We start from the raw sequence: 63,445 nt of genomic DNA, 5'->3' as shown, positions 1-63,445 counted from the left end.
GGTCCTTGAGCCACCCTTGTGCCTCATGCAGGGTGAATGTCATCTCTGGCCTGGGTTCTCCGCACATGAAGGCGGTCACGGTTTACTGAGAAAATGCCTTGCCCATTAAAATACCCGGTTTACACGTGCTGTGTCTTTTTTCCAGTGTCGGTACCTAGGCCAGCCTGCAGCATCAGGGACTACCGCCTCGGGCCTGGGAGCCTTGCTGTGGCTCATGTGTGCCACCCCCTCTGTGATAGCCTGAAACATGCCAAAATACCCTACCAGTTATTTGCCCAGAGGCCAGCCCACCTGCCGGATGGCTCCTGCAGCATCCTGTGTGGTGGCAGCATCCCCAGTGCCCCTGTTTCAGGGAGGGAATCCTCTCCTTAGGTTTCTCTGAGTCCTTAGACTTTTTTTTCCCATTTAAAAATAGCAGTGTGGGTTTATCTGGTGGTAGTAGGAGTCCAGCCTGTAAAATCCCAACACTTGTTACTGTTGACTTCACTATCATGGATGGGCACAGAGCTATTCTGCTGGGCTCTGCCTCGTGTCAGGTCACCGTGTTGTGCTGATGATGGTGGTTTAGGACCCAGACTCAGACCTGGGTGGCTGGGTGTCACTTAAAGCAAGGAAGAAGGAAAAAAATCTAGGTGGTGGTGGGGTTTTTTCTTTATCCTGTACCTAGAGAGAGGCTATTAAGTGCTACTAACCCTGTCACCTTACCCATGTAGCTGTGCCCTGTGACAATGTGAAATCTCGTGTGTGACACGACCAAATCTGCAGGTTGGAAATGCTGAAGTACCCTGGTGGACTGCCATCTGTGGGGTCGTCCCCAGGCTTTTCAAGGAGTTGACTAGATCCCTGCTTTTAGGGTGTTTCTTCTGCCCTTCATAACTACTGGGCTGCACCAGAGGAGGTTGTTCTTCATCAGCTGGAGGGGCTCGGGGCTGGGTGACCCACTGGTAGGGCAGCTGTACCAAGAAGGTTTGAAAAGGGCAAAACTTTCCTGTTGGTTGACTACTTCTAAACTCCAAATGGAAATCTTTTTTGAAGTAAAGCTCTGTATATAGAGAGAAGCTGATAGGCACAAAGCAACTGCCGACACTCTATGTGAACTGCCTTTATTTTGCAGCTCTAGAGTTTTGCTGTGCTGGTGCCTTGAGTCCTGCATGCAGCTCTGGACTTCATGTCTCCAGAAGGACATAGTGGAGTTAGAAAAGGGCTCTAATGATAAATGGGATGGAGCAGCAGCTTGCCAGGTGAGACAGCCAAGGCTTGGAGGCCTCAGTTTGGAGAGGGAAAGGCTGAGATGAGAGCAAGATCAGCCCCGCTGTGAGCTGGAGGTTGCAGCAGATGTCCTCTAGAGGTCCCTTACAGCCTAAATTCTGTGCTAAAGTCTGCTAAGCAGTGATGGCGGTGGAAGCTGTCCTGCTGATTATCTAATAGGCACGACTAGAACCAGAGGGGTGGTCAGCTAGAAGGAAGTCAGCTCAAAACATGAAGGAACTTTCTTAAAGAGCAGGTCGTAAATTTCTGGAATTTGTTGCCCCAGGTTGTTGAGGCAGATGGTATCAGCAGAAGGGTGTGTGGTTTGGGGGGGGAGGTGTTTTTTAAAGGTAAATTCATGGAGAGCAGTGCGATGAGGAATTTCAGGGGGTGGAAATGCGAAATGAAACATCTGACGCTGTTAATTTGGTGGCGGTGGATACTGGGGCACAGGGAGGGGGTCAGAGCAGAAAGCACGTCCAGGCACTGTAAGTAGTGTTTGTAGTAAGACGTGCGCGTCGGACAAGGGGACGACGGGAACTGAGCTGAGGGAGTGCTGCTGAGGCTTTCCCACACCTCGGTGCTGGGGGGAAGGGATGGTGATGTGCCCTTTGGCTCGCTTCCTCCTTTGTGCAGCTGTTAGTGGAAGAGGTGTCAGCACGGGGAGGGGACAGCAGTGTTTGGACAGCTCAGAGGTTATTTGTCATGTGGTGTCTCCAAATGTCCCCAGCAGAGCTGGGAAAGTTGCTTCATCCATAAGAGTGAGCAGGTGCCCAAGCTGAAAATGATCCTTGTGGGCTTAACACTCCTGTCTCTTCTGGAGAGTAAAAATTAAGTTTAAGAAACCCCCAAAACCTAGAGTTAAGAACAGCTTCCAGGTTAGACATGCCTCATGGCACAAGCATGCTGGCCAGAGCAGAGCAAGGTGTTGACCTACTGTCTGCCCGAGGAATGAGCATCTCCTCCCCCATGTTAGTACCTGCAGGTCTCGGGTAAGAGAGAAATACTTCATGAGTGGTCCCCTATTTACCTACGTAGGGTGAAGGAGGTGTATCGGTATCTCTCTGAGGCCGTGTTGTGGAGAAGATGGCAGACTGCTATAATGTCTTCAAATCAAGCCATTCTCGGGCATGGAGGGAAGTTGGGCTGTTGCAGAGAGTAACGGCTGTGCAGTGTGTAAAGGTGAGCTGGGATTATTGCTAGAAAGCAATTGAAACAAGTAGCAGTGCTCTCGTAACACACGGCTACTGCACACTCAGGTGCTCCCTGGGTTTTGGGGGACTGAAGTGAGTTGTATCATGCACGGTTTTATGAATGCAATGGTTTTATCCCAGTACTTGTGAGGGAGATGAGGCTGCAGGGAACTGAGCCTGCAATTTGAAACTGGTTTCCCTTCCATCCAGCCATTCATCTCACTCCTGTACTCCACTGAACTCTTGCCTTCACTGCTGTGGGCCCCCCTGGAGTGGGCAGACGCAGTGCTCAGCATCTCTGGCAGGTCGGGGCCATGAAGCGCTGGGGTGCTTTGAAGCTTGTGGGAAGGTCATGTGAATATGAGGAATCACGGGCATTGGGGGATGCTCTCCTGTGGGTAACAGGGAGCCCTGGCAGGGCTCTGAGGCAGTCCTGTGTTCTGTCAGCAGGAACAGCATACAAGTCAGCCCGCTGCCATAGCAGCAAGGCAACAGTATGGGCAGGGGCCACATCTGGACTGCGTCATTGCCTGGGGTTTTTTTGTGGGCAGGAAACGTGGGAAGTGGTTTTTCTCTCTGGCAATGCAGGTTATTTCCAAATCAGCTGGACTTTGCTATGTGGGGGAGCTGATTTTGTTGGCATGTGCCTTGTTTTCAAAGGCAAGCCTGTGTTTCAAACATCACCTTTTTAGCCTCAAAACACTGGAAACCTGTATGCCAGTGCAGCAAGCAATGCAGACCTGTGTTCCTTCAGCTCCTTACCAGCCCCAGCTGGTCTGGGACACAGGTGGCCGCAGCACCAGCAGCAGGAGGAGAGCTGCAAAGCTGAAGACCCCACGACGTTGCTGCTGTCCCCTGTGGAGGCCTGTATGCCAGCCCTGGCCTCCGAGACCCGGGCTGGCCAGTCCCCAGCGCACAACTCTCCCATGGGCAAGTCAACACCATGGCAGGAGGGGTAAGCTGGTGCACTGGGTCTGGTTACATTGCCCACGGCTCACAGCAGAGCTGGGCAACCACACTTTGGGTGCAGGTGGTTTGGGAAGTTAGTCCCCTATCCTGCTGCATCCGTACACCACCGTGGTGCAGCCAGGTGCTTGGGTGTATCATGGTACCACAGGCACAACTGCGCATTCCTTAAGTGGTGGTGGGTTGAAAGGGTGTATCGAGAACTAGTGTGCTCACAGCAGAGATAGAGAGGAAGAGGCAAGTTCAAGAGGTGCATTTCCAGTTGCAGAGACTGGGTTTTCCCTTTTGGATCCAGAAGAGCAAAAGGCAAGAGGATGCTGCTGGGCAACGTAAGTCCTAGGGCCTACACGAGGACAGCCAGGCAGCAGCCTGACAGCAGCACCTGGCAGAGGTACGTCTACCAAATGGGGGCCAGGTTTTGTCTGTCTGAACCTTGTATTTGTGGGTGGGGTTGCTGGTGTCCAGGCAGAAGATAATCGGTGTGGATTTGCGCATAGTGCGACCAAAATAAAAAGGCAATCTGCTCAAACTGGGGCTGGGGGAGTGCCTGGCCGTTTGGGACTCGGTAGTGTGAAAGCAACCTTGGCAGCCAGGGAGGTTCTGAGTCCTGCCTCTTCGGGTATTTGTCTCGCAGGTGGATCCTCAGTTGGAGCTGTGGCTTGAGAGCCAGAAATAACACTGTTTATTGAACACGGTTCTGAAGGCAGTTGATGATACTGTAAAATTAACTTTGTGACTCTCACAAGCTGCTTCTCCCCAGAGCTACCCCGCCACCCCTTTGCTGCAAAGAGCAAAGTTGCTGTTCTTCTCCAAAGCAATAGGAAGAGGTTCCTCTCCTCTGGTGCGCCCGGGGCTGAGACAAGCTGAGCAGGTAGCTCAGTCACTGCACAGCTCTTCTGGCAGGGCTGGCGACACGCCTGGTGCGGGGGCAGCGCAGGACCTGCTCTCGTCCTATTGCTTTTGGGGTGGAGAAATGGTGAGAAGAAAAGCTCTTACCTTCTCAGAGGGACTTGCAGCCATGGCTGTAGCATGTCTGTTAAAGAAATGCTCCAGCAGCACCTAGATCTCTCTTTGGGCCCAGATCCCCTCCCTTCTGTTCCCACCAGGCCCCTGCCAGCTGGCACAAGTGAATGCCTTCCTCTTCCCAGCCCTGTGCCAGCCCCTCTCCTTGTGCCCACCTGCAAATGGGTTGGGGCTGTGCTCCTCCCTGGTGCCTGTGTGCGGATGCTGCTGAGTGGGGTGAGGGGAGATGCATCCTTGAAATGGGGAGGGAGGGAGTATGTTGAGGGGAAGCCAATGGGAGGTGAAGCTCAGATTTATTGTCGTGGGATAATGCCATGGTGCTTTGGTCTCCATCTTCCCTTCTCCCCCCTGCAATGTTGTCTCATACCATTAGAAACTAACTAAAACAAGCTCTAGTCCCACAAAACTCGACGGTTTTGTACTATGTAGGCCAATATCATTCAAAGAGTTACGAGAGCCCTGGCTCACCCCTCTCTGACTGCATACGCGGTTGGAGCTCTTAGCAGCAAGCACCAGCGAGCACCAAAGCTCCCTTCTGTGCAGAGACCATGGGTGCCTGGCTTGGCTGCCAGGGGTGGGAAAATTACCTGGCTTTAATCTTCCCCGTGCTAATGCTGTTATATCTAGTGTTGGAAATCAGGGTGGTTATTTTCACATAGAGCTGTTAAGCTGCGTAATTCAGCTGAGGAAGAAGCGTGCCTTGAAGTGGGTTTGAAGTAGTGAGCACCAGTATGATGGAAATCCTGCAGCGATGGGGCCTTTTGCTAGGGGAGCGCTAGGCAAAGCCCTGGGACCGCGCAGCAGCCTGGCCGGAGGAAACAGTGCGGCGGGAAGAGAGAAAAGGTCAGAGCCTGGTTATATCCTAAGGATGACGGGAAGGGCTGGAAGGGAAGGAAGGCGCACACCCCTTGGAGAAGTGCAGCCTCAGGAGGTGGTTTCCAGGCCACGGGCAGGAAGAAGGCTGAAACCCAGGCGAAGTTTGTCCCAGTGGACTGTGCGCAGGAAAGGATGGCACCTCAGAGGGCACGAGAGGCTGGCTCCTCCTCAAGGCATGAGATCAAAGCCAGCCGGGAAGGTGGTGAGAGTACGGAACAGAATCTGTTCTGTATCTGTGAGCTTACAGGGAAGAGCAGAAGTGAAGTCTGTACTAACCTTTTCATTAGCCAAAGCCATGTTCAGTGGAAGGGAGGTCAGGCCAGTGGGAATCGACAACCAGCCTGGATTTGGGAAACTTGACTCTTCAGTGGGGCGTTCAGAATGTGACAGAGGCGGTGGTTACGGGACAGGTGGGAGGAAGCGGCACCCCAGCCATGCACAGAGTGCCCCGCACTCAGCCTGGAAGGGGAACAGCCTGGTGACGGAGGAGGGGGTGAGGAGCGCCAGGGCTGGGGCAAAAGCTGGAGCCGCTGTCGGGGCAGTGAGTTTACATTGTGTAACTCAAGCCCCTTTCTCGCAGGCCCGGCGTGGAGCAGCTCCCTTGCAGCTGCCGGGTGAAACCGATCCTGGACTCAGGCACAAAGCACAAAACAAGGCTCAGAATCCAGGACAACTTTCTTTATTGCTACCAGAAGGCTTTCATCAGTACAATGGCTCCAAATACGATACCTTCCTCAGGGCTGTGGAGAGAGCTTACAATTGGGACAGGTCATTCTGAGAAACAGAGGTGTAACATTTAAGAGATGAGTTTTTAAAGGTTTTACTCTTGGTTAGAAGTTACATGAAGACAGAACTTTAGGGTTTAGGGTCTTTTGGTTTTGTGGCTGGTAATTACACACCTTTTCAAACCTCAGGCATACGTAGCTGCCCCAGCACCACCTGGGGCAGTGCTGTCGCACGCTAAGCTTATAAACACAGGGGAGAAGTACAGGAATTTAAGGTTTACACTTGACACAGGGCGTCAAGTGTTGGTGAAAATCCACACAGTGCAACATCTCTTGGTGCAAAGGAGAAAAAATACCGTTTTTGTTCAAGTGATACAAAATCTATTAACTGCTTTCTGTGTTTGAAAACACAAACTGTTTTTAACTTGGAGAAGTCTCCATGTAAGGTACAGAGCACGGTGGCCGCTGCCCTAGTGTTGCTCTAGAGCACCTTCACACTCCTGTGGATATTACTGAAGTGTGGAGCAGCTTCTGAGTGTTGGTTTGGGTTTTTTTCCTGACTCACCTTTTATTTAAATCCAGTTTTTAAATATTATCACATTTAAACACCAAAGTGCTAACAAAACAAAAAGGTCTTTTTCTTTAGAAAGGAAAAAGAAAGGTGTCGTGAAGGTCAGGTCGTACAGGACATCATGCACAAGACATGCTGAGAACTAAAGGAGGAGCAAGCAGAAAGAGGGGAGCAGATGGAGATGGGATCAGAGAGGTGGTAGTCGGCTGGGAAACCTGGAACAACTCTGCACGACTGGTGTGAGCTTTGGGGCATGGAGAATGGGTTACAATACACAGGAGCAGAAAAACAGTGGAACTGTCAACACTAGAAAGAAACAAATTTTTGCTACTTTTTTTGTTTGGTTTTTGGGTCTTTTTTTAGATTTTTATACTTTTTTGTGTTTTTAAGTGCTTAAATAGTGGAACTATAATTAGCCGCACAAGAAAAAAATTCAAAAAAGGGTTGGGATATTTTTTTTCTGGTTTTTTTGGCTCCCTTCAGTTCAGCCTGACAAGGTATGGCCCCTTCTCCCCCCCACTGAGAATGCAGGATGCCAGGTCCTGCCTGGTTTCTGGAGCAGCTGTGGTGCAGCGGGTGGTACGTGCTCACAGCTACATAACAGACACTGGCTGCAGAGGCGGACAAGGGGAAACGCTGCCCTCCTGCCTCGAGACATCAGCGCCGCACACAGAGCCCATGTTTTCAAGAGCCACTACCTCTGGAGCAATGTCTTCATTGTAGAGACGCTTGATGCCATCGTAGAAGTCGTCCACTTCCATCTCTTCCACTTTACGCTTGGCAGAGGCTTGCTTGCAACCGCTGGGAGCTGGCAGACGCTGGTAGAGCGCGGCTGTACCTGTGACTGGCACTTCTGGCCTGCCGTTGTCCTTGGAGAAACCCGGCCCTGGGACAGAGGAGGGCTGGCATTTGAACGCTCCTCTGTTACAGGTCACCAGGGTATGCTGGAGGGGACTGTAGACATATACAGAATTGGGCAGCAGAGAAGACTGCAGGGTGGAAAGGTGATGTGCCACGAGCTCCCGGCAGTGGATCAGCTGCGAGCTATCCATCTGGAGTGGGAAGACAAGCAAAGGCACTGGCATTGCGGGATTACTGCCATGGAGGAGAGGCTGTCAGCCAGGGCAGGGCTAGGGCTCTGAGCCCACTGACCACCTGTGTGCCAGTGATATGCTGGATGCAGGAGAAAGTAAGGGATAAACGGACCAAAAATACCACTGATGTGACAAGATATGGACCCCTGCTCCTTCTTACTCCTCATGGGATGGGGGGCAGAGAAACTTGTCACATATTAGAAGTCTCCCTGCCTGTTTTTAGCAGCCTGAGTGTTTGTCTTTCTGGGACTTGTCAGACCACCCCCTATGCTTAGAATGAACAGCTGAGAGGCTCACAAACCTTCCTCCCCAGAGGGTTATTTCCTCCCTGGTGCAGAGAGCGCCCATACGCGTCCGGGCGCGCAGCCCTTCCGGGTCACCTGCTGGATGCGGTCAAGATAAAGCCCTTGCAGAGCTGTCCCACCCGTCCCTTCAGGCTGAAGCACAACCATCCTTGCAAAAGCGTCACTGCAGGCAGAGATCAGCAGCTATGGATCTGAAGGCCCCGGTTGGCTTGGATCAGTGGAGTACCGAGCAAGACGCAGCCTTCTGCGGCCCCCACACCCTCCCCGCTGCAATGTGTGGTGCCAGCACCTCCTCACCTGTGCCTTCTGGAGCAGCTCGATGATGAGAGCCAGCCAGTCGGGGAGCAGCTTCTCCAGCTCCAGGCTGACGATGGCCAGCGCCAGCATGGAGCCCTTGAACTGCAGCAGCTGGTAACAGGCCATGCAGTGCAGCAGCTGCTTGGTGAGCGCCGCCACGTGCTGAGAGGGACTCAGCTTGGGCAGGATGGTCAGTAGCTGAGGCCTGTTGGATACTGCAACTGCGTGGAACTGGGGGGGGAAACAAGCACATGAGGCAGCTGGTGTCACCCACAGGCAACCCCACAAGCAAAGCCAGGTCAGACTTCCATGAACCGCATGCAATGTGTTTTTGGCTCACAAGGATCCTCCAGCTTAAGGCAATTGACACACTATGGAAAAAAAACCCATGCATTGAACCCACCAACAGCTTGGTGCAGCTTTTCTGGTGGGGCCTGCTGTCATATCTGTCACCTGCCTGGGGACCAGGCTTCTCAAGGCTCTGCAGAAGGCTGTCCCCTTCCACCCTTTGCTCTCAACGACACGGGTTTGGCAGTTCAGGTGGCCTAGACAAAAACTGCTCCTTCTCAAGCAAGCAGAGAGGATGAAATTAAGTGGAGGACCTCAGGTCATTTTCTTCACCTTTGTTTTATCTTATATATGAATCTGGTTCTCTGGCCGTGCCTTTCTGTAGCGAGCACGCCCATTGCCCAGCATCAGTGCTTTCTCCATGGCTGTGCTTTGTTTTTGTGCTGCCTGGCATTGGGCTTTGAGCAAACCCCCCAGCAATTAAGACTTAGAGGCAGCGTTTCAGGAGCTGTGAGTCTTAGTGTGTGGTTTAACATGCCTCAACATAGGTCCGATGGCAGGCCCGTGTTTTGGAAATTGCGCCCAAAGTGTCACAAGTCCCCTCGGAAATGCTCTGGCAACGCTTTTTCTTACAGAAACCACTTGTACGGAGGAATTACAAACACATCCTGAGGCCTTCGCGCCCCTGCAAGCAGAGTTTTTGTCTAGGTACCTTAATTACCCTGACAGACACCAGAAAGAATGCAAATAGCCCCTTGCTTACAATATGAAGGAAATCCAGTGGCGTTGCCATGTGAAGATCCCAGTTCAGTTTATCCAGGATAATCTTCTCCATTCTGCGAATTTCAGCTGGAGAACAACCACAAAAGCTATCCCGAGCCAACACCTTCAGTACTGGAATCCTCTGCAAAAGCCAGCGCAAAACAGAAAAGAGAAACCCAATCATTATAGAAATCACATAGAACACTTTGTTCCTGTCCTGGCAAGCGTCAGCCACCATATGCAAGCAAAGGCAGGACTGGAAAAGTATATATTCAGACAATGCTAAGAACAGAAAAAGAATTACCTCATCTTCCTCAATGGTCTTTGCAGCAAGGAAGAAGCAGCTGATTGCAATACAGTTCAGGTACTTCGGACGGGCCTGTGGTACAGAGCAGAGAAGTCTCTGTGTGAACATCATACAGAAATGATGCATAATCCTTTCTGGTTGGGCATCCTGAGCCCCAGGGTCTCGGCTGTCCCTGTGACGCGTTCTGGATCAGCAGGCTGACCTCCGGCTACGCCACGGCGGTGGCAAGCCATGCCAAGCCAAAATCCATAGTCCATGACGTAAGGCAGAACAGCAATCTGCCAGCCCCGTGATCGTAACTGGCACCTGCTGATGTGCAGTGCTGGAGTGGAAAGAGCTCGTTTTTAGGCAGTGCAGTAGAAACAGGAAGGAGAAAATGAGAAGGGTCAGACTGTCACCTGTGAAAAAGCCATGGTCGCTCCACCTGCTGCAGCAGAGCTCTGCTGCTAGTGCTGCTGGGGGTCAGACACGGCATAGGGAGGGAAAGAAGAGAATTTGAAAACTCTGTCCTTGCTTAGGGAAGTAAAAAACACCCATCCAAGTCATCGCTCCTGCAATTTCACACACTAGTTCACAAAACTGGCCCAGGGATTATCGAGGGAGAGCTGGTCTCTCTTACAGCAAGGAGTTGTTACAGGCACGGTAAGTAAAATTTGGAGGGGAAAGGGGTGATTTTTTTTCATGCGCATCAAAAACTCCTCTTCTGTGCCCTGGCTGTGGGCGCGAGGGGGGAAGCTGGATGCTTGGGCTGTAAGCGTGCAGATAGTCCCCATGGTGGACCAAACTAAGCACACACTGAATACAGCTCATCAGCTGGACTTCTTGCTTAGTCTTTGTCAGTTTGACTGTCTGACAAAGGACTTCGCTTCCAACATCAGCGTAAAAACCCCAGGATGTGGCCACCTGCTCCTTAGTCTACTGGCGACTGGTCCTCTTCTGTCCACCTCAGGAGACGCTGAAAGCAAAGGTAAGGGAAAATCCTGCACCGAATGGGAATATCTACTTACAGCCTCAACTGCTGCCACGGTTTAGTCTAACTAGGTTAATTTTAGCAGATGTAACAGAGCTATGGGCTGGCTGAAGGGCGAGATGCTGCATGTTATGCTTGGGCGATGGGCTGTCAAGAAATCCAGAGAGCTGTATCCAGAAAGCAACAAGCAAAGACCCCAGGATTGTGTCCAAATTCAAGATCTTTACCTACATTCAGTCTCAGTTAGTTAGGAAGGACCATGCTACGCCTAGAGTTTTGGCTTTCTAGTGCCAAACTTAAATACACGTAGAGAATCTACACTAGGGGGTTGGGGTGTGTGCACACATGTCTGCTCAGGTGTTGCTGAAAGCAAAGAGAAGAACTTCCCCTAGGGCAAGAGTGGAATGTGTTCTTGACCACACCGGCAGGTTCAAAGAAAATTGTCAAGTTAGCACTGAATAACGTACAGCCAAGAGGGACGTCTTGTGTGTCGTGTTCGGGGGAAAGCAGGTGCCTACACCAGGTTCCTACCATCCGGGAAGCTCATTCTCCCCTTTATTTTTAACAACAATTTTGTCTCCTTTTTTTCCCCTCAAGTGCATTCCCTTTAGAGACTAACCTGGAAGGAACAACAGTGTGTTTTGCCAGCGCGTTAAAACCCAGTCACCCATTGTGGGCTCCTGCAGGAGCGTTCACCTCCCTTGCTGGTTCCTCATGTGTGGGCAAGCGCTGCTGAGATTGGCTGTAAACCCGGCTCTGGTGAGGGTTAACGAGGGGTGTTCAGCGAGCTCGGCCAAGCGCTGCTGGCTGGGCCCCCACAGCACGCCTGGGAAGCAGCCTTAGGGGCAGCCAGTCCCAGCAATTTCTAAGTGTGTTCACGGCAAAGGCAAGGGACTAGTCGTCTTCGTAATAAAATCCCACACGGGAGCGCCTGGTAAAAAGCCAGGAGCAGAGCTGCATCAGAGGAATGACGGCTTGATGGGAGAGGAAAACTGGGTGAGGGAGCACAAAGCCCTGAGCTGTTTGGACAATGCTCACCCAGACAAAACACTTTTCCGTGTTCCCGCTCGCTGCCTCAAGCCCTCAGCGGACTCCTTACTCATGTTCTCATACTTTCTTTGCAGACTCCCTGGCTGCTGCAAATTACTGAAAGAAACACTGTACTTGAGGGCACAAGCTGTTGAGGGATTTCAATCTCTTTCCCATCTCAGTATTTCACTCAGTCAGCTACTGTAAGATCTTAAAAATCAAAACTTGCATGGCTTGTAATTAAAACATCATCAATATTTATTAATATTGGAAGGGTATGTGGATGGGTGATGTCACTTGCAGCCTACCACACTAAGTCGCGTTGAAATGTAAGCGCACAGGCTGAGAGTGCATTCTTCTGTTAGGTCTCCTAAGCTGTATCGCTTACCAAGCAGTGTTGGTGATGAGATTAGACACGCATGTGGATGAGGCTGCAGATTAGCTGAGCACGGAATGTAACTGAGCAAATATGGGGAGAGATAAGGTTACCCTAAGCCTGACTTCACAACTCAAGGCCAAGGATTTTGGGTTAACCCACAGTTTGTTCAGTCGTTCGTGTGTGTGCAAAGCGTGGCCCAAGGACGGCGCACCTCACTTGGTTCTGTGGTCGACTTGGAGGGACAGAGAGCAGCAGATCCCAGTTGCAGGTAGCCCAAATGCTGATTTTTTAACTCACCTTTTTTTAAACACTTTCTATGGCCTAATAACAGTCTTAAAAGCAAACGGTCATACGTGTTCTCTGTTCAGTGCGGTAGGGGTGGGCAGCCTGTCACTTTGGCCTGTGTCCATGCTTGCTTGCCCCTCTCCCCTTCACATCTGTCTGACCTGACATCAGCCTTAAGCTCTTAGTCTGCCAGGCTCGCTGTAGAGCAGGGTAGCAGTGAACTACTCCCCAAAAGCTATCAAATCTGGCCATCTTCTGCATTTTTTTTCCCTCATTCCCCTGCACTAGCACATGTGCCAGGCCCAAACTTGTCCTCAAACATTTGTTTCCTCCAGCTAGTTCACTGCTAGCAGGTGCTTCCAGCAATTCTAGGTGGTACAAGTGAGATTAAACATAGTTATAACACCAGAGAAATTAAGAGAAGAGCAGGGACTTTCCCTGACTGTTCTGTCAGAGGATACTGGGCCTAGGTGTGTAACTCGGGGCTAGCAGGCATTTCCCTTAGCTTTATGAGTCAGTTTAGGTCAAGGTAAAGACTGTTCTCGCTTTATCTAAAGCATAACCTCTATGCAGCCTCTTTTTGTGACTACTTAAAGAACAGGTACCGTGCTGAGGCAAATCCAACATTCAAACTAGGTTAAGAGCGAGCACGTAGCTGAAGAGGAAGGGTGCTTGTTTTGTCTTAAGTCAATATAGATTTAAACTAATGAGCTGCGCTGCATGAAGGAAATGGGCAGAACCAAGGGAAGAGGGCAAATATTCTTGGCAGGTCTAAGCACTGGGCCAGCTCTCTGAGAACTGTGTGTTCTCAGAAAAGCAATGGCTGCTTTCACTGGGTGAAAAATGACTACGGAAAGAACCTACCCCCAAGACCCTGGTGGCAGCGTGTGCTGCCGGTTCCGCAACCCAAAATGAAGCTCCTGGAGCAGGGCAGGTACCAACCTATACATCTGTGAGAAAGGAAAGAGGGTGTGAGAGCAGAGGGGGAAAGTGTTCCTGTACAGCCACACCACCAGCACTGTACACAGAAATAGCAGAGTGGTATGAATTTATTTTGGTATATGTATCTGTAAATATTTACCTTTACTGTAGCTAAAAACCTGTCCAAAAGGCTGATGGCCAGGGCGAGTGTTTCTGGATAAAGGTGGAACTGGTATTTGAGCTTGGCCAGCCACTGAATGACCTCATCCCTCTGCTTTGGAGAAATGGCTACATCCTGTTGGAGAGAAAAACAAACTATTCTTATACACAGGCTGAGCAATTCAGAAAAGATGAAACCTTTTACCTCTGCAGGAGTTATTCAGCACGGAAACAAAGCCTCCTTTGGAAAGGGGGGAGATCGAGCCAGCCTGAATCACCACTTTGTTCTTGCAGTTACTTACCCCATCCTAAGAACTCTGCTCTGGAAAAGACAATTCCCCCTACAGCACCCTCAGACATCACTCAAATTTCACTGTACATCGGGGAAAAGGGGAAGGATGTCTTATCCTGTCAGTACTTGAGAAACTATATTTTCTGCTGTAGCTCTAAAAGATTATTTTTTTGACCTCCTTAGAACCTTGCAGGGACACAGAAATGCCCAGCTTGAACAAAACCAGACTTGCTCTGGGAGGCGGGCAGGTGCGCAGCTCCTGACAGACAGAAGACGGCGGCCTGAGGTGGTGTTTTGAGAGGAAGGGTTTATTTTTTCTTCAAATTATAGGGCTTTTTTTTTTTTTTAGCTCAGTATATGTTAAAGAGAACTCTAAACAGCTTACAAAAGCAGTACAGTTAACTGTGAATTGAGGTAAAACAGGTCTGATTTAATCCGAAAAAGTTTGGGTGTTTTGTGTGTTTTTTTTTTTTTAATTGGGGTTGTTTTTAACTCTTTGGCCCAAGTCACCACTATTGATCTGTTTGGCTAGTAGCTGAACTTCCCCCACTCATACAGCTCAGTCATTGACATAATGTTTCTTTCCGAGTTTCTTCAAACCTATTTACAGCTTTTCTAGAGCCTTTTAATTCAACCAAGTGCATGCCTGCTCTTACTGCAATGAGGATTATTTGGGGTGATTAGCAAAGTTGTGCTGAGATATGAAATGAAACAGATTTCTTCAGCTGCCCTCAGGGTCCTTGGGCTCAGGCTACTGCGGAGATGATTTGAGAGAAACAGAATGTGATGCTGGCTCACCAGTTACTGTGGAAAAGCAAGCTCAGGGCTTGTACAAACATCGCTGCTGGGCTGGGTTTTAGCTGTCCTTCCAGCCATAACAGGGCCGGGGGAAGCAGCAGAATTTTAGAAAACAGAACCACACAACTACTCCAGGCTCCATCTCTCACCAAAGAACCGACCGTGTGCCTTACAGAGCCAGTAATGTGCTTTGTTGGAGCCTGTTCCCTCTCCTGCCTTGGAGGCAGGAATGTGGGTGCAAGAGTGTTGTAGGCAGAACCATAATGACACCAGTTTCGCACCTTATGCTATGACATCTTTACTATGTGTTTAACTTCCCTATGGGTGCCGGGCTCCACCTTCACCACTGAGGGGGACAGTGGGGTGGGGAAGGGGGAAGGGCTCGAGCCCTGGGGCTGAATTCTGCCCTCTGCAACAGTGGGCACACAGCAGCTTTGTGCTGGTCAGATGTGCGTCTTGCCAACATATGGCCTCCCTGTTCCCTTAGAAAAAGTGCAACAGCGCTGGTGCTACTGTGGCAGGTATCTAGTCTAAAGACAGGGGGCTGGGCAAGCCAAAGCTTTCTCTTCCAGCTGGGCTAATAAAGTAATACCACCTCTGCCTGCAAAATGTGCCTTCTGTTCTATATCAGGTGCTCCCCTGAGGAGGACAAAGTCCTGCCTTGTTTTCTCTCCTGGAGCCCTGATGGTGCAAAGGCGTCAGCAAGACTGCGTGTCTGACCCAGGTGGGGCTCTGCTCTCAGCTGGGACCTCTGGATGCTGCTTGGCTATAGTGTGGCTTTTTAAAAAGCCCCTACCGTTGTGCAGAGAAAATTAGTTTCCTCAATTCCAAGAAATAATGATTCTTTATAAAAATCGTTATTGCAGTTTAAGGGTGAAATCTGAGCCCCACCAGGGGCAGGACACCTGCTGTCTGCAACGCGTTGCACTCGTTCCAGAAATGCTAGCCCAACGTGTGCTGAGAGTATAATGAATGCACCACACAGCGGTAAGGAGTTTATTAAATGCTCTGCTAAAAACATCTTTTGGACAGCGGGATAGGGGCTTAGAATGCACCTGGGGAGAAAAATGGGCAATGCTGTTATTTATTGCCTTTCTTTATACTTCTGCAGCAAAGTGAGGCCTGCGCAGCTCAACCTAAGGGGAGGAGTGATAGTTAAGATGGAGGTCCTTATTGCTTTATTTGTTTGCACTTGTTTTTAATTGGAAGGAGACAAAGCCATACACAAGGGCTTATAACACAACCGGGTTTGGACGATATTGTGGACTTAAAAGGTTTCAGGCAGCTTAAAGGATTATTTTGGAAATGCAGGGTGAATCCAGCAGGTAAGGTCACCTGCTAAAAGCCAACCTGAAATCACCCCATCATGCCAAAATAAACTTGACTTTAGAAACCTGCCTGTGACTCTTAAATCACCATCCTGGTCCTGCCACAGCAGCTTTACCAGTGAAGCCAGCAGGTGCGGCCTGGGGCCCCTGGCTGGTGAGGGGAGAGCTGTGCCATCAGTGCAGCATCGAGGGGCTGAGAGCCCCTGTCTCCCCCCCGCGATGCAACATCTGCTCTATAGCAGGGGGAGAAAAGGGCTGCTGTTGCTCTCTGTGTTGGGGAGGCAGGGCCACACCTCTGCAGCATGCAGGGGCTCTTCCCCATCCCTTTCTGTTCCTGGCAAATCCCCTTCTTGTTAGATGCCGGCAGGAATGGGCATCAGCTTCAACAGCTCCTGTCCTGGCTCAGTGCTGTTCTCCCTGTGCCTGCCAAAGCAAAAGGTTAGGGCTTCTAAAGACAGCACAGCTGGGAAGGGTAAGATTTTCTTTCTGTGCTGCCTCTCAGTCCTCGCAAAATCTGGCCCTTCATCTTCTCAATCTCTGTGGGCTGCCTGAGGCTAAAAGGTGAAATTTCAGACCCAGGAGTTGGCTTTAAATGGCAGGGAAGTAGCATAAAGGACAGCAACTGCAGGCTCGGACCCTGGTTAAGAACTGTCCTTCCTCTGTGAAAAATAATTATTTTGTATCTAAGGAAGATACAAAACAAAAACAAAACCAGCCTGCACACAGAGCACTGTGCTGCTTTAACGTAAGGAATAACTGCCAAGTGAACTCACATCTAGGTAAGTGCGCAGCAGAAGTAAGGCTTCAGAATAAAATGTGGCTTCCTAAGAACGAGCTGGGGAAGCAAAGCAGAGGAGGTGAAATTCCAGCTCTTTTCTGCATAGCAAAACGTTTGCCTACTCTGGTCTCTAACTGCAGATAAAGGAGCACAAGGGTGAGGGGAAAATCCCCTCAGGCAGAGAGCTGGCGGATTTAAACCTACTCCCACTGGCACTGAGACTGTTCCTGATGGAGCATTTTAATAGGGAGGCAGAAGGACTATAAGCCGGTCCCACCACACCCGTAGACCTTACTGCTACTTCCCAGCAGGGCGAGGAGCTTCCACGCTGCCGTATCGGTCTTGATCCCTCTCCCTCGAAGGTGTGCCCGTGTCATCCCAGCAATGCAACTAACAGATGCAGCACTGTAAAATTAACTAAGCAGCGAGCTCGCTGTTCCCTAGTTGTATAAGAATAAAAGCAAAAACGAGACACTACAGTGGCTGAAAGTAAGAAAATGCCTTCGGGCTGGAAAGCAAAAGTTCCTCTTTGCTGCAGAGGTACTTTCCCACAGACGTCGCCTCCTGCCGCCCGCCGCATCAGTGCATGGCCAGCCCTTTGTTTTGTCGCTGCAAATCCACCATTGCGGAACCAAACCCCCAGCCGGGGTGGATGAGCACGATAGCCTAGCGTGACGGCTGTAAGTCAGGAAAAGAAATCCAGGCCCAGCAGCAGCAGGTTGCTCTGAGACAGACCTACAACCGCCCTTGGGACTGACAGACAATCCGACTCCTCTGGCTGGTGCTTTCCCCCGCCCCTCTTTTTTTGGAGGGGAGACCAGATCAGAGCAAGGCATGAGCTACAGAGCTGGTTGCCCATCCTGGCACCAAAGACTAGCAGATGTGCGCATGGGTCCTGTCATCAAAAAAGTGGGAGCGCTCCTAGCTCTTCGCCGCACTCACCGCCAGGATGAGGCACCGACGGAGCCGCGGACCTGCTTGTCCCGTGCGACTGCGGGTGCCCAGGACCCCCGGCTGCGGCGCGGGGACCGCAGTACCTGCCCCCTCCCACGCCAGCCATCGCAGAGCGAGCCCGCGCAGGTGCCTGAGTGCTTCCCTCTGGATGGGCACCCCTGCAGATAGTTGCGGGAGGCACTGCTTGGCTCGCCTGCAGCAGGAAGCCAGCTGCACGAAGCAGGAGGGATCTCAGAACTGGTTTGCTCTGCAGGAAGCACAGGCAGGGCTCTTGCAAAAGTGCATGACGAGAGTTTTACCGAGAGTGAAGAGATGTGGTGCTGCTGCCGCCGCTGCCTTAGGGTAACTTCTACGAGCTGCCCTGCAGTTACAGCCGGTTACCCACAGCTATCTCTTCATCTGCCCTGTGCTCGGGGCCGGCAGTGACGTGGAACGTGCGGCAGGCTGAATGCTCCCGCGGAGCACGAGGTTAACTGCTGCTCTTGCACAGCGCTCCTTTCCTCCCGCTCCGTCCTCCTTACCCCTGCTTAGCACCTCTATAAAATAACACAAGAGGTTTCTGCAGCTCTCCTCCCGTCTTCCACCTGTGGAGCACACAAACACCTCCATCCATCGGGAGGGCGGCGGGAGGGATGGACAGAACACCACACACGAGCCCTGCCGGTATGGGCGCAAAACAAGATGCCCGAGGAACACGACAGGCCTATCACAATATCAAAGCTATTCCAAATCCACATGTGAGCCACCGACCCGTATTTTCTTTTCCAAATGGAAGACGGGATGCTAATTCCCACCTTTTCAGAGCACAACAGCATGTGTAAACCCATCAGTTTTGCTTCGGCACTAACACAAATAACCCACCCCGCAGAACTACGGAGCTAACGGAATGTGTCTGGGACGCAAACAGGGAAGCGGAGGGATGTCCCCTTCTCTCTCTTCCTTGTGTAAACTGGGGGTACATCACATTGACCTGCTGCCTGCCTTTATTCGCTGGATTCCTTATCAAGCCATAGCCGGTCTGTCACTCTATCTATGAACACACCTTTAAATGCCGTCAGCGAACAGGAAGCTTCTGCGAAGGATTCCTGACAGGTATTTTACGTACCGCGACACGAGGCCAGACAACATGCCGGGACCGCAGGTGACGACACCGGATAATGAAACGGTAGCGCCGCGCTCACCGTGTCCGTCAGTTTGCCACTCTAAAGCGAGCAACCGCAGAGGTCGGTAATTCCGCCCAAGGGAGGGAATACAGCGCCCCGTACAAAACACTCACACCCAAGGCCTCCAGCCTCTCTGATGGTGAACGCCTTATTTGTCCGCTTCCCGAATCGCTACCCCAAACCCCATTTCTTAGGCGGTCTGTCAGAAAGCTACCTGTGAGGCCTTGGCGATGGTGAGAGGCACACAGTGGTGGTGTTCTGCTTCCCGTTTACCGACAGCCGAATCGCCTTGTTACCGTCCCTGACCCGGCTACCCTGCCGTGGGGCCCGCCGCACCCTCACGGTGTGAGACAGGAGGCCCGGAGGCTGTGACTCGGGAGGGCGAGCACAGTACAAATCATCTCTAAGAATACCTTGAGACTTTTGGAAAATGCAGTCTACATGAAAATATTATCTGAGAAGTCAAACATAACTCAATTTTACTGCTGCCTAATCTAGGAAAAACACCTTACCTGGTCTTTTTTTTTCATTAGTGTCTGCTATCCCAGACAGAGATGTTTTGCTCTTTCCCCTATTTGTTTCTGCCTAGTCCCGCTGTGGGCTCCTCACGGAGCAAGCAGGTGACCTCTATCAGGACTGGGAGGCTTCTGAAAAGGACAGCTGTAGGCACCGCAGCCAAACCGGCCCTTCCTTGGGTCTCAGGAGCGCTCGTTTTACACCAGAGCGACTCCCAGCTGATGCCCACTGGGTTGCTTCGTGCTTGTACCAGCTGGGAACTAGAGGTGCTCCCTGATACCTTTCAGAAGCGGCGTTTTGCAGGGTTTGCCTACGGTTTAGCGGCGCAGCGGGGATCTCGGGCAGCACAGCCTCTGCCATCTGCACGACAACGTGCTCAAACACTGGGGAGAGAGATTACTGCTCGGCAGAGCAGAAGAGCTGGATGCATTAACCTCACAATGTTTTACAGAAATGGCACGTCAGTCTCCGATTTGCCCGCAGGATAGAACAGGCACCAGAAGGTTAAAAGACCGAGGCAAGGTCATGTGCTGAGACAGTGGAAAAACTGGAAATGAACTGAGGTCTCCTGATTCCCCAAGAGGTACAGAGATCAAACTAGGAGACAGAAGGAAAGAGCTACAACAGGCAAGAACAGAGAAATTACAGAAGTGACACTGTGTTTCTATAAGAAAATAAAAATAGAAATCTTGGCTTACACACCTCTCTGCTGCAAAGTTACTTGGTGACATGCAAAAATCAACCTTTGACCGGTCTTTACTGCTTGATTTCTCAAGCCTTAATCACATGAAAACTCCTGAATGTCATCTGCATATTGTATAACCCAAGAGAGGGTGGGGGGAAAGAAAAAGAGGGGCTGTGGGGGGAAAGGCCAAATACATTCAGAAGCACTAGGAGGGCTCCAGGCACAGCCCACCTATTTTTTCCAGGCTGCAAAGCCCCTGTGACAGCTGGCTTTGATATACTGCAAATACCCAGAGCCAGTGGCCTACATTTAAAGGAGGGAAACCAGAAGGAATAGATGTGCCAGTAGGGAATGTGAGTTTTCAGACAAAAAGTAAAAACGAAACAGAAAAATCACATACGTTATCAGGACCAAAGTCCCCAACAGATTCTGCATCCTGTACTAAAAATGTGAAGTCTTCCTGTTTCTGTAACTACGAGTTTCTTTTTTCCTTTCAGAGATCTCATCTCTGACACATATTTAGAAACTGGATTTGTTCTGGTTTTAAACATTAGCACCAAAAACATCTCCTAAAGAGCCAAAACTGGAAGTTTACTCCTGAAAAATAGTTACGGCGTACCTCCAGTCTGATAATTGCTTTTTTTTGTAGAGGCACTCACATTTTCACATTTGCAAACCAGACGACTTCATTAAAACCCTTTCTGTAGTCAGCCTGCCTTTGTAGGAAGGAATGGAAAGTTACACACGCTTCGGGTTGCCAGATCTGATACACCGAAGGATGCAAATTTCCTGACTGTCATGGGAAATAAACAACAGCTTCATACAAGTGAGTTTTTAGGCTACGGCAGTAGATGTTAGGGAATATGCCCTTCTTCCAGGTGTTACAGAAAACAGGATAATTGACACGGAGCATCCGTGACTGCGACATTGCCAGAACGAACGCTGCAGAAACGGAGGAACACGTGACGGTTTGAAAAGTCGGGCGTCATGAGCGGTAGGAGCAGAGGGCAATGCATGACAACAGTCACAGGGTTTTCAGCCGCACCGTGGCATTGCAAGGCGGGACTTCCCCTGAGCAGACAGCTGTGTTTATGGTCTCTGACCTCGGTACATTTTATACATAAGTGCACAGAGATTTCAATCCATCGGAATGATTATTTACTGCTAGAAAACATTCAATACTACGGCATTGTGGCTGATAAACACAAGAGCTGAACTGACATGTAGGAAAACATACAGAAAAAGGTTACAAAGCCAACACAGGTTTGGGGGGTGGAAACTGCAGGAGTGGAAACCCTCAGGTGACAAGCACAGAGGGCCTGGAAACGCTCCCAAGCACGGACCTCGGTGATACTACCGGAGTGCAGGGGAGGAGTGGGGAGGAGATCCTTATCATCGTGACATAACTGCGCATTAAAAGGACGAACTCGGTAATTGTCCAGGCCGGACCTGAGACTCTGCACAAACTTCACTCTGGCTTTAGCCATCAGGCTGTTCCCACACTTGATCCTGCTCTGACTTTTCACATCAGGGAACACCCAGGTTCGTACTCGGCGGGCAGCCCAAGGTCCTGTTATGGTCTCTGAGTATTTACTGCTGCGGACAACATTTCACGAGGTGCTGCAAACCTCGACTGCAGTGACATTAAGACCCCCTTCAAGGTCCCTGGCGGCAGGACACCTGCTCTTCACTGCGCATGGGGCTGAGGTTAGTCTTTCTGCAGCAGCGACAGCTCGAATGTGGCACAGGTGGGGAACCTCATCTTCGAAGGGCAACAACGCAATCCTGCAAGGGCGGGATTGCGAGGACGGGCGACTAATGCAGGTTCTGAGCCACCGGAATCAGCTTCACCAAGGTGAAAATGCAAGCGCCTTGTCCCTGTGAAATCTTCACACGAGAATCTGGTTTGGTTACACTCTCTGAGTCCCTAGCCTATCTTGTTATACCGTAATCTCATCTCCCTACATTATAATCACTAAGCCCAGGAATACTGCCAGCACGGAATAACAGGCTGGTTTACCATAAACCAGGGCCTTAAACTGCACGTGCCCAAAGACAGCCACAGCTCCAATATACTCAACACCTCTGGCAACCAGGTCATTTATTTGGAAACCTAAATGTAGATTAGCAAAACTAACACTGAGCCCCTTAAAAACATATTTGTTATTACACAATAACAGCAGTTTCTTGTTCGCCGGACAGAAAAAAACAAACACCACGCTGATTAGCTTTGACAACAGCTGACACTTGCATGAATTTTTTGTATGAATCAAGAACTGCAAGGCTGGATATGAGCCCATTAGTGTGGTTATTTCTGCCCAGGCCAGTGACAAAGTACCAGAAACTCTATGACAACCATCCTCACGTTTCACATTTTGTTTTAAACAAAACTTTGTGGAGTTCATGGGCATTTCTGAGTGCTAGACAGACACCTCCTCCGCAAGGAGCAGGTTCAGGCTGGGTAAGGCCGTGAGCGACCTGGTCCAACCTCCTGGCTGGCCCTGCTGCAAAACTGAGCAGGAGGTTGGACTACAGACCCCCTGCGGTCCCTTCCACCCCGAATTTTCCTCCAGTCCTATGAGAACATTCCTCACTGGAACAGGCCAGCACCTGGCTCTGCTTCCCTCGACACCAGCTTGCACCCTGCTCCATAAATAGTCCTATTACAGTCAGCGGGGCTCTTCCTGAAGTAGACAGTGCCTTACCAAGTCGGATCCTCATCTGGCTTCAGCTGATACAGCCACGGCCTGCAGAACTGGGCCGATTTCCACTAGGGAAGACTCTGGCTCAGAATGGGAAAAAACGGCAAAGCCAGGCTTTTGCTGTGAATATGCTGTTTCAGGCAGAGGCCTGAGCTAAGGTAGCAGTAACAGTTGCTGTGAGAAGATGTCACTTCACGTGGCAAGCCACCAGCATCTCAACGCTGTTATCAGTGAACTTAGCCCAAGAAAATAAAGTTGCTTTTAAGAACTGTTGCAGAGTTGACGCCCACTAGAAATGCGTGTCAATTATCCACACAAACTGTAAAATGAGTTTAATTAAGACGGCAGAGACCTAATGCTGTATGCTGTACAATGTGGTTTTGTATCCCTGACTGCAGGTATGTCCCTCAAAAAAGTGATCACTCACTTCAGAGGGTAATTTCCCAGGTCTCAAGCAGAGGATAACTCCTGACACAACATCTTCCATTGTTCACATAAAAATACACCAGCATATAGTCTCATGCCTTTACTAAGATGAATGATATGAAGAAGAGACATTACCTGATTGGGCTGAATTTTCGGCACATGTGCTTTCCACATTTGAGCTTCCCTAGAGATTGCCGTCTCCAAAAGGAGAGACAACCTCTGGCTCTCCAGGGGTCCTGAAAACTTCATGGTGACCCTTGGATCCACCTGCCACCCAGCTGGATACAGCTACCTGCAAAACCAAAGACAGCCCGGTGAAATAGCGAGCCACGCCTGTCCGGTGAACTGCGCAAAAGAAAGCACAAAGGTGACTAAAGCTGCAAGAAATGGCACGGGCTCATCTGTAACACAGACAGCGGTCGGGTACTTGGCAAACCTACCCAAGGAGACCCAAACCCATCGGCTCGCATTCAGATGAAGCCGGGCCAGAATCGCCCACAGGTCTCCAACACCTCTGTGGGCTGGAAGGTCCTGCCACTTCAAGGTTTTCTGCTTCTACGTTATGTAGGCAATCGGGCAAGACCTCGCCCGCTTCAGCAGCTCTAAAAGTAGCGGTGTCCTATGAAAAATACTTGAGGAGAGGGAGGAGCTGTATGACAAATAAAAAGGGGATTTCAGCAAGCTGGTTGCCCTGGCCCAAATCTTGCTGAAGTTAAAACCAGACCACCTGTGACTCCAAGGGAAGTTAAGACTGACATTTAAACGGTTTTCAAAAATCCCAGCCTGGCTGGTGCCAGCCTTACCCCAGTACTCTCAGCAGTAACAGGAAGTTCTGTGCAGAACAGAGGAACGCTTGTTTGAGAATTTAAATTATTTACAAGCTGAAGCCCAACAAAAAGATCAATGTTTTCCCTCCCTGCACAGTACGGCTTGTAGCTTCTCACAGAAGCTGCGACCTGTTCCACGTGCAATGCAAACGGAGAAGGGAGTTCAGGAAGGTTCCTCTCACATCTAATCACTCTGAAAATATGTTAGATCCACACAACTTTAGGGCACATCTCTATTTTTAAATAGGAAATGCGTTTTAAAGGAGGAAAAAAGCAGCAAACCCAGTGACAGCCTTTGCAAAGCATGAAACGACTAAAGCCGGGTAAGTGATGAAGAGAAAACGTCCGCAAGGCCTACGGTATTCAGAAACACCTGCTTCCACTGGCAGAAGCCACGATAAAAACGGTGCAAGCTGAAGAAAAACACCTCGATATACGCAAAACAGAAAAAAACCAGGTTCTCCTGGCCCTAGTACAGCCTCACTCGGCAGAACCCATGTGTCAAGAAACTTGTAAATATGAACTGAAAGACAAAGCAGAGGCAAGGTTTTTTAATTTCTCTTTTAAAGACAACAGATTCCACCACCTGCTTTCAAATGGAGAAGACGGTCTGATTGAAAAGGTTATTCAGATTGTTCTAGTGCTGCCTACCATTACTCTGGCCGCAAATTTCTTGACAGTGTTAAATCGCTTAGGCAAAACAATTCAGCCCTGAAGGGTAAATCCATGGGAAAGTTATTTAAACTTTCAATTCCTTCTGTGAGCGCTTGCAAAATCCGCAACAGGTGGAAATTGGCCAAAGGCTAACCAGGCTATTTTATAAAGACTAGCTTGTTAATGCAACAGTTTATGCCGTATTTACAGGAAATAAGGCAACGTTTGAATCAGAGAAAATAAACAAAATTGACAGTGAAAACGATCAGTTTATTATAAATGATAACAACAGCGGCTCTGAACAAAGGAAGATTCAGAGTGCTTTCGCAGAGGTAAGGGAAACTGCCGAACAAATATTTTTCTCATCAATTGACAGGAGTTTTTAATGGGAGCAATTCACACAGAGCCCGCACAAGGCGTAAAACCACACTCAAGTCCCACTTACAGCCAAGCAGGTTTTAAGTGGCAAATAAACATCAAGCCTCTCAGTCCTGAACAGAAACCCCTTTTATATTAGATTTTTACAAAACAAATGCTTCTCCATGAACAAAGGAGAGGCTGTGCTGGCTTGGCATACCCCTACAGGTCAGTGTAATGACCCAAAGGTGATTGGGGCCATATACAGATTTGCCTGCTGGAGGGAACACCTCAGATCCATGATTCCTGAAAAAAAGCTCCACAATGTCTCTCAAAATCACCTCCGTCAGCCCTGAATGGCTAACCTAGTATCACTGTGGACTGAAAAATCCCTGTTAAAAGTTTCCTACTTGACAAGAGGGAGACTCTGCCTGGGAAGAGGTGAAATTAGGTTCTGCTAAACAGAACCGTGGCTTGAACCAGAGCTTATTTACGTGCATTTACTCATTTTTGCATGTCTTTTTTAAACCTCGGGATGATCCTTATACCTTATATATACACTTATACCACTGTAAATAGGGCTGCCCGGGAAGCCGCAGGGGAAACAGGGATGCACATTCACAGGCTCCCCTCAGCTCACTCCCCGGGGGGGGGGGGTTCATTAGCATCTCATTACCCTCCCATCAGACACTCCTGGTCTCTGCGTGGGCTGGGCAGGTTCCCAAAGGCCAGATCACCCACCATTTCCAGAGCCATCAGCGCCTCCAAAGGAGGTGCAAAGCCCTGGGAAATGAGGACAGCAGTGATGAAGGCTGCACCCCCGCACTGCTGGAATACAGCAGTTCAAATTGCAGGCGCAGGTGAAGCGTTTTGTCCCCTCCAGTGTGCAGGGGGAGCATCCAGGGGTCGAGCTGGGGGGCTCCACATTGGGGAGTGGAGCCTTCCCACCTTGCAACTCAAGAGCCCCACACAAGGCGTTTATCCAGACCTGCGTGACTTTTCTTTTTTTTAATTTATTATTTAACCGAGCCTGCAGATCATCAGTTGCTACGTACCAGTCAACGCTAACTGGGTAACATCCAACAGGGTGTAAGATACAGCCTCTCAGAGCACACCTGGAGAAGGCGGCGATTAAAGGCGCGTGTGAGCACTCGACATTGCACAAGGTGAAATACACGCACAGAATAAAACGGCGAGGTTAGGGCCAGACCCAAAGCTCAGGCCAGACCCAAAGCTCGGGCAAACCAAAGCCGGGGACCAGCACTAGGCGCCGAGAGCCGGGAGACAGTGAGCTCCTCGCCGCACGCTTGTCAGAAAAAAAGAAGTAGCTATATTTATCCCGACCACATCTCCTAATATGAAATATTGATGGTCCTTTCTTGGTTTTGCAGGGAAGAGAGAATAACTAGCCACCCCTCAAATCAGTGGAGAAAACACATGAAAAATTTCAGGCCAAAGTGAACATCCCCAGGCACCTTTTTTTTCTGTTGTTGTGCCTGACAAACATTCCTGCCGTATTTACAACGCAAATGGGTTTCACAGCCCTCTCCGAAAAGATCTTTTCGTTGTCCTGATCCCTTTTTAGGTTGTCCCTCTACTGCCTTGGCCGGTCAGTGGCCCCAGCAGAGAGCTCAGGGGCGTCCCTGGAGCACCCTTAAATACCAACAGCCCTGCAAGGGACATTTTTAGTGAGCAGTGACAGCAGTGAAGGGGAACGAGAGGGAAAAAATAATCTTTCCTTTCTGAAGTAGGGAGGTAATTCAATGCGGGCTGAGGCACAATAACCTTTATAAGGAAAAAAAGAAGAGGAATGACGTGCTTGAAAGTTTCCCTTGGAGCAACAGTGGTGCACAGACTTTTCCCCCCCGCACGGAGAGCACGCCAGGCAACTGGCCAAGCACCCTGAGGGCTGAACCGAGTTTGCATCTAAATTTACATAGCCTTTAATCAGATAAATGCAGGCCATTTTTTAAAGGTGCCAGCATGCTCTCCACATGTATGCTGCGCTTCACAAAACACAAGGGAGCCACTGCAGAATGAGCTCTGCTGGGAGAAGATGGGAAACGGGACGGCTGGCACAGCTTCCCAAAATCCAGCGCATGGAAGTCAGGTGAAGACCGCGGAGGAATCAGACTCGCCTCTCTCTGCTCAGATCAAGATGATAAAGCCTGAGCAACGCAGAAAAGCAACGTCAAGGCTCACAAGAGCAGTAAAGATACTAGTCAGTGGAGCAGGCGTCTCTGCAGAGCTCATCAGTACCGACAGGAGGGCAGGGCCTGCCCTGACAGCAAGGATTTGCTCCAGCCAAAAACTTGTACGCATTTTTCTGCGACTGAGTCCAAGGGACCCGCGGCTGGAGGAACTGCCGAAGGTGTGACAGTCACCATAAACTGACTCACCCTAGCTTTCTGCTTCTGTTTCCCTGATTTAAAACTAAACTTTGGCTCCAGGGTGGCAGGGTTTTGGTTTTTTTTTTTTTTTTCCCTGTGGTCACTTTGGGAGTTTTTAAACCACTGTTCAAAGTTTCTTAATCTTCACTGGAAGGCCGCCTGGCTACCCTGACACTTCTCAAAGAACAGTTGGAAAGTTAGTAAAGTAGAAGTGAGCCGAGCCCATGCATTGGCTTTATTTTGACATCTCCTGCGAGCAAGATCACAAGCGGCAGGTTGAATCTTGCTCTGAAATTAAAGCGTCAAAACTTAACTTTGGTGTGAGTTTTTCACTTGTGAGAGGCATTAAAAATCACCTGCTCATCCATTAAAAATACCCTGACTTGGTCCATAAAATGTAACCCATCTCATAAAGCTCTCTCTTCTTGATCCAAGTTTATAGCTAACTTTAAAGAGGTACTTTCAGTTTCTTACGCTGCTAAGTGCTGCAGGCTACAGTTTTCAAAAGCAGTTTCGTGTTTGCAGTAATTGGGGCAGACAGCTACCTACCCAGAAACACTTTTGGGTTGGGACAGGGGGTTCGGTGCATTTGTGTAAGATGCAAAATAGCTGAATTTTCTTTTTTTTTGGCTTCATAATCACTTGTGCTGGCAATAAAAAGTGCCTCCTGCAGACAAAAGATGCAGCTACAGGAACGTATTATCCACTGGCAGAACAGGCTCATAACACAGCTGCTGATTTCCCCCTGCTTCCAGTTGCAATTCAGCTGCTGCAGTACAACTGCACTGCAAATAGGATCACTGAAATCATTCAGGGCAATAATAAAAACCTCTTTTGTTTTGGTTGTGCGTTGCTTTTTTTTTTTTTTTTAAATAGAGATCATTTAATTAAAAAATCACAAGATTTCTAGGGCTAGAGACAGCCTAAAACCCACTCTCTTTATTTCGCGCATAAATCCAGGTGGGTATTCTGCACAAGAGGGGTAATTGCAATAGAGCTTAACCACAACATATATTTCTGCAGACCTTGTAAGTATTTTCAGCGCCCAGCGGCCGAATCTGCTTCAGCTTTAGCAAGCAATAATAGAATCTTACAGATGACCTGAAAACAGACTTTTCCGGGCGGGGGAGGAAGGCGAAGCAGAAGGAAGAGAGGAAGGAGAGTGAATTCCTCCGAGCTCCAGCCAGCCATCTGTGATTTCAAATGATCAAAACGTAGTTTGCACTGCTAGAAGAAATCGTCTAACTGCAAGTTGTGATTAGAAATTTCAAAGCTGTCTGCTGGTGGGGCGGGGGTGGGATGGATGTTAATTTTAGTATCTGGGGCTTTCTCTTAGCTTAACTCTTTCCTCACCCCATGTCAGCAAAGTGGTCTGGAAATTTATGCCAGACAGAGGTAAATGCCTACAGCATTGCTTACGTCTGAGAAGGAAAAAGCTGCAGGCATAAACTGCTTTTACGGTCTTGTATTATTTCTGTGCCACATAACAGTTCTAAGAGGACAACATTTCTGTGGGTTAGAGAGTAGTATTTCCCATGAACGCCTCGCTACTGGAAATCAGTGCCTAGCCTTCTGTCTTTTCAACTTGCCAAAGCACAACCCGATGCGACAGCGATAAGCAGAGGACCAGCGTGAGTTAAGATCAATTGCTTTGATTTGTAGAAAGTAAATCACGTTGCAGCCCGGTTAGTGGAAATAGCTTCACAGAGTTGTGAGACAGTATAGGGTCTTTCTCAGGTTAATGACTGTGAAAAAGATGTTTGGGAATATAGTTTAGAATTTCAACATCTAAATAAGTGAGTGTATTTGAAGCAGTGAACTGACTTCTATGGAATGAATGCTAATACACCTTAAAATAAAAACGCGTTCGCCCATGAGAAATGCATCAGTATCAAACACAAATATACGCATATGATATTGCACCTTTAATAAGCAGCGTATTTGCCCTGTGGATAAGCCAGCCAACAGACCTAAATTCGGAAAGAGGTAATTTTATTCAGGCTGGGAAGCGAAGCGGGCCCTTGCCATTAGTCTGCATGACTCACCCAGAGCTAACTCCCACAACCTGCTACAAAGGCAAGCCTGTGAGATGTTTTGGCAGCCCCGCTCAGGCAGGCTCGTGTACATCACACACTCGCCACTTCTTTTTCTCCAACCAGATTTTTTCCTGGGAGTGCAAATAAAGTTGACCTCATTTTAGTGCCAGTTTTCCAAACTGAAGAATTTTTCCAAACATTTTAAAGAAACCTGCCAGTTAAAAATGCAGGTCTGCGACTGCAAAAAAGAGGACGCAATGTTTTGATGGGAGGGAAGGGAGGTGCTTTTAAGTCTGTTCTGAAACAGAGAAATCCCAGGGCCGATTTAGCAAGTACAGAGGAGGAGCGGGAGCCCTCTGGAGAGGGCTGCATCATGACTGGCAGCAGCACACACTTCTCACCACCATCTTCTGTTTCTCTTCTGTGCAAAAAGGAAAGCTCAGATGGAATTTGTCACAGCACCATAAACACTTTTAGATTCATAGAGCAATGTGGTTGAAAACATAAGCATCTTCGGTTCTTCACGGTGTTCCCTAAGGGTAGCAAAAAAATCATCAGGAAAACAGGGAGAATAATTCAGGGGGAAAAAAAATGCCTGGATAAGGGGATTTTCGAACAGGAGGGAGGGTGCCACAGAGCCACTGGTGACGGCGGTAGTATAAAGCTGCTGTCTGATGGCTGTCACGCAGGGGGGTTCTACAGGTACAAGCCTGAGACATTCTTTTTTTTTTTATGGCAGCCACCGCTTTGTAAAATCTATGCCTGCCGCCCAGCCTTTTCTCTCCTGCACCTGGGGACCGTAGGCTCCAGGCTAGTCCTAAGAAATCTCTGCTGTACCTCATTCCCCAAGCCTCATGATTGACACCAGGGTTTTGCTATTTAAGGGAAGCTTAAATGATATTTTCCATAGTAGGGACTTTTACAAAACAAGGTAGAGGATGAACTCCTGACTGAACTTTCAGACAATGTCACCATTCTTCCCTCCTGAGGAGACAGGCACGCTTCCAGACCCATACCTGCCCTGCCCCCTTGCCTAATGGCTCCTGTTGGAAATGCCAGAGGAAGTTTGCATTTCCTTTTTGTCTCAGGCAACTACCAAGATGAGTCCGTCCAAGCAGCATTTGCCCAGAAAGGCCTTTGGTCAGCAACGGCTTAAATTTTCTGTGCCACAGCTCGCTGAGTGATGCAAACAAGCTGTTTCAATCACAGGTCCTTTGCCTTTGGAGGTAGCATGTGGCAACACACCAAGTAAACTGTGGATAAAAGGTAAACTCGGAATCTAGCCCTAGGAGGCCAGCTCCAGCTGCATAACGTATGCGTTTGATGCAAAGAGGAGATGAAACTCAATATACTTTAATGAGTTCTGCTTTGAGATTTTGGTTTATTTGAACCTAAAAATCAAAGGAAAAGCTATTAACTGATGGAGGCTGTTTGCTTGCATGGATTAAATTAAGCAAAACCAAAACCTCTGCAAACCAAAACCCCTCTATGCCACTTTAAGACCACTTGCAAAAGAAATGCTTATTTTTGGTACTCTTTCAACACTGTGGGCTCATCACCTGGCTGGTGATACGTGTGCAAGACGCCTCTTGAAGATGTAAACTGCTCACGATGTTTATTATGACCAGCTAAGGGACTTGGGCGAACATTTCGGTAGGAAAGGACCCTGCTATTGTTCGGCAGGCGGATCTCCATGCTCAGAAAGAGCCGTGCTGCCAGGTGAGGAACGTGAGCGTTTATTGTGTGCACTGGGGTAGCACATCGAGGGCGGCCAGCCCTCGCACGGGACAATGTGCGGTCATATGCCGAAAAGGAGGCGCTACCTCCTTGTTCAGAACTGACGCACAAGACAGGTATAAAGCAACTACAAACGAGTGTTTGCTGAAATTATGCCCGTTACTTTTGTGCCGTTTCCAACCTAAATGATGGGTAAATCCAAGACAGCAATGGCTGAGCCCTGTATCAAATTGTCCGTACACCATCGGCAAAGGAACAAGCACAGCTCCCAGAGCCAACCAGTATTTGCGTGCAGTTTCTGGCATCTGCTTTGGGACTTTCTGGATCTTTTGGGGACAATGTCCAGGATCACTGGGGAACACCTGGGAACCCTCTGAGAAACTTGAGGGTGCTGCTATTGCTAGGTAAGGACCAGGTGGGCCTGAGGGAGTTCTAGCAGTTTCTAACGAGCATGATCAGGTGCCCTTGACTCAGGGTGCAACTACCCCCTAATTAGGGAGGGTCAAGCACCCTTTTAGCCAGTGCCCAGGCAAGGTCTATATAAGAGCCAGGCCCAAAGCACCTCCCTCAAATGCAGAAGTTTCTGTAAAGGGCTGCTGTGAAGGGTGGCTTAGCCAGCTCTGCTCCAGTGTAAACAGCCTTAGCTGTGGTGGTAGCACACCATGGGGCAGTTCCTGCAGCAGACAGAGCAGCTGTTTCTGCAGGGGTAGAAGTTTTGATGCAGGCAGAGCTCTGGATGATGGACACAGCCTTCCAAGTCCCAGCCTGCAGGGAGTGCCTCAGGGCCTCTCTCTGTGGCTGGGAGAGATGGCTGTCTTGCTGGAGGTATGCTGTCTTGGAGGAGCTGTGGTGGTGCCAAGTGAAGGGGTTATGGGAGAAAGCAAACAGGCTGTGCAGCATCAGAGAAGTTTCATGGGAGACACAGGATCTTCTCTGGGACTCTGCAGCTTGAAAAGCCTCAGCCCCTGTTTGCAGTTGAGAAGCAGGCAGTGCCTACCCTCACTATCAAGGTAAGTGAAACCTCTGAAGAAGGGTGGAAGCTGGTGACTTCCAATGCTAAAATGAAGGCTCTTGCCTTACCTAAGGGCTTACAACTAGGAAATAGGTTTACCACCCTCAGAGTTAAAGAGGAGCCAGATGTGCCTTTAAGACCCTAAATCATGAGAGACCTCTAGGAAGAAGGTGTGAGTGATTGCAATAGGTCATTCCTTGGGTAACCTGGGAGGAATACAGAAACATTGAGCAGCCAGGGATGAAGGTATGAAAGCCAAAGCACAGCTGCAATTTTATTTGGCAAGGGATGTTAAAGACTAGAGGGGCTCCTGTAAGTGCAAAAGTGACAAAAGATAAGCCAGGGTACAACTGGACCCACTAGTGAAAGTAGGGGCTGGATGAGCAGTGAGGTGGATTAAAAGTGGCTGAATGACTGTGTTGGGGGAATGGTGGTCAGCGGCACAAAGCCTAGCCAGAGGTGGTAACCAGTGGTGTGCCCCAGGGGTCAATGCTGGGTCCGGTCCTGGTTAGCATTTTCATTAACAATGTGGGACACGGGGCAGAGGCTACTCTCGGTGAGTTTGCAGGTGACTCCAAATGGGGATGAGTGGCTGATGTGACGGATGGTCGTGCTGCCGTCCAGAGGGACCGCGACATGCTGGAGAAATGGGCTGAGAGGGACCTCGTGAAGGGTAAGTCAAGGCCTGTGCCTGGGGAGGAACAACCCCAGGCACCAGTATATGCTGGGGGGTGTTTGGCTGGAAAGCAGCTTTGCAAAGAAGGCGCTGGGGGTTGTAGTGGACACCAAGTTGACTGTGAGCCAGCAGCATGCCCTTCTGGCCTGGTTCCTGGGCTGTGTTAGGAGGTGTGCTGCCAGCAGACTGGGAGAGGTGATCCTTCCCTTCTACCCAGCACCAGTGAGGCCACACCTGAGTGCTGTATCCAGTTCAGAGTCTCCCAGAAAGAGACATGGACATACTGGAGAGAGTCCACTAAACAACCACTAATACGATGAAGGGACTGGAGCATCTCTCCTATGAGGAAAGGCTGAGAGAGCTGGGACTGTTCAGCCTGGAAGGAGAAGGTTTGGGATCCAGGGTGGTGGTGTACATATTGCTAATGTATATGCTTTTTTTCAGTGGTGCCCAGTGCCAGGACCAGAGGCACAATGAAACACAGGATGTTCCCTCTGAACATCAGGAACACATTTTTACTGTGATGGTGACAGAGCATTGGCAGAGGTTGCACAGAGAAGTTGTGGAGCCTCCATCCTTGGAGATATTCAAAAAGGCATCTGGATGTGGTACAAAGCAACTGGTTTTAGGTGGGCTCCACTTAAGCAGGAGTGGGTTGTACAAGATGACCTCCAGAGGTTCCTTCCAGCCCCAACCACCCTGATCTTAAGGGCTTTAGGCTCAAAGCAGCACAGTTGTGAGGGCCCAGCAGTATGCCCAAGGCAGCTCATCAGTTCTTCAGGCAACAAATGCTGAAAGCAGAGCAGGAAGGCTTTAAAAAAAAAAGGTAAACCAAGCATAGCATTATGTAATGTCTCACTGCTAGTCTCCTAAAAGTAACACACGCAGAGTGTGATTCACTTCTCCCATCACCAATATAACTTGGTATAAATCAACAGTAACTTGAAGGAAGTCACTCTGAGGAAAATCAAGCTCACAAAGGATGAGTGAGCAGTAATTTTATAAAGTAGGGCCAGAGGCTTTCAAGCTTATAAAAACTAACTCTCTACAGGCAAGGGCCAACAGGCATTCAGAATTTAAAGCATCACGCACCATCTTTTGAGTAATATAATCCCCTGAAACCAAATAAATACAATGCCTCTATGGGCACAAACACTGAAACAGGATTCAGCATACTTCTTTGGTCTTTTGGCAGTAGTCAGTCATTAATATAAATGAACGGCAACAAAACCGAACAAGTTTATACCCAGTTCAACACCCACAGCCAAAAAAACGTGTAACTACAATGGCTTGATTCCTCCTGGCAACAACAAAAGAATTTTATCTGAAAGCATAAATGTTCACTGAGGCCAATATTTTGCTTTGCAGATTCTGATTGGCTTCAGGGTAAATAATTGGTGATTATGGCTAATATCAGGATACAGTGTGAGGCACTAGAAAGAGATAATTATGAGGAAATGAGGAATTATCTGCTGTTGAAACAATAGATCAATTATGAGGTACAGCACTGTAGCTGCTGAGCAGCATTCTTAGGCTCTGAGGGTACTGCCTCCTCTTTCTCATCAACCAAAGAGAACCCACAGTTATAAAGCTTAATTATACTCCAGGAGCTCGAGCTTGCTGACTAATTAGCCTCTTGTTGAGACAATACAGAAAAGGACCTAATTCCAGTTGTCTGCAAAAATAGGATGGCACAGGCACAGTCCTGGCTCTTCCCTACTGCTCATCTTTCTTGCCCAGCTGGTACAAATGTAACAAGCTTGATATCCCCAGTTTTGGACAACCTAAAACTAATAGTCCTCAGCCTAAAATTATGACAAAGCCAGGAAAGGGAAGTCTTGGGAGGTGGGGGTACTGATAAAGAGAGAAGAGGCAGTATGTAACGGCAGGCAGAGTTCTGCTGCTGCTTCCAGAAAGTGTGTCGTGCAAAGTCCCTCTTTGCTCCTATCAATGCAAGTACAGATGCATTTGCAGTCCTCTCATAAATGGAGACTAAGCTGCATTTGATGGTCATGTTGTTATAGCAGTTACATCCTTAAAGGAAGCAGGCTTTTCAGCTGCATGGCAGCTGGGAGGAGCAGCTAAACCCCAAGGTTTACAGTTGAAATTGTTAGCAAGGTGAAGTTTTTGGGAGCCAAGTTTGTGTCTAACAGGCCACTGTAGTCAAGAGCTACCCCTGCCAAGAAACAGGATCTCACTGTTTGCCGCAAAACACCACCAAAAAGGCTCAAAAGCTTCTGGCAAATGGCTTCATCCAGCCCTCCCATCATCCTGGTAAAGAACATGTTTGATGTCTGGGCTGATGAGCAAAATGGAGTATCTGCAGTAACATGTTGTTCATGAGTGAGCTTTTAGATGTATTTATTGCACAGCAAGTGCAAATACCCATTATGGTTGATAAATCCTTGTTGATAATATTTGCAGTTAGCGAACACAGAGGAAGGGAAAATTTTAGAACACATCTGCTTCATACTGAGGTGGAGACACCTGAGATCGTCCTTCCATCTGGATGGCTTCACCTTGCTCTTTTGGCATTTGAAAATAGCTACTATTGTGCTGAACTCTCAAACTACTCTTTATTCACAGTGAACCAGAATCCCCCTTGAAATCCACCTTCTTGATGGCCAACCTAGATTTTCTGCTGCTTCATTGGTGTGTCCTGGTGACAAGTACCTGGGTTTGTACCTTCTTCAGTTGCACAAAGTCACCGGAGCAAAGGAAAACAGCCGCAATTTAGTTGTGGGCAGGTTAACTCTAGATACCCGTTTTAGATCTTGCAGGGGAGGACCTTCAGATCCAAAACTGTTTCACTCAATCTGGAGATGTCTTCTTGCTTGGGTAATGGAGCCCTCAGGGTTATCATTTGGAGGTCAAAATAAAATATCTAGTTTTCTGGAAGCTGCTGGTCCTGCCCAGGCTTTTTAAACTCTATCTCTGGCAGGCCAGAAAGAAGTGTTAAATAAACTGCAGATTGTCCATCTATCCATATTATCACCCAGTTTAGATGAATAATCTATATCACCATGACAGCTGTACCAAAGCCTATCTCCTCAAAAGTGCCACATAAAAACACAGGTGAAACCTGTGAATATATGTGCTCCAAAAGCCAGTTCAGTGTGAGGTCAATATTAATTACTGCTTTAACCAGGACATTGCTGCAGGTGTGCAGAGGGAAGCATCTCTCATACAGGCCCTGGGGGAAGGCACGTTCCACTACATGAACACCGCTCATGTTCTCATTTCTGTTGTCTGCACGATGTGTGCTAAGAAGTGGCTGAGCACAGGAAAGCTGAGAAGGGAAAACATGAAAGACTAATTACGGGGGACATGCTCAAAGCTGTAAGAAGCTGAACACTTGGGTCCACCTACTGACTTGAAAAGCCTATCCCAGGGCAATGACATGAGCAAAGGTAGTGGAACTGGAGAGCTTCATGCTTGGACTGAGGTCTAGTTAAATTGAAAGATGTCTAAATACTATTAAAACAATCTGAATATAGGAAAACTATTTTATAAAGTAATTGTAAATTGCATCAAAGTGTTACTATAAGATGGCAGACAGATAGCTCTGGGTACTGCATTGCCCTGGAAAATATAGGTCCCAACACCTAACTTGTCTACCCCTCAGACAGTCATCCCAAAGCCTCGAGGACGTAGGGATATGGACCATTGAGCTACAACTTCTTCCCTAAAACTGTACCTGACCCAACCCAACCTCCTGTGTACCACCTGGTTGTGCAGAAGAGTCCAGAAGGGAATGCTGTAGAGCCAGCCTGAAGGAGCTACACAGCTGGCCCCAGGCTGCAAAGGTGAGGGCATGTGGCAGGGCCAGCAGCCCTGCGTGGGCCGAGGCAGCTTCCTCTGGGGAGCTGGTACCCAGCAAACCTCAGGCTGTGCTGAGGCATGTCAGTGCCCTCAAGTGCATCCAGGAATGGCCACCGATGGCAAGACCAGAGCAGAAACACCCTGCAGGAGTGCTGCTCTGCTCCCCACCGGCTCTCACCAATGCTGGCTGCTGCCCCATGATGCTCCAAACATGAAACTGTGGGCAAGCCTGGCACCAGGAGGCATCCAGCGAGCAGCACCTTTTGTGGAGGGGCCTGACAGAGCAAGGCTCTCATCATGCAATGACAGAAACACTCTCAGAGTAGTTTTAAATAAGGACCTGGAGCAAACAAATCACAGGACTCATTAAGAATACAGACTGGACAGAGGAGGAGGAGTGGCTAAGATTAATTCTGCCATATCAAACAATACACAAGCTCTAAATAGGGGTGAAGGATAATTAGAAGTATATATTTATCATGTGAAAGCTCAATTCCAGCTGGGAAAAAGCCAAAAGATCAGCTTCCTGCGTCCCCTGCCAAGGTCTGCGCAGGCACAGATGAGAGCGAGCTGTCCCCAGCTTAATGAGCCAGCCAAACTACTTTGAAAACAAAACCGAGTCATTTGCAGGGATCCAAAATCAAACCCTCGAGACAGGGAAAGGATGCTGCAATTTGCTTTTTGAGAGACAAACTCCCACCCAGCCTCACCTTGCAAAACCTGGGCTCCACACTCATCCCCCAGCTTTAAATCGGGGCAGAGGCAGCAGCAAAGCCCCAGGTGGGGGGTCATAGCTCCAGGGTAAGGGGGCCTCAGCCACATCTGCCAGCCCTGCAGGGAAAAGGCAAGGTACGCTCTGGAAAGGGGAGCTTCAGAGCCACATGCATTTTGCTCCATTTCAGTAGTTGGTTAATTTTAAAAAATCGCACCCTTCTGCCTTTTAAAGGGGCTGTGCCCTGTACAGGCTGTCACAGCACACCACGGAAAGGATGTTTTTGGAAGCACACAAAGGCTGATGATGAACAGTGCTATTTAGAATTCAGGCTCAAAACAGTCTACCTTCAAACACCCTTACTTTTAAGAGTGGGAAAATGCAGGCTTGCTCTTTTTTTCCCCTCCTTCACAGGGTCAAAAGGGGAGGATAAGGGAACAGGTTTTTCTGTGGTCAATGGCCAAGTTTTCAGGAGGATTTTTTGCAAGTTTGCTCTCTACCACCGGCGTGAAATCACTGATAGTAACTCTGCTCCTCTAGTTCACCCCTTTGGAGATGGATTTATAGAACACAACGCCACTCTTCTTTCAAGGAAACTTCTTCCATCGCAGATGGGAGGGCAAAGAAGGAAGGGAGGTGGGCACGGCCCATCTCTGCAAATGAAGTGCACGAAGACAGGGGAACAAAAACAAATTACGTGCACCACAAAGCCACCGCCACAAAAAGTCACACCTGGGGCACAGATGTGATGGTTACCCCCGGCACGGTCCTGGCCGGGGTGTGTGGGGGGTGGGGAGGGACGGGGACAGGGGACACCAATACGGTGGGACAGGGGAGTACAGGAAGGTACGGCATACAACGCGCACACCCGCTGGCCTTGCACACACACACACACACACACACACACAGACAGAGAAGGGCTGCACGGCTCCCGGGAGCGTTGCACACACGACGCTTCGCACGTCCGGAGTCCTGTGCAAACACGCGCGCACACACACAATGCACCGTTTGCAGGATGCGCTGCAGGCGCGCGCAATTTGCACGCACCCTCGTGCGATGCACGCGAGCTTTCCACACGCGTTGCACACCGATGCCGCGCGCGCACTTCACACCCGCGCACAGCATTGCACACGCACACACACACCCCCCCAACCCCCCGCGACGCACTGCATGCACACACGCCCCCCGGTGGTTTGCACACCCGATCCCGTAGCGGGGACCCCCGGCCGCGCACACCCACCCCCCCTACACACACACACCCCCCCGTTCCCGCCCCACGGCTCACCTCCCCTGCGCGGCGGCGGGGTGCCCGGTGGGGCCCGGCCATCAGCACCCCATAGCGGGGCGACAGCGGCGGGGCTCCTCCGCGGCGCTTCAGCACCGTGCGGGACCCATCTCCGGGGCGGCGGCGGCGGCGGCGGGGGCCGGCGGGTTCATGTCGCCATGGCGGGGCCGCGGCGACGGGGGCGGCGGAGTGGGGGGGTGGAAGGCGGGCCACCGCCGCCGCCGCGCGGGGAAGGGGAGGGGAAAGGGAGGGGAAGGGGGGGGGGATTAAAATAAAATAAAATAAAAATTAAAAGGGAAGGGGGGGGAGCGAGAGGCAGCCCGCAGCCAGCCGCTTCCCGGGGGGAGCAGGGGAGGGAAAGAAGGGCCGGCGGGGCGGCCTCCCCTCAGCCCATCCCCGCCTCTCGCGCCGGCGGGGCGGGGCAGGACGGCGCGCGCGGCGCCCGTTGGCGTTCAGCACCACGGCGGGGGGGGACAACGCCGGCGGCCGTTGGAGGCGGCGGGGAGTCGCTGCCCCCGGCGCCGCCTCTCTGTTCGCCTCCCCCCCCCACCCCCCGACACCGCCCTCCGCCGCCGGCGGCGACACGCTTCGCCCGTCGCCGCCCACGGGGAGGCGGCGGGGAGAGCCCCGGTGCGGGAGGCGGTGGGGATCGCTTGGACGGGCTGGGGTGGGACTCTTTTCCCTCGGGCTGGCCGGCGGAAGGATCGCGCGGAGGTAGCGCGTGATGAAGCCGCTCCCCGTCGTCCCGCCGCCGCGCCTGCGCGCACGGGAGGCTGCTCGCCTCCGCGAGGGAGCGGAGAGGGGCTCCGGCGGCGGCTCCCCGGCCCGGCTGCGGGGCTGGCGGCTCCTTCGCTCGGAGGAGGCAGCGGGGAAGGCCCCGCTGGGCCGGTCAGATGCACCGCCCGCCCTCCGCCCACCGTTCCCCTGCAAGCGGGGTTGTGGGCGCTCACGGCCTCCCTCTGCTCCTTCCAGCAGCCCCCGCCATCAAAGGGGGGTTAAGTTCGCCCCCCCTCAGTGACGCTTTGGCAGCAGGCAGGTTGAAGCTTCAAAGTTTTATTCAAAACACTCGCAAAACAATAAGGAAAGGCGTTTATTCTTATGCAGACGCTCAGCGAAAGCGTCAAGTTCTCGCTGCTTTTATGTTGCTCTATTTGCTGGGACGAAGCTCCCTGTCACTGCTGGAGGTGCCTTATTTACTGCCGTGCGAGATGTAAACAGGAATTCACCCTTTATTTATTTACTTCAGCCTTTCCCCAGCACAAAGGCCTGCAGGAGGGATTCACTGTTGTTTTTATTCTCGTTTCTAGATGGCCTGCTCTGCCTGGCAGTCCCACTGACATAGCGAAAGGTAGAGATGCCTCAAGTGCCAGGGAAGCTGAGAAGTTGTCTCCCAGCTCCATTTATTCCTTTTGTCCGCTCCACTTAAGAACTGGACAACTAAACTTGTGAGTGTTCAAATATTTTGTAACGTGAAGTGTTGGTTGTTATGTTTGGTGTTTTTTCCGGAGGGTTCTGGGGTGTGCTATAGCACTGTGCAGTAAAGACCAGGAACAGAAGAAATACTTTGCATGAAAATCCTGGCACTGTGAGGATGAGTGGCAAAACCCTGCTATACCACTAGATGTTGAAATTAACAGATAAAAGGAAGAAGTTCAGAGCAAAGGCAACTCATTTTCTTTAAACTCCTTCCAGTATCTGTACTTATCAGCTGTTCAGACAGCACACAGAGGATTTCCTCTAGAGATAATAAGCACAGTGACATAAATCAAGCGTAGAGAGGCCATAGAAATTTTTTTCTATTTATTTCCTGACAAATTAACTCTGAAGCAGTTTGCTAAAAATTCATCTGTCATAAGCTTTTTTCAACCTTTTCTCTAGTAACTCTCGGGCCACACTTATAAGACTGAAATGAAAGGCTATTTTTCCTGCAGCAACCAAACTCCTCTATGCATAGGGTGAACTGCTTTTCGAATCCAAGCTTGCTGTGTGCTGCTTCCTTCCATTTTTCTTGCTCTTTATCTTGAAATCGGATATGCCTTTTAGAACTAAGAAGGTGCAGAGAAGGGCAAGTCCCACTGGGATTTTCTCTAGCTTTCCCAATTTCATTTGAATTCTTCTGGGTCTCATTGTTTAAGAAGTCTGTAAAGCTGTTAGAGTTTTCCCAAGTTGGTTGGCCTGCTGGTTGGTTGTAGCAGTGACCAAGTGAAGATAATTTGAGCTGATGCTCCTAGCTGGGAAATCCTTTCCAGAGGTCCGACTGACAGTGTCCCGAGATTGTTCCACTCCCGCAGTTACAATGGTTCTTGCATATTCTGACCATTTGCTCAAGGGATTTCCATCTGGGCCCTTCCCAGAACATTTCGCATGTCAGCGCTGGGAGCCCGAGGCGGGGCGGCACATCCTCAGACCAGCAGACTGTGGAATTGATGGTTTGGCAGGAACCTTCTATTCGCCTTGTGCTGAATATGCCCTCAGCTGAATACTTAGGATTGCAGTCCTTTGTCCTCAGTAACAGTAGGAAGGGACAGTTGAGGTGGCACCCGGCTGAGCTGAATGTAGCGCCATAAACTAATCAGCTACTAGATCAATACTCCTTCCGAAGGAAATCCCGGAGCCTGAGGAGTGATTCACCTGGTGCAGGAGGGACCTCAGAGCAAGGTGACCTAGCAGGGTGGTCAGTTGAAGGCGAGGTCTCCCAGGACAGCTTCCAGCCTCTGCAGGAGGTGGCCCAGGTCTGGGCACAACCACCCAGGGGTCAAAACAGCAGCACAGTTGTACGCGCTCCAAGAAGAAAGGCAGAGTGTGTGCCCAGAGCAGCTGAAAGTTAGGGTGGGCAGGCTGCCATGGGTGAGTGGCTGCCAAGGCCAAGGGATTTAGAGAGGCTGCTGAGAAAGAGATGGACCCAACCAGCAAGAACTCAATGTGTTTGGGATTGCAGCTCAGGGAGAAAGCAAAAGAGGCAATATTAAACCTAGGAAAAATAAATTTTCTGGGTGAATTGTAATGAAGCACACCTGGAGGAAGGCCGTTACTCGCAGGTGTTCTCCATGCAGGGCCTTGATGCACCGTACAAAAACCTGATGCCTTGGAACACTATAAAGATACCAAGTGCTGCATCGACCAAGGAGGAAGTCCACTTTGGTAGCAGGGAGAAGGCCTGTTCATCCCCGTGGGGGGAAATGAAGCACATCTCTCTTCAAGAGACCTGAGAGGACAACTGCATTGTCACGGGCAGCAGGTGCAGGGCACTCGCTGCCCAGGTGTGCAGGGGGCTTACAGCAATACGGGTTGCTCTGGTCATAGTGGAATTGTGTTCCAGCCTGGCTCCCAACACAGCGGGATGGCACGCAAGTGTAACTACATGGGTGGCCATGGCTTCAGCAGCAGACTGGGCTCTAGGGAGGTAGCAAACCAGTAAACGTTTGACCGGTGAGAGATCCGCGTTAGTATAAACAAGAAAATCCCACATATAAGGCGTCTGTAGTACCTCCCTTTCAGCTTCTGCAATGCCTGATTTTTCTACCACTGAGTGTAAGGAAAGAAGAGGCGCTACAGGATTCACAGCCAAATCCCATACATGGAAAAGGGAAGGACGTGTATCTCTGCAGCAGGCATTTCTATCTGTGCTGTTTAACACCCTTCAGAGGGGAAAACAGATGGTCTTGTGGTTTGGCTCTGTGTCCTGTTTTGGAGACCCAAGCGCTATTCGCTGCATGACTTCTGACCAGTCAGTTAAACCCACAGAGGCAAAGGTTAATACTCATTTTCATAGCCGCCCAACTTAGGTGCACACAAAGCCTGGCACAGGCAAGCAAGCTTGATGAATTCAAATATGTATGCAGACAGCAACTTGAGAACAAGGATAAATTTACCCTCATGTCAGGTTGGTTGTGAGGCTAAATTAAAATATTTTGTTAAGCATTTGAATATCCCGAGGGGCTAGAGACGTCTAAACTAATAATAATAGTTGCTGTTTGGATTTAGTTGGTCAAGTTCAGTGTAGTGTGACAGAGTAAGTCTACTTATTCCTGTGTTTGCACCTTGACTCCAACCATTATATAACTTACCTATATTTATTGCTAAGCTGAGGTCTTTAACCTAGCAAGCAAGTTTTGATCCTCCCAGAGAAGGCAATGTCGATGTTGGTTTGAAGAATGAAACACACAAAACCGTTAAAAAAAAAAATTAACGAGATGGCCTATTGGCTCTTCTCCAAACCGATCTCAGACATAAAATTTGGTGAGGAGCAGAGCTCTCGTCGGAAGTCACCTTCATCCCGAAAGAGGAAGGGCCCAGAGCATCTCTGCTGCCTGCCCTTAGGCAGGCTGAGCTTGGGCCGTTGGTGGAGGAAGCCCTTGCAGAGGCATTCGAGCACCCATCAAAGCAGTCAGGAGAGGTATGTACGCTGGTAGAACTGAAGAAGTATCACACTGAGGCTTACTCAGGGCTCAGGAAGACTTCACTTCTCTGGAGGCACCCCTTTTTTCAAAGACTTGAATGAAAAGGACTCTGAGGAAGCGATTATTCAAAAGCTGCAAAGAAAGTCACGCTCCGTTTTCTTTGTCTAGAGGCACAGTTTGCGAAACAATGTTGTGGAACGTTGGGAAGAGCAACAGAAGGAAACAAGGAGAATCCTAAAGAATAGTTTATGGTGAAATTACCTGAGAAGTCTTTGCTCGGCTTCCTGGAGTAAGTGCTCATCAAATAAAAATCAGCAGCGCATAGGAGCTCACAGAGAGGAATGAAATGGGTTCGAGCACTGAACTGCCTTTGACCTCCGTGAAAACTGAACTACCCAAAATCGCTAGTTATTTTTGCAAATCTTACCCTTTCTGTGCAATGAATCAATCAATGGAATGCTAATTTTCCAAGTAGTGTGGAAGTCAGGACGTGCGAATGATAAGACTGCATTAGCTACGTAGCTTACGTTCTACTGTACCTTAGCTATGCTTGTTCTTAGAGGCAGTAATGAATTGCGCTTTGAAGAAAAATAATCTAGTTTTCCTGAAGTATGTGGCAAAGGAAAAAAAGAAACTAGATGCTGTCTCCTTCATTTCTTTCAGCTTAAGACGTAGATTTACACTGCAGCTGGACAGACAAACCCTGGCTTCAGTTTCACAAACAGAATTCAGCTGTTCTGTGCGTGAAACTGAAGCTAAATTGTTGTCCTGGCATGGAAAAGGAAAAAGCATCTGGCCAGTAAGAGAGGCTAGAAGCAAGCGAGCCCCCTTTCCAAAGTACTCTACGTTGGTTTACTTCATCCAAAATGGATGAGAAAAAAAAGCAGCCTGAACTCCCTGTCCAAATACTTGTCAGCTTTAGGAAAAAAAAAAAGTTTAACAAAAAGATAAAATAGTTTGCACACTAAGTGTCTTGGTTACCTAGACGCATTTTTAAATAAAGATAACAGAAAGAGCAGCCATGGCTTGTGTGTAGCTTGCACCGTCAACAACTCGTGCAGTTGTGCAATCTGTTCTGCCTCTTTTAAATCAATTGTCAGTTTTAGTGCTCTCCCTTATCAGAAGCTATCACCTGTCACGCAGGGAGAGGCGGTCTCAGGTATGCAGCCACTTGGTTTTGACTCTTAAGTCTGCAGAATCGCATGTTAAAAGAGGTCTGTTGACATTAGAAATCATCAGAAGCTGAATCACAGGAGTGCCAGATCAAGTCTAACGTCTCCACGGCCTCGAAGGACTTTGTAGCTGTTACCACACCGCTTTCCGACAGTCTCTCGCAACTTCTTCCGAACAGCAGGAATATAAATTATTTACTAGGAAAACAAACCCTGCTCTTTGAGCTGACAAAGATTCCCTTACTGTCTGTTCTCACCGCAGAGCTTCCTGAACCACCAAGACGCGCTTCTGCTTTCATCCAGAACAGTGAAGTACGTGCGTACTTTTAGCAAATCAAGTACCTCTTTCACATTCGGTAATTAATTCAGAGAGGAGAACTGCAAGCACTGAATTAACCTTTTTACCTGATTTATTTTTACTGAATAAACGGCCCTATAATCTAATTTTCTCAACCAGAACAGATATTTTCTGCGGTTTGCTTTACGATTTGGAACATGATCTAATCTATTCCAAATATATTCCATTTAACTTGGTAACGTAAAACCTTCAGACCGTGTCCCTCACCCTAGGGATCGCACCTGTAAATCAGTCGTTCTTCCTAGAAAATAGATGACAAGCTGGAAATGCATATTGCAACGTGCGAGAACGCCAACAGCTGATAGGAATGTATCTCCTCCTCCACAGCATTTCCAATTTTACCCTTTTTGTATTGGCAGAGTGAATAATATAGTGGAACTGCTATTTGATAGTAATATTTCATGCACCTTTCTCCTTACTTTTGTTTCATATCTAGGATCTACGTGCCTGAATCTGAATTACTATAGGGAAAAAAAAACCCTTCTTAGTTTGTATCCAAATCTTTTTCACCTGCCCTTCTAAAGGATAAAATTGTGCACGATTTTCAAAAAACTCTTTTCAAAGAGTCATCATCTGCCATTAAGTTTAATTCTTGTATAATTTGATTTGGAGACGTGTTTTCTTGAATTGCTTTCCAAACTACAATATAATTTCTTATGGCCTTAATAGCGCTAGAAGCAAAACAAAGTGGTAACACAGCAGTGCAGGAGAAGCAGAAAATGACCTACTTTCACAATTCAAGATCAATAAGTAAATGGGCATTATAAACACAAAGGCATTAACTGCAATAAATATCCATAAAATCGAAGAACAACTGAGGTGGGAAGGGGCCCCCAGAGGTTTTCTAGGCCAAACTCCAGCTCAGAGCAGGACTAATTTCAGAGTTAAATGAGGTTGAGTAGTTTTCCACATAGCGTGTAACAAAGACGATGGGTAAATGCATGGGACTGGACATCAAGCTAAAGCAAGGCAATGACAGCTGTGTACTCTTGAGCATACCTACTCCACACAAGCCTTCGGCTAAAGCAGCTTTATCTTGGTCTTCAGGAAGGGAGAAAGCATGAGTAACAGTACCTTAAAAATTTGTTCTGTCTGGCTCATTTAATCTGGGTTTTCTTATATTTTTTCCCTTCCAGAACAAAAAAATTCCTTTGTTTTCTCCACGTGACTGCTTAAAGGCAGTTCATGTGAATTACCTGACTATGGTTATACTTCACTGTAGACGTCATCTATACCTGGGTATTTTACGTCCTGGAGAGTTCACATCAGCATTGTGGGAGTTTATAATCTTGAAAAATGTACAGTCTTTCTGTGACACTTGTATACATGACTCTCTAAATGGATAATTTACTGCCCAGTAACATGGCGACTTGCGCTTTTCTGCACAGGTCAGGCTGATGTTTGCTGATGCTCTTTTGGAGAGAAGGAAGGCTGCAGATTTTATGAGGGTGACATACATTCCCGTTTGCTAAAAATCATCTGGCAGCTCAACTGGGTACAGCAGTCTTCGTTTCCTCTCCTCGCTCCAGAATCCTTACTGCTAGGGCCTGGCTTTTCCTCCACCAAACGAGATGGGAGCTTTGCCACAGACTGCAGCGATAGCAGGAGGAGAGCAGACACAGATTAGGCAAGGTGTTGGAGGATTTTCTGCATGCCCTGGAAGTATTTAGGGAATCGTGTGATACGTGATCCTAAATATGAGGCTAGGCAGTCTGAACTCCTGGTATTTCCAGACAGGCCGAGCTACCTACTGACTGTACATCTGAGAAAGTACATCTGAATTATTTCTTCTGGCAAGTATCAGGAGTATGTTAGTGAGATGTGCCTGGATACGGTAGCTTAAGATAGAACTATGCTGGAAATGTTCCTGCAGCTGTTACTTGGAAAACATCTGTGGTACCGTGCAGGGAAATTTGTCCATCTCTGTTCACACTAGCACAGAGCAATTAATCTTGTGAAACAAAGTATAAATCATCACTGGAATATACGAGAAGGACTTTATGCACCAATGGACATGAGATGACTGATGGTAGTTATTGTTCGGAAAGAAAGGAAAAAAAATGGAATATTCCATTTCTGGCACAGGGAATAGAATAAGATTGGCAGTCTCTACGAGACTTCCAGAACTCCAACTGCTGGTAATTTGATTAAGAATAACCAATCCACTGGACTGGAGGGGTGAAATTTTTTACACTTAAGAGTTGGAAAAAACCATCCATCTGTGACAATTTGTGGCAGTCTTCTGTGTTTGTATAGTCTGATAAAGGGAAGGCTATACAGGTTGACATGATTTCTCATTTACACTGAAGTTATCCCTATGCAAAGTATGAAAGATGTTGCCCTGAAGAACTCATTTTTAGCAAAAGACGTACAAGATGGTAAACTTAAAGAAACCCTGGGAAAGGACAATGAGCTGTATTTTGTTCACGGCGCATTAGATAATGAAGGGATTTTTCATCTCTTGAGGCATTCAAATTACGCCTGGGTCATTAGAAGGTGTACTTACTGAAATGTAATGGCCTGTTGTACTGAAGCCCTCGGACTGGATAATCTGAAAAGTGAGTGTGTAAGGAACTGAGAATGTCTTTGGTAACACAGCAGAGAGCGGCACGATGAGAAATGAGGGGGGATCTCTCATTGGTGGCCAGAAATTTGTCACCAGCTGCTCCTGAGGCAGGGTTTCTACTAAGAGCCGATGAGGTGAAAGTTGCCATGTGTGACCCGTCATGCCATCTCCCCATAGCCATGTATGAGCTCTGTGGGACAGAACATCTATACTTTGCTATTTTACCTATTTTCTCTCATCATACATGCACTCCATGATTAAAAACCAGAAATCAGGATGGAAGTATCTTCCTATTGTTTTGCGGATGCTTTGTGCAAAGGGTCTTTTGGCCTCTTGAAATTTAATCCAGATTATATAAAAATAATTTGCTCTATGTTAAATCTGAAAATAAATGTAAAATATCCATTCCCGGTCCTTGTAGCTGAATGCCACCTAGCAAATCCTTTTACTCAACAGCTGCCTGGTTCTCCAGTCAGAAAGGTGACTGCTCTTTTTTTCTCGGTTTAACTTTTAATGACTAATTTAAATTCCATTTATGCAGAATCCCTACGATTTTGAAAATGCCTTCTGAAATTATGCACAACCACCTTTCTGAAAAAATACTTTAAAAAGCCTTAAGTACAATATTGCCTAGAATTATCTTGTCAATTAAATAAAAGAACCCACTTGAAATAAGTGACAAAAATATACAGTGAATGAAATGCACCTTCCAGTAACAAATCGTTATTAGAAGAGGCCTTTAAGCAAACTGCTAGTTACGTGGTCATGCTTAGACAAGCACAAGGTTATTGAAACATACAGCTTCCTTTCAGACAATTTAACTCGCACTGAAGGCAAATTATTGCCATAAAAGCACCGAAGCACGTTGCTCAGGCATTTGGTGTAATTCTATTGGCTTCTAAAAGATTATCCTCACTGCAGAACAATGTCAGCAGGGTCAGAATTGGGTCTGCATCTTCAGCTGCCATTACAAATACTGCCTGCAATGTCTTCCTGCAGAAAAATGATATATGCATCTGATATTGTTATCTAAAAAAGACAGGAAGCAATATTTTAATAGACTCAAAGATGCAATATAGATTTCTGACAATAGCTGTAATGGAAATCAGTGAGACTGAGCCGACGCACAAAGATACCGCAAGGGGACTAATACAAAGGGCACCTAAACCTACCCAACGCAGAAATCATTAATAATAACTGTATTCACTGGGTGGGTTATGAAACGTGTCACAGATCGGGAGTCTTTCCTGCTTCCTTCTTTTTACTCAGTGCACAGAGAGCGGAATTTGAACAAGGTGGGGCAACAACAACCCATGAGCAACAAAACTGCAAATATTCTTGACGTGGCACTGGTGAGGTCATCCAGGAGTGCCTTCCCTTTCCCACCCTCTTTACGTGAGGGTTTGCACTCGTGCGGGGAATCTAGTTCCCCCTTCCTCTTCTCATGCTGGAGCTATTTTCAAGGCCTCCAAAATGAGACTTGATGACATTACAGAAGCAGGTTGAATTGGACACTGTGCCTGCAAGCTTGGCCGTTAGCTCCTTAACACCACTCTAGGTCTTTCCAGCTCTGTGCAGGGAGGGGTCTTCATGAAAACGCAGGCAGAGATTCAGCCTGTACACTCTCCGGCCTTTTTCTCATGCTCCGTTAGTAGCAGGGATCACGGATTTCTGTGGTTACCGGCACACTGTACGTGGGCTTGCTCAGAGCTGTGAAATAGGCAGGACCCTATCCACGGTGCTATTCCTGGAACAAAGTCCTTTTGCGTTAGTGAAAATTTTCAATGAAGACCTGGAATTTCCTTCATGAATCAAGACTGTAGCGCTACCAACAATTCAATTTCTAGCTGTGTTTTACAAGTTTTATGCCTGCTACTGTATGGGGAATAAGAACATTTTCTAGGAAAAATCTGTTTTCCAATAGACTTCCTCATCTCTCCCTTTTAGTAACCTCGTCTTGGGAGTCAGAACTTAGGTTTCTCTGTGGTCAGAGGGGACTCAGAAATGCCTCCGGAGGCAGCTTAGTGTCAAAGGTACCTCTGATGAACCCAGATCAGATGGGCGGGGAGGAGAACATTGCATTAAAACAGCACAAACTGGATGAAAACAGACCACATGTTAATTGAGGCTGTGAAAATGGAGGTCTGAAGTAGTCCCCTTCAGTGCTTTGCATCAACATTTCAGCTCTTCTTGAAGTCTGACGCTGCTCCCTTGCTGGTTAGCTGTAGTTTGGCCTTGTTTATATTAGGAAGTGTTGGGATTTAATTTACACAGATGTGCTAACTCTTGTCCTAGGATTTCGATGCAGCTACGCTGGTCTAGGGGTACTTACACCTATATAATGGTATAAATATGGTAGCTTTTTTTTTCAGTAAACAACGTATGTGGTATTGGGCCACGGCAGCTTTATACCAGCTTAAATGCATGCATAATTTTACGTGCACATAAATATATGTAATACGTACAAGAGTGCTAGATGCTTCCTCTAAATGCACACTGGAGTTCTAGGGTATATATAACCAGCTCGGTATACAACCAGGGCTCTTTGCACCCGCCTGTCCCAAAAATGCAAGCCGCTTGGCTGAAGGTGCCCTGCAGCCAGCCACGTGTGGCAGGCCTCGTAGCTTAACAAAGATCCCAACAAACACACAGGCTTGCTTTCTGGACACGTCTCAAAAGCGTTTCTGGATGCCCAATAACAAAAAAAAAGTGTCGATTTTGCCTTTGCAAAACAAAACAACACGCCTGAACAGCATGGCTACGCTGGTATAAATTGTCTTGCGTAGGCTAGCTTGCATTTCCCTTTGTGGTGAGCTTCCTCTTGTAATGGAAATTCCTCTCACCTCGCCGTTAACACTGCTAGATGCTATTTCTGCACCGGTTTGCCATATGTTGCAGCAGCAAGACAAAAATCACAATCTCTAACAGCTTGCAGTCTGTCCTAAACTGATTAAGTTTCCATTGATTTGTGTTTGGGTCTTGTCAGCTCAAAATATTTTCTGCTAAGTATAGCTCCCTTCTCCTGAGCAAACAAGATGGGTTTCTTTTTTCTGCACCCTCCCTTCCTAATTTCAACAGCTGTTTTGAACTTGGGGTGTGGTCACCGAGGCAGATGTCCACGCGCTGGCGTTGCGTGTCTCTAGATTTGTTCGTGAACCTTTTCCCCAGCACCAACCTCATATTTACATTAATCTTGGATCGGCAAGCCTTGCTCTCCTTCCGTCTTTTAGGAAGCACATAATAAATCTGAATAAATTAATTTCTTTATGAATTCTGAACTTGACCAACTTCACCTTTCACAAGGTGAAAAGTGTGAAATTACACTCCTCTGTACTGAAGACGGGAGCTGTACCAGTTGGGGACATTTACCCCTACGGCTGCTAGAGGATCAAATGCCACTCTCCTTCAGGGGCTTCTGTCAGGGCTACAAGTTTTAAATTCTGGCAGATTTATGAATCTTTTCATGTCCTAGACTTGTTCCCTCACAAAGGGCCTGGTGAGGGGGAGCCTGTGCAAAGGCTTCAGTTTTGACAGCTTTTATCACCATGCACTGGTCCCGCTGCTTCTAAAGGAACAGAACCTGCAAAATCTTTCTCAGATACATCTATATATATGTGTGGGTACATATACATATGTCTGTAGCCTTTACATGTGTTTGCTAATATGTATATTTCTGCATAAAAACGAAATGTACACACTGAGGTTATTTTTGCGCTTAAAGGACCTACCTTTACTCCCCTCAGTTAAACAGAGAACACCCAACTGCCAAATCATCCCATTTAATTAAAACAGATTTTTTTTTTTCATATTCTTACGGAGTTCTGAAAGAATAAGCAGCTCTCAAGGGGGGGGAAGGATTGTCATATTCTCAAATGAGCTTGAATTATGTTTGAAGAAAATGCTCGTTCACGCATGAGCTGTTGTCTCTTCCATCATTGCAGAACACCAGGATGTTGGCCAAACTAGACGTATTTTTTTTCCCCCTGGAATTAGGCGCTAAGTCCCTCATCATCATATAGCAGCAGCTTATTCTTACAGGAAGAGAAGTTGTCACAACTCTATGACTTCTGCCTTCCAGTTTTTAGCAGTGCTGCTTTCCTGGTGTGGCTGTCTTCCATACCAGTACAATGGGATAGCAGTGGGGCACTTAAATTAATTAGTGGCTGTGAAGCCTGTGGAGCTCTTTGGTTAAGTGGTTCAAAGGAAACTATTGTTTTCAGTGACCCCAATTGTTCTTACCTGGGTGTCCAGTTGCCGAGTGGGCAGCCTGCCTGCGCCTAGAGTGTTAATTACCACGTGTCCCTTCATCATGAAGGTTTGTAATCCTGTTTCAGTTTGGAAATCCACATGCCACAAGGCCCAGTTAACATCTCTGATATCATCACCTGCTAGTCAGTAACACAGCTATTAGCCATCCGTAACTACTGCCGGTGAATTGATGTGCAGACATGCCAGGACAAGTTTTGCCAGGCCATACTGGAAGATATTTTAGCAAGGCTAGTTGAAATAATACCTCTTTAATTTGACAGCATTGGAAAGTCTCCCGTCACAACAAATAAATTACAAATATTTTTCATTCCTTAGTTTAAAATCTGTTTTAGCAAAGGTAAGGCTTCAGTATAAATCTTTGCATTTATTCAGATCCCAAAGGATTTCAGATGGGTTTTCCTCCAGTTTTAGTTCCTTTTTTTCTTTATTTCATAGCAGCCTTCTAGTTCAGCATAACTCAGCAATTCCCCTCTCAAGGGCTATCATCACTGTTTCTAAATAATGAGCACTATAGCATCTGTAGCTAAAGAATTTATAACTTTCTTTGCATTTACTGCATCTTTAGGTTCCCAAAGAATGTCAGGAAGGAATTGCTATTCTGTAAAGCACAGCATATTACAGAATAGATAAATTGTGTTTTCTCATAATACTGGAAACAATTCTCATTTCTCCCCCAACATACACACTTCCTTTAATCACAAATACATGCCACGTTGAAAGAAAATTATTCTTTGCATAAGGGACACACACACCGATTTTATTTCTAGACCTTACCATGACTCTTCCTCTACCCACAACACTTGATTGTTGTGCCAGGTCCGGACAGCACAGGGAGCAGGCTGTTCTTCCCTGTTCATAATCCCACAGCTGATGAGTGCTTCACTTACAGTTAGGATCCTTGGGGTTTGGGTTGGTTCTTTTCTTTCATGATCCTATTTAGCTCTTTGCAACAGATCAGTTAATTACAGAGGAACAAAGGTGGGGCAGGGATCCTTCTCTCCTTATGTTGAAAATGAGTTCTGCTGCAAGGCTGCAGAGAAAGTGCTGTTGAGCCATGCTCTTTTAACAGACAACCCCCATCCCCCCAACCCCCAAGTTACATGATACGTGAATGATAATTTTGCAGAGTGTTCTATTAGGTTTAAATTAGTAAAGGGAAAGGAACATCTGTGTTTGAGTAGATGTCTGAATTAGCATTTTTAGAGTTGTCATGCCATGTGTTTACAAAATGAACTTCTTTTGCCCTTTAGGTAAACTGAAACATGTTCCACTACATGGCTTAATACAGCAGTTGGAGGAGGAGGAACGACATCCACACTCCATCTCTGGGGTGGCAAGATACACTTCAGAATGTGAAGGGAAAAAAACCAAAGCAGCGACTGCCGAGGGCATTTATATAACAGAGGCTGGAGCTCAGAGCCTCATCCTGTAAACATCACCTAGACGACGCCACTGCAAGGAGCTGTTTCAAGTCAACTCCGTTAACAGTAATCATTGTTGTTCAAACTGGAGCAGATCCATGAGTCTTACTTCAGAGCCTAAAACTACTTTTATCCCTTGAAATACTGGCTTCAGTCACACAAAAGATCAGTCGGCACGCCAGTTCATTCACCTTGCAGGGATGCTGTGTTTAAGGGTGCTCAGAGATATCTGATTGTACCTACAAGACTTGTCTCAGGAATATCCCGAGGAGAAGTTCTGCGTGTTTACAGGAATCTAAGAGCGCTTGAATTCAAAATAAACTTGAAGGAATTGTTGGCTGTCATCACTGGCACAGCAGACAGGAACTGTGCCTGGAAATATAGATTGGCACAGCAACATTGCTGACTGTTTTGTAGAGAAGTCGGTTTATTTTTTCAGACTGCAACATTTAATAAACATTTTCTGTTTGTTGAAACTGCAGAACCTTGCTAGATCAAAACGAATGCTAATCTGCTCGAGTCGCCACCACAGACTTTTGTCTCCATTATGTACACATCACGAGTCACTGTGGTTTCGTTGGTTTTGTCCTATGACATCTGTTCCTTTGTGTTTGTCCACGAAAAACAGACAGAACATGGAACGCGTTGAAACAGCCCCACAAATCCTCCAGACGACAATTTATTTTGCAAGATCCTGTTTTATCTTGTCATTAGGGGCTCCGTTAAGCTGCAGGCTGAGAAGCCCTTTGATGCAACCTCTGACTAGCAGTCTGCCAGGGGGTGGATAAGCACCAGCGCAGCTGCCAGCTGTTCGCGTATTAGCGATCTTTTACCTGAAGCATCGGACCTTGGATTCGTGCTACACACAAATGGACTGCGACTATTAAGAGAATCTTGGGAGATCCTAAAGGGTCTTGAACACCAGACTGCAAACTGAGTCTTGGTTCGAAACTTTTAAATGGGGCTTTTAAATCCAGGTGGGCGTCTTGAGCCTTTGGGAAACAGCCTGAGGAGAAAGGTGCCCACACAGACACCCTGGAGTGGCGCCCAGAGGAGCTGAGCTACCTCAGGCCACCCCCGCGCCGGGTGGCAGGTCAGCATTTGTCTTCATCCTTTATTAGAGCGCAATAAAGCCGTGGGGATGGGGTCGCGAGGTGTTTCGCAGTGGCTGTGGACCCGAGCGACCCTCAAGCCCGACCTCAAGCTGCTCCCCTTCCCGCCCCTCTCAGGGCCCTGTCACGGTTGCTACGGCTCGCAGCTGTGGGCGGGGCAGAGGTAGAACTGGGCCAGCCAATCCGAAGAGACTCATTCTCTCTCGGCGGCCAATCGCTGCCGGTAAACAACACCCTCCTCCCCACCCCGCCCGGGGTGGGGAAGGGGAGGGGGAAGCCGCGGCGCCGACCAATCAGTGGCTGGGGAACGCGGACCAATCAGGGCGAGGGAGGGTTTGGGCGGACTTTTTAAAACGGCGGAGCCACCGCCGAGGCTCAGCGCTTGGGTCCCTTTAAAGGAGTAGTGCGGCTCCTCCCTGTGTCCGTCCGCCGTGGCATAGCATTCCTTGCGGACGAGCGCGCTTCCCTCCAGCTTCCCGCCGAACAGGAGTGCCGCTGGATGGTCGCGTCGTGCCGTGTCTTTTGGGCCCTCTCGGGGCACCCTTGGGGTGCGCGGATGGAAGCGGACTATTTTACTTCGCCGCGGCGCCTTACCGGCCGGGCCTAGCGGGGAGCGCTCCGCGCGGGGCCATCTGCCGGCCGCCAGAACAAAAACAAGGGGGCGGGGCCGCGCCGTCTCCATTTTGATGCGGGGTTGGGGCGGCGGCGGTGGCGACCGGAGACGGTGCCGCTGCCGCGGGCATCGCCGTGACTCCCCGGGGGTGGCGAGCGGGGCCCGCTGCGGGCGGGGGCGCAGGCGGCCCTGCCTGGATGCGGGGCCAGCGGCGGAGCCGACCCGCGTCCCTGCGGTGAGGGGAGCCGGGCTCGCCTCCCCCTCGCCGCCGCGGAGGACCCGAGCGGTGAGGGCCGCGGGGGGGGGCCCGGTGCCCCCTCACCACCGCCCCCGGTGAGTGTGCCGGTAGCGCTGGCTGCCCCCTTCCTTGAGGCGTCCTGTCGGGTCCCTTTGTTCGCCTCCCCGGTGCTGGTGGGGAGGAAGGCGGCGGCCGAGGGGCGTTTAGCTGTTAACGATGTGTGTCTGCCGTGAAGGTAAAGGATCCGGAGGCAGGGGAGAAGATGAGCAGCGAGGTGCTGTGGCTTTTCAAGCAGCTGAATCTCCACCTGGAGCAGGAGGGGCGGTTTCAGCCCCGCGAGAAGGGGCTCAGCCTCATCGAGCGGACCGCCGAGGTGAGGGGGGAGCGGGGAGCGGGGCCGGGGCGGGCGCGGAGGGAGGCAGGGGGCAGCTCCCCGGGGCAGGAGATAGGGGTGCTAAAAACCTCCGAGCTAGCGCGTTAACTTCGGAAAGCTAATGCTTCCCTCTGTAAACACCGCTTGCCTTTTGTTTTAACTCAATCTGTACTTACTAACGTAAACTACGTAATCAAAAACCTGTGGCCTACAGGGCGAGTAAAATATTTAGGCTTTTAATACCGTTTAAACTTCGAGAGAACGCAGAACGAAGGGAAGTGTGTTGTTTTAATCTCGAGAGCCTTTTACCACCGTGTTGTAGTGCTGCAGGAAAGCTGGGGTGTCACGTAGGCAACTAACAAATAATGGGGAAATGACCAGCGTTTAATGAGCAAGGTCTGGGGAGATGAACCTAGAACCACTCAGTGCTTAACAGCAAAAAAAAATAAACGAAACAAACATTTCCTTACGTTCCGTTGGATGCTTGTGAGTTTCTCAGAAGAGCCTTTAATGTTTAACAGAAAGCGTCTGAAACCAGTCTGCAGAACTGTTGTTGCTTAAATATTGACATGGAGGCAGAGAAGAGAATAAGTGGAGTTTGGTCATATCTGTTTCCGTGAGGTCAGGAGTTGCTGTGTATACATACGCTTGGTAACTATTGTCTAAAAATAACAAGCCTGTACTTCGAAAGATGGTTGTGCTGGATGTTGCGCCAGTGAGACTCAGGATCTGAATGTAGTCAGTGTACCTTGGAGGGGGTGTTTTTGAGGCTTGAGTATCTAAATTAATGTGAAATGGAGTATATACGGAAGAAAATAATTGCTTCTCTGTCATCTGACTGACGTAGGGAGTGATCATCACTGCTGCCGCTGAATAATTCCGACTTTGCTTCTCTTGCCGTAGAATGAGAATACCTTGTGTCCGAGACAAAGGAATGCCAAGGTGGAAGATCTTTGGAGTCTGACCAACTTTTTTGGTTTTGCAACTGAAACATTTGTTTTGGCTGTTAACATCCTGGACAGATTCTTGGCTCTTATGAAGGTATTTTGGGGGAGAGGACCTAACTATAGTGTCAGCTGGGAACATCTGAGCTTCCTGTGAACACTCTTGTCTGATAAAAAGGGGAAGGTTGTCATCTAGGATGTAACTGTGGCTCTTTACTCATTCTATGCTAACAACATTTCTGAAGTCCTTCTTGGTAAATTTCAGGTTTGGTATGGTTCTTGTGTGAAAGGTGAGTTTACGTTCATGTGATTTACTGATTATTTTCTATTTTGGCCTGGTTTTACCTCTAAAGGCAAGTAGCACCATGGCTTATTTCCTCTATAAGTCTGTAGCCTTCTCCATGTAGATGTAAAAGGTTAAGAAAGGAGGAGTTAGGAAGAAACAAAACCATTTGTGTTACAGACTGTTTCTAGGTACTGTGTTAAGCCTTAGCTTAGTGCTGAAACTAATACCAAAATTAGAATTTCCTGGATGTATTTTTTTGCAGTTTTGTTGCTTGATGGCAGGTAATTTGAACCTAAACCAGTTCCTCATTACTAAGTTGGCAGGAAGAACTGAAGTTGCATCACTCCTCTGGTCTGATTGCCTTTGAGGTTGCACGAAATGTTGTGTTGGTACATGGGGGAGAAGGGCAGAGGTAGGGCAAGCTGTGGTGGGATAGGACTGCCTAGAACAGGCTCGGGCTGGATTTGTATAGGTTTTAAATGAGGGTAGGTGAGCACTGCTGGTTGGAGAAGCTGGGTATTACAGTTCTCACTGCAATTTATTTGTTGTGTGGTGATGTGGAACAGCTTCAACAGAGGGTGCTCCGCTGTTTAACTTCGCTTCTCTGACTTGGCTACGGCAGATTGATCATGCTTTGTTGGCTCTGCCAGCTGTTTCACTGAAACTAGTTATGATAGGTGACAGGTCTGGTTGAGATAAGCAAATCTCTTTGTGTTGAACTGCAAATATTCTCAACAGCTCACCTAGGCTGGGTGAGCTGTTGGTGTTGATCTTTGATAATGTTTATGGAAGAGGGGGGAGTATTCATGGTGATTTATTTGTCTTACTTTTAGGTGAAACCGAAGCATTTGTCCTGCATTGGAGTCTGTTGTTTCCAACTGGCTGCCCGAGTAGTCGAAGAAGAATGCAATATTCCATCTGCTCATGAGATCATCCGGATCAGCCAATGTAAATGCACTGTGTCCGACCTGAAACGGATGGAAAAGATAATTTCAGAAAAGTTGCACTTTGAATTTAAAGCTACTACTGCCTTAACCTTCTTGCACTTGTACCGTACTATTGTACTCTGTCATACCTCAGAACGGTGAGTAGAGCACCACGCTGGTGGGGGTCTCTGTTTGCTAAGCCCTTTTGCTCTGCAGTTGCCTCTTAAATGATTACAGCACTGGCTGTAGAGGGGGCAGCTCCTTAGTTTTTGCCTCTGGACAGTGAATGCTTGTGGATACAAATGCTGCTTCTTTTTGGGTGTCTTACAGGAAAGAAGTATTGAATCTTGACAAATTGGAAGCACAGCTGAAAGCTTGCAACTGTCGCCTAGTCTTCTCTAAAGCAAAAGTAAGTAAAAGTAACTTGCTTTGACTTCTGAGTAGATTTTGATTCATGTCATGTTGAGGGGTGTTTTTTTGTCCTTCTAGCCGTCTGTCTTGGCCTTGTGCCTTCTCACACTAGAAGTTCAGACGTTGAAATCTGTTGAGCTGTTTGAGATCCTTCTGCGTGTTCAAAAGCATTCTAAGGTAAATATTTTCTGTGGACTGTTTTTGCAGTTGTTGGGACTGGTGCGGTTAATGATGTACCATGTTACATTTAAGGGACCCCTGCTGTCAGTGTACAATATTTACAGGTGCTGTTTGGCATCAGTTGAAATAAGCAATGAAATGGGTCTTTAAGAATCTGTCTGCAGCTCTTGTAACCAACCTGGTTTTGTTGGTGGAATGCCAAATGCAAAAAACGTGCTGCTTAGGTAGTCGTTTCGCACTGGCACGTTATGGCAGCTGCCTGACAAGCTAAAGGATTACGGTTTAAAAAACTAGCTTAAATGTATAAAATCAGAAGAAATGCTGACCTAATGCCTACATGATACATGCTTTAACAAGCAGCTGATTTACCTTGTACAGTGCTAGCTCTGTGTTCTAGAGAAACTTCCAGTCGGTTCATACGACTACAGATGACTGCTGGGCTGGTTATTCTTTTTGCCTGAAAAACTTACAGTAGGATATATAGCTTCTAGCTGCGTACTGTATCAGTTGATGTTCTAAAACAAGCTTTTCACTCTTAGGGTCAAATGGAACTAACTGAGTTTCTTGAGGGTTGGAAGTAGTACCTTAAAGTATGAGATCATACTATTTAAAATGGAGTAATCTTGGTTTCATTTTGCCTTTGGAAGTGATAATGAAAAGGTTAACAGCAGCTGACAGGCAAGCTGTCAACTTAACTCAAACTTGAATGGGGACATTTCTAGCAGCCCAGCTTTGACAAAGGTATCACAGTTATGGCTCAGTTGTATCTTGACTGATACCTTTTCAAGCCTATCCTGAGAAGGTAAAATGGAGGGAGGGGACATCTCTAGCCTGTGAGACTAAATAGGTTTTGGGGTTGGTTTTTTTTTGCTTTTCAGATCAGTGATAGTGACCTGCTTTACTGGAGGGAGCTGGTCTCGAAATGCCTAGCAGATTATTCTTCCCCTGAATGTTGCAAGCCTGATCATAAAAAGCTGGTTTGGATTGTTTCGAGACGTACAGCCCAGAATCTACAAAACAGTTACTACAGTGTTCCTGAGTTGCCAACGATACCAGAGGGTGGATGTTTCAATGAGAGGGAGAGGTTGGTAGAACTTATACCAGGTGGTTAATTTGGGAATTCTCATTTTCTGAAAATGTTAATGGCAACTCTGTATAACTAGGCTTATTCAGTACTACTTGGGGGAAAAAATTGCCAGATTGAAAATGCTGATGGACTTAAAAATGTATCCTAAACAGATGGAAAAAAAATGGGGAACTGTCATTGTGGTGTTGAGAAAGTACAAGTGCTTTGCAGGGTGGAGGGAGGCATTCCTTTGTTTTTTAAGGCGGGGAGGCTTACAAAGCATTTAAGTTTTCCCAAGTAACTTACACTTGGTATCTGGAACACTGGCTTGAGGTTTTTAGACGTTAGGAGAAAGGGAATTGTACCTTGGTATGATTTAAGCCTTAGTGCTGAGAAGTGTTTAGATCTGGGGTGTGTTAAACTAGGAACAGAACAGCTTGCAAGAAAACAGGAGCAAGGAGTACTTTGCTGCTTTCAAGGGGTGGTGCTTTGTTTAAATTACCTTTCCTGCTGTTTCTTCTAGTGAAGACTCCTGTGAAGATATGAGCAGTGGAGAAGAAAGCCTTAGCAGTTCTCCTCCAAGTGATCTGGAAGGCACCTTCTTCTTTGAACTCAAACCTAAAACAAAGTGGCAAACTCTTAGCTGTCGGTCATGATTGTATTAGGCTGAGATTTTTAATGCACCATTGAGTCTTTTGGCAATAATAAATGAGGTGGTAATATGTAAACTGTATTAAGGTGAGAATTGCTCTGGTATATCAATGCTTTGAATGCCTGCCTTGGTTTTTTGTTGTTGTAATTTTAAGGAAGAAAGAAAATGCTATTCAGGTCCCCAGTTCGGCAGAAAAGTTTGCTTGTAGTTCTGTTGTCAACAAGCATAAATGTAGTTCTGTACCTGGTGGTCCAAAATGGTTAGCAGCTACACACATGAGCAGTGTGCCCTGGCAGCAGTGAAGGCTGGCAGCGTACTGGGCTGTGTTAACAGGAGCGTAGCCGATCGATTGAGGGAAGCAGGTTGTTTTTTTATTCCCTTGGCATTCATTCTCATTTGGGTCAGTGTCCAGTTTCGGGCTCAAGATGTTGATCAACTTATGCAAGTCCAACAAGAAGCTGCCAAGATGGTTAAGTGATACGGGGCGCAGGACCTGTGAGGAGAGGCTAAGCGCAGTGAGCTCATACAGCCTGGCCAAGCGGGCTTTGGGAGTGTAAAATGGGATCGAGCAGCAGCCTTTCCATATCTAAGAGCAGGTGGCTGAGGAGATGATTTCAGGGTCTGGACTGAGAAGCATGGAGCAAGAACAATTGGCTTTCATTAAACTGGAATTTGAAGTTCTCAGTTAATTGGAGAGGTTTGCTCTGTGGGGACAGTCTAGCATGGGAGCGACCAAGAGGGGCTGTGCAGTCTTTGTCCTGGGAGGTTCTTGGGATTCAACGTGACAAAACCCCGAGCTGGGTTTGAGTTCAGTGTTGACCCTGCTGTGAGCAGGAGGTTGAACTAGAGTCTTCTCGAGGGTACCTCCACCCTTTAGAATTTTGGGATTAGATCAAATTGGCTGAGTAAGGTTATGTGGAATGTTCAGGCTGGAATGATGTACTGTCAAATGGGCCAAATACTGAAACTGCTTTAACGCTTTACAGGCTGCGCTCCTTCTCAGCAAGATAGTTGCGTACTCAAGTAGATTTTTTTTAAAGCTTAGTTTTTATAAATGTCAGGAATCCTTGTTTCACCACAGGAGTATGCATGGCAAGAAGGTTTCCAGTCAGTACTGGTTTATACTATCCTTTAGAGAAAAGTGTGTGGCAGGGAGTGATTTCATATTTTCTTTAATAGAGAAGTTTTTACACTGAAATTCACATTGTATACTTCAGTGTGTTTAAAATCTTAACTGTTAACATGTCAATCCATACTATTAGCTTAGACTTATTAACATGGTAAATCTTGATAAGTCTACATTCCTTTTAGTATTTAACCCCTGTAGTTGTTTTTCCAGTATATTCATGTTATTGATTGAGTCATAATCAGACTTGTTTGCATGCTTATGTAAAGCAGTTAGTGCAGGAAAAGTTGATATTATGCAGTAATATCAGGTAAATGTGATGTTGATGAAGTAGTTAATGTAATGTTTTTTTTCTGTACTTCTTCTATTGAAGCACAAACTGAAGTACAATTGCGTTTCTCCGTATTGAGAACGTGGCTAGGTAGCAAGTGGACTAATTAGCTCGGAACAATGGTGTGAAGTGTGGTGCCAAAGTAGAAATGAAGGAGCAAACAAGCTAAAGGCTGTTCTGTAGATGCAAGCGTTGTTTTAGAATGGTAAGAGCGGTGCCGTAAGTTCATAACTGTTACGTGATTTCAGTTTTATAAAAATACAAAAAGTTTACAAAAATGTATATAAAAATGTAAATGAAAAAAATGTACAGAAAAAATTTAAAACAAAAAAAGCAGAAAATACTGTATTTTTTTACGTTATATGTAACTTTTTGTAGTTATGTTGCATGTAGATAGTAATTTATTGTGTACTCTGTATGATACGAATACTCTGCCCGCGAAGGCTTCTTACTGCAAGTCTCTGCACCCAGAAGCTCGCTTCTGAAGTAGAGTGCTTTGGTTACAGGTAACGAACCTACTGAGTCTTGTTTCGTTTGAGAAGAAAAATAAACCAAGTGCTGTGTTTGTTACCTGGTGCGAGTTATGGTTGGTTACTTGAAGCTTTTGGCTTGCTTGGTTTTATTTTTTGCTGTGTAGCTTGTATGGCGCTGCAGCTGTGTTCCAGGTTCCCCAGAAGTTGTGGTGTAAGGAGTTTGCAGAGGAAGAAGAGAGACGTCTGAACGGCTTGCTACTGGATGTGAATCTCTTCTCAGTTTTGCTCCAATCAATTTTAGAAGCTTGTGGGGAGGCATCCTCTGCTTATCGCCCAGCTGCAGCTGGGCTCTGTCGTGCTGGGGCGAGCGTTGTGAATGGCGCCTTTGCACATCTGGCAGACGGGAGCTCCCACTAGTGGTTCAGTTAGGGGTCATTACAGGCAGAGCCTGCTGGGTATTGCCGGGTTTGTGATTGCTGCTGTTCTCAGTCTCCTGAGGGAAACCTGGTCTTCGAATGTGTCTGCACTTTGGCAATCCGAACACCTACAGGAGCTCCTCAAAGGCAAATTTGAGCTCGTTTCTTGTTTGTCTCATCCTGCCCATTTTGCCAAAGTATTGCCAAATGGTACCTGTGTTGCAAAAGTTAAGGAGTAAGGGGCTGTAAATCTCATGCTGGAAAGGTGTTCCCAGCCGTAGAAAGACTGAAAGGAGCCAGGACCTGAGCTCAGTTACTTGCTGATAAGACTGTAAGCATTGTGATAGACCTATTGCACCTTGTAGCTTGATACAGATCTTCCCTCCTCTTGTTATTATTTTTTTTTTGTGCAAGGGATGGAATGAAAAAGCACGAAGATGCTCTGCCAGGCCAGCCTGTCTTGCAGCTCTGGCCGCTGCTGCTGTGAAGGGAGATGCTGCCTCAGATGTTCCAATATGGGGGTATTATGTGTAAGCGGGGGCTGGGAGCAAATAGGGTGCTGTGAGGCCGACAATGAGTGCTGTCGCTCATTAGCAGGGAGCATGTGTGGGACAAATGGAACCACTGCTACTGTTAAACTAATCCTCGCTTTTTTTCTTTATGGCCTTCATTGCTACTCTTTTTAAATACAGACAGACACTACAAGGCTTCTCACTTCCCACGTACAACAGATGAGGGGTGGACACTTGATAATCTTAAATTATCTATGAAATTCCCTTCTGTCCGATCTCACACGTACCACTGAAAGTCAGTTATGTGATGGAACTGTTCATCTTCAGAACACACACACGGTAATGTTTTAAGAGCAATGGCTTCTCTGCTGTATGTTGTGACTGCTTTCAACATGAAAGCTATAGCAGCAAAGATATGCAGTTTCTACTTCAAAGGTGCCCACTTGGGTTGCTTCGGTGCAGCAGCCACCTCGCTTGGGAGTTGGCAGGTAATGCGTGTGCTGTGTAGGTGGGCTGCTCCGAAGGTAGGAAGCCACGGGCAATGTCCCTGGGTTTACTAACAGCTTGTGAGATTACTCTGTTTAATAGCGCTTGAGGTGTACCGCTTAGCCCCTTTCAAGTTTGTCCCAGCATGAAAAGAAATTTGCTTTCAAGAAGGTTGTCAGGTTTACTTCTGTGGTTTGATAATTTAGGCTCAGCTTTGATTTTGCCGGGTCAGATGGCTGTGTATCCCTCAAAGGAGGTTTGCCTGGCTTGGTTCAAAGAATGGGGCTTTTGGTGGTTGGCTTGTTTTTAACAGCAGAGCTATGCATGGTTTTTAAATGCTGTTTTGGGCTTTCTTGTACCGTGAGGTGAAGCTTGGAAAGCTTGCAGTCTCAAGAGTTTAAACATATGCTCATTTTCATAACTGCTTTGTCAGTAAGACTGGTTTGGGTGGGGATGAGGGGGCTGAAAGACAATGTTTCTGTAGGAAAGACATCCCCTGGGACAGCTCTTAGCTGTACGGTTTCCGTACGAGCTCTGGGATGTTACTCCCTGTGCCTTTGAGACAG

General features: G+C 47.9%; 2 protein-coding genes and 2 long non-coding RNA genes across 6 annotated transcripts; 2 read left to right on the top strand and 2 right to left on the bottom strand.

Moving 5' to 3' along the window:
* Positions 1-5,969: 5,969 nt before the first annotated feature.
* Positions 5,970-38,933, bottom strand: CCNI (cyclin I). Of its 2 annotated transcripts, XM_064450681.1 has the most exons (7): positions 38,549-38,930; positions 23,176-23,332; positions 13,400-13,534; positions 9,653-9,727; positions 9,350-9,490; positions 8,299-8,529; positions 5,970-7,654 (listed from the first exon to the last, which is right to left on the bottom strand). In XM_064450681.1, exons 2-7 carry the CDS (start codon positions 23,287-23,289, stop codon positions 7,196-7,198), a joined length of 1,155 nt encoding a protein of 384 aa, XP_064306751.1. In that variant the 5' UTR covers positions 23,290-23,332; positions 38,549-38,930; the 3' UTR covers positions 5,970-7,195. The 2 variants fall into 2 exon arrangements, with proteins under 2 accessions (XP_064306751.1, XP_064306752.1); XM_064450682.1 differs by lacking the exon at positions 23,176-23,332 and having other exon boundaries at positions 38,549-38,933.
* On the bottom strand, positions 32,295-37,800 carry LOC135313202 (uncharacterized). The gene is made up of 2 exons (XR_010372836.1): positions 37,262-37,800; positions 32,295-33,520 (listed from the first exon to the last, which is right to left on the bottom strand). It is a non-coding gene; the product is annotated as an uncharacterized LOC135313202 (long non-coding RNA).
* Positions 38,934-39,198: 265 nt separating the features above from the next.
* On the top strand, positions 39,199-44,724 carry LOC135313204 (uncharacterized). Of its 2 annotated transcripts, XR_010372838.1 has the most exons (4): positions 39,199-39,580; positions 39,856-39,993; positions 42,776-42,944; positions 43,117-44,724. It is a non-coding gene; the product is annotated as an uncharacterized LOC135313204 (long non-coding RNA). The 2 variants fall into 2 exon arrangements; XR_010372837.1 differs by lacking the exon at positions 42,776-42,944 and having other exon boundaries at positions 39,201-39,580.
* A 9,497-nt stretch (positions 44,725-54,221) lies between these two features.
* Positions 54,222-59,616, top strand: CCNG2 (cyclin G2). The gene is made up of 8 exons (XM_064450683.1): positions 54,222-54,792; positions 54,933-55,070; positions 55,974-56,111; positions 57,134-57,384; positions 57,557-57,635; positions 57,716-57,814; positions 58,696-58,901; positions 59,407-59,616. The coding sequence occupies exons 2-8, from the start codon at positions 54,960-54,962 to the stop codon at positions 59,537-59,539; spliced, it is 1,017 nt and encodes a 338-aa protein (XP_064306753.1). The 5' UTR covers positions 54,222-54,792; positions 54,933-54,959; the 3' UTR covers positions 59,540-59,616.
* Positions 59,617-63,445: the final 3,829 nt, after the last annotated feature.

The sequence above is a fragment of the Phalacrocorax carbo genome, chromosome 4 (genome assembly GCF_963921805.1).
Source record: "Phalacrocorax carbo chromosome 4, bPhaCar2.1, whole genome shotgun sequence".
Lineage (NCBI taxonomy): Eukaryota > Metazoa > Chordata > Aves > Suliformes > Phalacrocoracidae > Phalacrocorax > Phalacrocorax carbo.
Note: the sequence above shows the minus strand (reverse complement) of the source record. Positions and strands in the feature narration are given on the sequence as shown.

What these genes read in the sequence shown, in the direction of transcription:
- CCNI (XM_064450681.1), bottom strand. Translation starts at nt 23,289, where the DNA reads ATGAAGTTTTCAGGACCCCTGGAGAGCCAGAGGTTGTCTCTCCTTTTG. An exon ending in CGAAAATTCAGCCCAATCAG is followed by an intron (nt 13,535 to 23,175) that starts GTAATGTCTCTT and finishes TCTCTCCAACAG; the next exon opens with GATGTAGCCATTTCTCCAAA. An exon ending in GGTTTTTAGCTACAGTAAAG is followed by an intron (nt 9,728 to 13,399) that starts GTAAATATTTAC and finishes TCTGTACCACAG; the next exon opens with GCCCGTCCGAAGTACCTGAA.
- CCNG2 (XM_064450683.1), top strand. Translation starts at nt 54,960, where the DNA reads ATGAGCAGCGAGGTGCTGTGGCTTTTCAAGCAGCTGAATCTCCACCTG. An exon ending in GATTCTTGGCTCTTATGAAG is followed by an intron (nt 56,112 to 57,133) that starts GTATTTTGGGGG and finishes TCTTACTTTTAG; the next exon opens with GTGAAACCGAAGCATTTGTC. An exon ending in CTCTGTCATACCTCAGAACG is followed by an intron (nt 57,385 to 57,556) that starts GTGAGTAGAGCA and finishes GGTGTCTTACAG; the next exon opens with GAAAGAAGTATTGAATCTTG.